At 39.5% G+C, this 58,612-nt stretch overlaps 3 protein-coding genes across 4 annotated transcripts; 2 read left to right on the forward strand and 1 right to left on the reverse strand.

The window, feature by feature from the left end:
• Nucleotides 1-1,427: 1,427 nt before the first annotated feature.
• wdr1 (WD repeat domain 1) lies at nucleotides 1,428-15,039 on the reverse strand. The gene is made up of 15 exons (XM_042405967.1): nucleotides 14,838-15,039; nucleotides 13,040-13,161; nucleotides 10,932-11,022; nucleotides 10,673-10,820; nucleotides 9,997-10,177; nucleotides 8,664-8,741; nucleotides 7,621-7,701; nucleotides 7,074-7,307; nucleotides 5,979-6,066; nucleotides 4,725-4,881; nucleotides 4,001-4,088; nucleotides 3,743-3,853; nucleotides 3,342-3,515; nucleotides 3,072-3,216; nucleotides 1,428-2,337 (listed from the first exon to the last, which is right to left on the reverse strand). The coding sequence occupies exons 1-15, from the start codon at nucleotides 14,851-14,853 to the stop codon at nucleotides 2,231-2,233; spliced, it is 1,821 nt and encodes a 606-aa protein (XP_042261901.1). The 5' UTR covers nucleotides 14,854-15,039; the 3' UTR covers nucleotides 1,428-2,230.
• A 3,317-nt stretch (nucleotides 15,040-18,356) lies between these two features.
• Nucleotides 18,357-27,924, forward strand: idh3b (isocitrate dehydrogenase (NAD(+)) 3 non-catalytic subunit beta). 2 transcript variants are annotated; one of them, XM_042407194.1, is made up of 11 exons: nucleotides 18,357-18,462; nucleotides 20,560-20,733; nucleotides 21,088-21,208; nucleotides 22,333-22,393; nucleotides 22,485-22,617; nucleotides 23,201-23,334; nucleotides 23,459-23,561; nucleotides 23,747-23,893; nucleotides 24,096-24,190; nucleotides 24,381-24,441; nucleotides 27,397-27,924. In XM_042407194.1, exons 1-11 carry the CDS (start codon nucleotides 18,421-18,423, stop codon nucleotides 27,472-27,474), a joined length of 1,149 nt encoding a protein of 382 aa, XP_042263128.1. In that variant the 5' UTR covers nucleotides 18,357-18,420; the 3' UTR covers nucleotides 27,475-27,924. The 2 variants fall into 2 exon arrangements, with proteins under 2 accessions (XP_042263128.1, XP_042263126.1); XM_042407192.1 differs by lacking the exon at nucleotides 27,397-27,924 and adding an exon at nucleotides 25,397-27,064.
• A 1,339-nt stretch (nucleotides 27,925-29,263) lies between these two features.
• On the forward strand, nucleotides 29,264-58,267 carry ptpra (protein tyrosine phosphatase receptor type A). Its single transcript, XM_042406835.1, has 22 exons — nucleotides 29,264-30,051; nucleotides 39,295-39,341; nucleotides 39,599-39,680; nucleotides 39,805-40,242; nucleotides 45,760-45,859; nucleotides 46,061-46,134; nucleotides 46,622-46,758; nucleotides 47,444-47,534; nucleotides 47,837-47,913; nucleotides 48,021-48,057; nucleotides 48,178-48,275; nucleotides 48,826-48,945; nucleotides 49,819-49,985; nucleotides 50,077-50,212; nucleotides 50,385-50,534; nucleotides 50,686-50,779; nucleotides 50,917-50,993; nucleotides 51,131-51,265; nucleotides 51,658-51,783; nucleotides 51,927-52,078; nucleotides 53,008-53,143; nucleotides 54,320-58,267. Exons 2-22 carry the CDS (start codon nucleotides 39,321-39,323, stop codon nucleotides 54,392-54,394), a joined length of 2,523 nt encoding a protein of 840 aa, XP_042262769.1. The 5' UTR covers nucleotides 29,264-30,051; nucleotides 39,295-39,320; the 3' UTR covers nucleotides 54,395-58,267.
• Nucleotides 58,268-58,612: the final 345 nt, after the last annotated feature.

A 58,612-nucleotide genomic window follows, 5' to 3' on the forward strand; every position in this document is an offset into this window, starting at 1 on the left:
TCTTCCTCTATCTCTCCCTCCGAAATTGGCCTCCATTATTATGTACACCACAGAGAAAACCTGAATCCTATTTATAGTGTTCAAGCTCTGATTTTTAAGTGATCTAATTGGTTACAGGTGTTTTCACATGTGCATTCTGAGTGCAGGTGATTGATAATTAACTGTGGTATTTCAGTGCCAGTGTTTATCAAACAACACAGACAGGCTTTTAGTTTTGAATGATTTGTCTACTGTACTTATTTGAAAAAAGTGTGTTATAGTTTAGCACACCTGGTTAGTAGATAGGCTACATGAGTTAGTGGTTTCAATAACTGCGCCACAACTACCAGTTTTTGTGTCTTGGCAAATGCAAAAAAAAACTGTAAAAACAAAAGAAAAGCAGAATTGCATTAAACTAATCAACAGCAGCTGTGACTACTAATCCAAAACGTAGAAAACAAACCATATACAGGCCATCGGAGTAAAATATATAACATACAGCCTGAAAGAAAACCATCTGATCAAACATTAAAACTAGAACTATCTTATCACCAGTCCCTTTGTGTGTTTATTATCATTGTGATGCAACCACTTTTGCATTTAAAACATGAAATAGAGTAAGAAATTGATTAAATCAATCATCTGAAAATTATCTCTTCTTTGCAGATACCTATAGTCTAGTGACAAGAGAAATGTCATATTTTAATAATAATTTTAATGATTAGTTAGTGTTAATCCTTGTGGATTTCTTCCCTAATCCTAAACATAGTGTTAATCAAGTAACTAGTCAGTTGTGACTGAGGTGCACATGCTTTAAAAATAACTGCTTCACTGTCCACAGTTTATAGCATTTTTACAATATATCTATAAAATGCAATTAGTAATTGCTTGATAATACAAAGTCATCTTAATGTGTTTCCATTGGTTAAAGATTAACCTGAGCAAGAGCATAAATGTCATTGAATCTTTTGTTTTCTCACCAGAAATGCTTTTCAAAGCCGTTAAACATCTGGGAGAGTAGTACAGCCCCAAACACTCAAAAATATTTCGAAGACTAACCTTTTAAAGGATACATCTCCCCCCACTCATGTTTCCTTTATCAGACAGTTTACAATGAAGCAAGACAGAAATAAAAAAAGGAAATCTTATATGTGACAATGTCTAAGGGTCAGTCAGGTACAGTTACAGTAACATAATGGTAAACTTACTAATGTAGTCACAGAGAAATCCTCAAAAATAGTACTTTTTTTTTTTTTTTTTAAAAAAGGGTTTCTCACCTGCTCCTCTCAGTCTTGCCTCAACTGGTAACACCTACAGTTCAGTGGCATGTACAGTATGTTATAGTCAGTGTGCGCCTGAATGAAATTGTTTGAAGATTGCAATTGAACAATTTCGACATAAATGTATTTGACAAGCAGAAAGAGTGCAAATCAGCATGAACAAGAAAATGCATAAAAAGTGTTTTTATTATTATCATTATTATTAATGAATCACTTCCACTTTGGAAGCCGATGCATGAAGACATGAAAAAAAAAGTGAGACAAGCATAGTGGGCCCAAACAAAAAACACAGCAACAATACAGGACCTTCAAATGAAATGACAGCATCTTGATTGTATACGTAATTTGTTCTTTCAGTTCCTATTATTGCTCCCCAGTCCAACAGGAAGTGCTATGAATCACAGAAAGTAGACCTAAGAAAGCAAAAAGCAAAGAAGACACCCACCCCCTTAAAACCTTGAAAATAAAAAGTGACAGGCAACGGCAGTTAGGACCAGTTACTTCTCATTTCAGGAATGTAACCAAAAGATTTCATTTCTTTTAAGCATCATTTTGTTGATTTAAAAAAACAACTCACTTTTGGTTCATCCGTTAAGTTAGGGTGCATTGAGCCCAACCACAGACAAGGATTTCAGTTTAGAGGCTATTACCTATGGAATGTTGAGCTTACAAATATTTTTCTGGGTCCATAACGCTCAAAGAGATGTAAAAGCACTCATGGTTACATTGTATACTTCAACATTTTGTCTCTGTGTAAGTTGAGGTTATTCGCATCAAAGAGACATATCTTAGATAATTTTATGGGAGCTTTTCCCAGCCATGACCATTTACAATTCAGATGTTTACAGACAGCATAGAACACCGTTTAGATGGTGAAAATTACAGTAAAAAAAGAAAGAAAGAAAGAAAGAAAGACTGAATTCTACAGTAGTCCTTGTCCCTGGAGATGAGGATGTTCGTCTGCGTGCAGCTCAGTCTGTAACAGTCCACTGCTTGATGCTGCCATCGTGGGAGGCGGTGACTAGAGTGTGCTCATCTATCCAGGCCAGGCCGCTGACATGGTGCAACCTGTGAGCGTCTGCAGACATCAAAGCATGAAACAACCATGTCACAAAGACTTAACAGAGTGCTCAAGGCCCTGAAATCCTGTTTTCTTCTGACTATGAGCCATGAAATCCTACATAAACACAACATTTCTGCTTTAAAGTGAGAAGGGTTCAGTTGTCATGCATGTCCATGCATAAGTCATAAAGCCGATTAGCTGAGTTTGAGAGTGTTAAAAAACTCTTGGTAAATAATAATTAAGGATGTTTTTTACCCGTGACTGTAACTTATATTAACTTATATTTAAGAAAAATTAGGGACACAACTAATAATTATTTTCATTATAGAATAATCTGTCAATAATTTTCTTGATTAATTGTTTGTTCTGTAAAATGTCAGAAAAGAGTGAAAAATGATCAAAAATATCCCTGAAATGCACACATTTCAAAAACTGAAACCAGAGAATGTCGGGAATTTTGATTGTAAAATTACTTAAATTGAGATTAAGATTTTTCAGTTTTTAAATTAACCACATCTGTAGCTAAGTTAAAAGTGTTCAACAATCAATACACGCTGAGCTATGATTTATGCCCAGCTACATGCTCTACATATGTAGAATTTTAAAACTGAGTAAATACCATTGCTGAAGTCAAGAGCCACTCACATGACATAGCTGCCACAGTAAAGCTCAAAATCTCTTAATGCGTGTAAAGGCATTAGGAAAGCCAAGGTTGAGTGAATGTATATATGTGCACTTGTGTGGCCTACCTGGGAGCTTAATCCTCTTGTCTGCATCATTAACTGTCCAGATAAACACCATCATATCCATCCCACCAGTGGCAAAGCGCTCATTATCAGGTGACCAGGCCAAGACCACTGGTTTTGCATGGTGTCCATAAAACTCATTTTTGACCTGCGAAAATAGAAGAGTGACAACTAATTATATATAAAAAAAGAGGCAATGACTCTTTTATATTCTACAGGCACTGGATATTAAATAATCATCAAAAAGGATGTATAGGAGAGACAAATGCTTACAGAGTAGCCATCTGCCACATTAAAGGCTGTGGCAACTTTCTTGTCATCTATGGCAGCCAGATAGGCTCCATCATTAGAGTAGGCCATGTCTGTGATCGCCCCTTTAGCCTCGATGGTTTTACCCTCGTCCTTCAGAGTGTTGCCTTGAATTGAGTACAGACGAATTATCCCATCCTAAAGAAGAAAAAAGAAAAGAATCTCAAATTTAATGACTCCAGGGTGCGATGAAGACTGTGCAGCACTGTGTTCTGAGATGGTTATTTAAAATGGATCATTATTACAAAGCAAGACATGCTGATGATGTTTTTCCCCTGAATTCAAAAGCTTTTTTCAAGACAGATCTAAGGTGACTACATGCATGTTTGGCGAGATAATCCCTGGTCTTAGATGTTGACACTTACTGCTCCCCCCACTGCAGCAGTGGTGCCCCCGGGGTGGATAACTCCAACCTCTGGTTCATAGCCGAGATTATCCAATGTGAAGACTTTCTTCTTATCCTTCAGCAAGACAACCTGGGAAAAGCAAGAGATGAGGAATGATCATCAAAACATTTTCCAATGGATGATATAAAACATCACAAATGCTAAAATGTGTTCAAAGGGGAGATCATGCCGAGGCTAAACGGTAATGACAAAGAGACCAATTTTATTTTTAATTACCTGCCCAATGCACACAGCCAGTGACAGCCCTCCTGCTGCTGCCGACACACTTTTAGGCTGGAAATCCATCTTCACCACATCAGAGGCACTGAAAACCACAACTTTGGGTTATTAACATGGTAAATAAGTATCCACCTCTTAACTATAACATTTAGAGGTGGACTAATTATGGATTTCTGAAAGCCGATATTAAGTTTGAATAAAAAGAAAACAAAAGACAGACATTTCAATTACACTTTTGTAAGTCTCATTTATCTTGCATGTCATGACATTATGGGATATTGGGTTGAACAAATAAACCTGACTTAAAGTCACTTCTGATGCACAGATTGGTGCCACTATAAAAGAAGCCTTAAAAGGCCTTCACTTATTAAGGATACAATACATGTTATATACCAAAAAAATTTTTTTTTTTAAAAACAACAGAAGTGCTTAGAAAATGATGACCTAAACCAAAAGTGCTAAGAAAATTTTGGAACAGATCTCTAGTGACATAATAAAGGAATACTTTTACAGATTTTCTACATGACAGCGAATTAAGCACATCCACCCATTACCAACTGTCATAACAAAAATCTAATCCAAAACTTAATCTGTTTTCTACCAGGCATATGCCCTGCCAAGATCGACTTTCATTATCAGACAAAATGCACAACATCATTTTAATCCTCACTAAGTTGATCTCATAGTCGTTATCTGTACAGCAACATGTAAAGATCCCTACCTGTACTCCTTCTTGCCGATGTTGGTGTAGCGCAGTGTATCGTCCATGCTGCACGTCACCAGCTCATCGGTTTCGTCAACCACCATTTTGCTCACCTGGTTGCTGTGGCCCTTCCCCGAGAAGCAATCATTCTCCCCAGTTTCTGCATCCCAGTAATGTGAGGCAAATGTTAAGGAAAAAAATACATTACAGACATGGATACTTAATTCATTCTTCACTTTCTAAGATCAACACACACATAGTGAAGCAGAACTAGTCAATACAACAGGTGAGTATTGGGTTGCCTGAACTACCTGTACACTTTAATGCATCGAAAGATTGATCCAAATGCAGAGATTAAGGCTCCAAGAACTCACCATCTCTCTATAATCAAAGTGTCCCAATTCCAGGGTATTATCGAGTACTATCGACTGTAGCACAAAGGCTTCTGCACCTAGTAGTGAGCCCTCACATGAGAAATACAAGCAATTTTCAAACTTTCATTTAAAAATAACATTTGTGGAACCATTTTATCGTTCCACAAATACTACTGCCCAGTAAAGAGCTGCTTAATACTTACATTTTAGTCATATTTTGAAAAATGACTCTGGATTTAGCTCTCATTGTGTTCCCCCTGGTACACTACCTATTTAATTTTCATTAAGAGTCAGTTCTGTTGTTTCAAGCTTTCTGAGAGCTCCTGTCCCAATCCATTATAAGAGTGGGATTATTCAGTTCCCCCTTAAAAAGCCAAAATCAAAGCCATATTGCTGAAGCAATTTAAGAACAATTTTCTTCAAAACTCTGCTTCCTCTCTTAAATTAATGCCTATTATGCTTCAGTGCACCATTTCAGAGAATCCAGTTGGGCTTTAAGACCTTCCATATCACAGAAAGTGCATGAATTTGTGTTGAACGACTGACATCTAGCTGCAAACAATGGTAAACTCCCTGTTTTTAGCTCTATTAGATGACTGTGTTCAATAGTGTTGACTGCTTCATTCTGCTACAACAACCTAGTATCAGCAATGCCAGTCTGATAAAATTGTATACAGAAATAGATTAAAAAAAAAAAAGAAGACGAATTTCTTCAATGGGGAATTTTGTTGAGCAAATTACAAAAAAATAAACCTCTGCAACAGGCAAATATTGTACATTTTACATGATGTCAAAATATTTGAGAGATTAAAAAAATATATCATCTAAATACAGTACAAAGGGCACTTTGTTGTCTAATGGGCGACCTTTGCTGACCACTTCAGCAGTGAAAGGATATTGATGTGTCCATCGTGACTTCCCGAGTAGATGTAGGTTCGCCCATCATTTTTGTGAACCGTCAGACACTGGATGGATTTGCTGTGACCCTGTAGGATGAACAAGTACATGTTTTGTAGAATCTTAACACATACTCATGACAGACACTTGATATTTTGACAGCACATTAGTTCCAGTCAAAAGCCACATGACTTTTTTTTTTTTTTTTTTTTTTTTTTTAGATACTTTTGCAAGAACTTGACATACTGTGACTGGAATTTTCTGTCCCACTGCCTTCTGCCTGGCAGTGACAAATGATATATATCAGTACAGCAAATCTAGTCTAGTTGCTGGGTCAGTTCATTTCAAGCTGACATTTTGAGAAACAGGAGCTTAAAAGAGACCATCCAGCACCTCACCATTTCTGATAAATGTGTTTGCCAGTCAGAAGCTTTAATCTCTGCTCTGGTGAAAGGCTTTATTTATCATAGGCTACACTTGGTTTCACAAATCCACTCAATGTAGCTTACAGACAAAGAGCTAAGAGCTTTATACGAAAGGAAGAACTCCTGACAACAAAACATGCGGTTTTAACTTTTCTGCATGAACACCCTCTGTGTGTCAATATTGTAGTATATTGTAACATTTTAATATAGAAAATGTCATGTCAATTCATTTAGAATTTCTGAATGCATTCAAATGCAATGCTTTTCTTTCATCCATTTGCATTAATGCAAATATGTAGTAAGATTTGTAAATGTGTACATAGACGTCATAGAGCTTGCTGAGATTTATACGTGTGCTACAATTTAAAGACAATTACAGTAAACATTTTAAACATTAGAGGTCATAATAATGTGTATCCACTTTTTAAAATGTTATAATTGGCAAATGGTGCCACATTTACAAATTGGGTATCAATCTGAAAGCACAAAATTAGGCAGACAAAATTCTGAAAAAGTTAAAGGCTAATGTGAGAGCGTGTTCAGGTATATGGAAACTGAGTTATATGAAATATATGAAACAGCTACTTAAAAGATAATGCCACATTTTATCAGTAACAAGGAGCTATTGATAATATCCAAGAATAACATCCTTAAACCCTCAAGAGTCTGACCTTGACGGTGCGTATGGGTCGGTCAGGGTTGTTCTTGTCCAGGTAGTTAATGTATCCTGACAAGGAGATGCTGAGGAGGTGGTCCTTCTGCCACAGGCAGCCCAGCTGCTGGTCTGTCACTTCAGTGCCCAGGTTGAAGGTGGTGACGGCCGTACCTGCACCAACATCCCAGAGCTTGACGGTCTTGTCCCCTGAGGCAGATATCAGTTGGGAGCTGTCAGGGCTCCAGCTGATCTGGAGGATGTTGGGATTGAAAAGAAGGTTATGATATTAATATGCATGTAATGTAAAGTTGTGCATTTTGTTGGTAAAGAAGTCTCATAGATCTTTATTCAACATCGGGAACACCAGTGCTGTGTGGAGAACAAAAAACAAATGGGTTCCTCTTTTAGTGTTCCCTAAGTTCTCGATTTGAATAGGGAAAGAAGCAATTTTGTGTTCACAAGCTCTGATGATTTGTTTAAGTTCAAACAAGACAGACTGGCAAAATATATGCTGAATGCAGTATCAGATTTTGACATGAAAGAGCTCGAGAAACCCTACTTACAGAATAGATTCCTCCTTTGTGGGCCTTCTCTCCACCCAGTGAGCCGACGCGCTCCCCATTTGTTCCATCATAGACGAAAATCTGAGGAAATCATATTCATTAAGAAAATTAGGAACATTTTTTTGTATACAACTACAGTTTTTTCTGTGAATTTGTTCTATACCAAACTGCCACTTTAAGTTGAGACATCCCTTGATTTAATTTATGTTATTGAAGTAAATGTCATTGTCGTATACTCAAGGTAACATTATGCAACTATTTTACCTTAAACAGCTTCAAGATCATTTTGATGGTACACTGACTTGTAACGGAGAGAATGTTGCCTCTTTCATTCCCACTCCACACACCAAACACCTGTTCTTGCACTATGTAACTTGGGTTGAGCAGGTACAATCACCCGCGAGAAATATTAGTTACCTGGAGGTAACTTCAGTTTTATGAGTATGTATGGATGGGTCTTCAGCTGGTAAGCGACAGCTGATGAACCCTTCCATAAATTACAATCACTTGTTAACTCGCCAATATGTAACTATAACATTACAACAGAACTAAGATACATACTAGCAGCCACCGGACTGTATTTTCCGCAGTGTGTGAAGACATTGTGTATCGTAACATAAGTCAGTCAGTATAATGCTAGCTGTTAGCAACTACATTTTAGCACACAGCTGCTGTGAGTTCAGATGTTGCCAGTCATGGAAATAATATCAACCAGAAGCACAGCGAGGGATGTCACAACAGTAACTGTGTCTAGATGTGCTGCTCCCGCTTCGCTTGCGGTCTAGACACAGCTTAAGTGTTGAAGTCTGTTCCCCTTCAAATAGTGTTCACTCACGTTACAATAGCGTGGTACCCTCACTGCTCAGATATCAACAGACTTCAATGCACCAGCATCCTGTAAATACCAGTTAAGGCAGCAGAGGCCACTGTTGCTACTGCTCAGCAGAGGTTACAGAGTCTTGCTTAAAGATCGTTTTGGTCAAGGTAATCTTAATATAAAATTTTCATGAGCACATGCTCACACCTGGCAATCCAATACTCACCTGGCCATCAGCACCTGCGGTGGCAAACCGACTTCCGTCTGGAGAGAAACGGACACAGTTGACAAACTGGCTGTGGTCCTTTAGTGGTCACCGGGGAGACAGGAGAAAGGAGGAAAAATTATCCGTACAGAAAATTTCTTTACAAAAATATAAACAGCATAAGAGTATTTTATCTAGGACATTCCCTTTCAGTCTTTCATCATGGTTGATAATCCATCACATATTAATCATGCTGGACAAACAAAACAAATATATTTATCATTCTCTGCCATCCTCTTGAGGGAAAAGTTGACAAAAAGTTGAGAAAATAATAATTTTTCAGGTAAAAACACCATAGTGCACTTTACAAGAATAGTGACAGTCAAGACCAGCCATAGCATGTATACTAAGTAGTGGATATATACTCTCACTACAGATTAGAGTCAGGGAGGCTTGTTGCTGTCGTCCCAAAACAATGTTGTTCCTGATAAGAAAATTTCGTGAGGGGGCCCCTGGTCCTGGATAATCCAATTTGACAGCCACATATACTGCACTATACAGCCTACTCTATCCACCTGAGGAGCTGTTTGACAAGTGTTCATGAGCATGAACATAAAAACAATAGGACATGGGTTCAGGAGTGCATGTGCTGCTCTCAGCTCTTCTCAAAAACATATACAGGCTGTGATTTAATTAAAAACATCATTATACATTAAAAATGCAAACCATTTGGCCCTAAGCTATAAGAGCATTTTGAGCATATCTACTCTATATCGACATATTTTCTATGAGACTGTTACATGCCAAGACAGCATTGAAGAATGTAATCTACACTTTTATACAGAGAAATCAATTTGAGACTGAATTCTAAAAGTTTGTTTTTAGAATTTATAAGGATGAATAAGAAGACAGAAATGAAGGTTTAGTTTAGTGCGTGCAAACTGTAGAGGGAAGGCCTTCTACCAAGGATGTGGCTCACACATTCTACAAGAATTTATGGGGGAAGTGGGTTATGTAATATGGAAACAGACAAACAAGGCCACACTGTCAGTGACCACCAGGGTGTGACAGACTTAAGACGGCTGGTTTAAAGTCACGCTAGTGCTATGTGTGCATATGCTGAAGGCCAATATTTTGTTATTAATAAGACTCCAAGTTGAAGATGACATTTAGCCTTTGGTTGGTTTGTTGGGTTTTAATCCTCTGGTTAAAAGCAGAGCCTTTCCTTTCTTCCCAAGACAGGTCCAGCTAAATCAATTTACTTCCATCTAATTTGTTTACACACACACACGACCTTTCCAAAAGCTGCTCAAAAGCCTAGAGAAAAAAGCTAATGTTAATCTCTCCAACTCACGCGTAATGTGAACTTGAACTTGAAGGGAGGGCCCTCGAAGAAGGAACCACAGGTGTCATCACTGGCAGCAGCAAGGCGGTAAGGGCGTTTCTGCCGTATGTCAACACTGTTGATTAATTTGGAGTGGCCGGAAACCTCTCCAACTGAGGACCCAGAGTCCCACAGGAACACTGCCCCAAACCTACAGAAACAGATCAACACAGATAAGTTTGGTTTGTGTGAGGTCTGAGAGAAAAATAGAAATAACAAAACACCCTTTTCCTATAAAAGCAAGTCTACAAATCTCCCAGGATTAAACTAACAACAGAAATTAGACCACCTACTGTACAGCTTGATGCTTACAGTCAAACACACTGACATAATGTTTATGCTATGTGTTTTTTTCATTATTATATTTATGGACAGTTGCCCTACACAAGGTTTTAGCTGTCTTAGCTGCTCAATGGTGATATGTAGTAGGAAGCATTCACATACTACACAGCACTATCAATCAAGACAATCATTAATAAATGTTATTTAAATGCACTAAAACTCCATCTTAGCATGTCAAACATAGAAATATCTAAAGCAAGCAATTGTGTGCGAGGAGCTTCTCTTAATGCTGGCTCATGGTGGCTAACTTCTATTTCTTGAACATAGTTTCAGTCAGTCTAGTATGAAATCCCCCAATACTCACTTCTCTCGTCCGTCCCCAACAACAGCAATCCTCTTGCTATCCTCTGTCCATGCAATGTCCTTGATCTTGCCTGAAATAGGGGTGTACTCGTACTTGAGCAGATGCTCCTTCTGGGTGGTGTCCCAGATACGGATCTTTCCTGATGCATCTAAAGGGTTTAAAAAACAATTATTTATTTTATTATAGTATAAACATACTGTGATAAGTAACTACAGTATATGCACATATTAGTTGACGTGTTCATATGTGGGCTGTTTACCTCCAGATGCAATGTAGAATCCACTGGGAGCGTACTTGGCAACAGTAACTTGATGGGCATGTTCAGTGTAAATGTCTGCTATAGCCGGGTTCTGCAAAGACAGGAAACATGAGACATCAGCAGGTGTGTGTCTGACAAATGGTACAAAGGTGGTGCCCTTCTAAATCAGTACAAAGAAAAATTCTGTTGTTTTTTTATAACTTGGACCATTTTTCATAGTTTTGACCATTGTTTCTGTTGCTCATCATATCATTTTACTCATTAGGTCAATTAAAGAGGGATAAAGGGATGCAGCATGTCAGGTCAATGCAGCCTTGCAATTGAGTCTATTAAGAGCAAGTAAAACAAGTGATCAGACACATTTAACAACTGCTACGTTTAACTGTGAATTAAAGGACCAGTGCATAAGATTTAGAGGGATCTCTTGGCAGAAACTGAATATAATATTCATAAGTATGATTTCATTTGTGTAATCACATGAAAATAAGAATCGTGATTTCGTTACCTTAGAATGAGCCCCTTCTATCTACAGAGGGAGTAAGTTCTCCTCCCCAGGGCCAACCATGTTACACTGCCATGTTACTATAGTAGCCCAGAACAGACAAACCAAACACTGACTCTAGAGAGGGCCTTTTGCATTTTTCAAGAGTTTATGGCCACCGTAGGTTCTCCTACACGCTTGGAAGGGTATTCGTATCTGTATTTGCTGAGGCATCAAAATTATTTGTATTTGAAAAAAAAAAACAATTTTGGGATATTAAAGTGTTGAAGTAAGTGTTCTTCAATGAAGTTTTTTTTTTTTTTTTTTTACAAAACTGGGTTCCCACACCAGGTCTTGAACCCAATTTTCCAGACCACAGACATCTCCACTGACCAATCAGCCACAGCTCAGCTCCGCCATACAGATAGATCTGCAGCTATTTATACACTCATGACACACAGGCAGACAGCAATGCAGCCTCTACGTTACAAGTCCCAGCCTGCGCGCTGTTATCTGACAGGTTTTTTTTTCTTTCTGGAAACAAATCATTTAAAAAATATTTGTATGAAATAAATATTTGTAAAAACCCACTATTTGTGCTTTTCTGAATACCATATTTGGATTCAGCTCCACTCCTACTCACTGCTGGATGCCACTAAATCCTACACATTGGTCCTTTAAAATGAAAGTTAAAACTTGTTACCCAAACCGTCAGTTGAAAATGTCCATTACATTTTGCAGAACTGCTTCCTGGTTAAAAAGTAATTTAATAGCAGCTGAAAATCTTGTTTTTGCTGACTTCCAATGTTCAAGGATTTCATCTTGCTGATGTACTCATAATGTGTTATATACACTGTGACGTCACCCACAGGTGTGGTTACAGGTGCAGAGGCCACTTACTACATGTTATTAAGTAGCAAGGGTGGGGAAAGCTGCTTTAATGGAGGGCAGGTGGTGGGTGGTAGTGGAAATGCTGCTGTAACACTTCTTGTTCAGGATGAGTTGTACCAAATACAGAATGTACAAAATTCTATTTTAAAACATGTAAAAAAAACATTGTTTGCAACTATCATTGCAGCCAGACTTTGATTTAATCTCTGGACAGCTTTTAAGTGTTGGCAGAGAAAGTACAGTTAGTATCATTCCCTTTTGGATTTAGCGTGACAGGACCTGCTCAATATATGTGATGACTAATCTCCAATGTTTTGCCGTTTTGTTAGGCCACATGGTATTTTGTTAAATTGCCAAACAAGCTATCAAATCAGGACAGCATAAGTGGCATGTGCCATTTTGTGCCAACTGAAATGAAACCACATCACATCTAACCAGCCCAAAGCAGTGCTGTGCCCATCGGGTTTCAGAGCACACCTTTGACCACACCCGCCACTGGTTTTAGGTGTGGCCAGAGGCCCAACAAACATGAAACTTTCAAACAAGCGGTCAGTGAACTTATTTTCCAAGTGGTGTGAAGTATAATCAAAGCAATATACTGTAATTAGTGAGTAAAATGTCATCTTGACTAATATGAATAATGGCCAAAACAATGAAAGTAAGACCCAGATTGTAAAACAAAAAAAAAATCCTTTAAAGTCAGCAACACTTGATAAAAATAGCTTAAAAAACTTACTTCAATGTTCCTGATGATGACACACTTCCCATTGGTATAAAGGAAGTTGTTGCCTTTGGGATCACCACCAATCACTTTCGCAACTCCCCTCTCCATCTGTGGGAGACTGGCGAATACATGTTCTGAAAGTAGACAAGACAAGAGTAAATGTGAAGCGTTAAACACACATTAACTATAATGGGAAATACAGAAAACAGTTGACAAAGTAATATCACTTTGTACATCTATTTAGGGCAAAAATCAGTTTATAGTGTCCTATCATTTATAACTTGTTCTGCCTGAGCTAATGTCTCATTAAACTACAGTTTCATGTTAAATATACTGAAAGGTTATCCAGAATTAATCTGCATCAATTACTTCATCATTAGTCATAGGGCCATTAGTCATTAGTCGTTTGAGGGCCTGATGTGTTTAACATGGCCTAACATATCTCATTGATTTTTCCAGACACTTTCACCACACTGCCAGGTCTGTGCTTGTTGGTCAAGTCAGTGCTCAGACCTATTAAGAACAGAGCCATCACAGCAGTGTCCACAAGAAGTTCATTTTTCTCCCAAAGAGAAGAGAAGACACAAGGTATGGCTATAACTTATGGGTAATAAACACATTACCCATAAGATAAAGAGGTAATTTACACAAATTTTATCAAGTTTAAAAAAAAATTCAATTCTAATTCAAGAAGGATATAAATATATCATGGTCAGTCGTGCACTTCCTGAAACCGTGCAGGAAGGCTGATTTTGCTTTCTATAATGCATATGTATTGTTTCACTTCCTCTCAGTAAACTGAAACAATGAAAATTATATTTGTTTTATACTTATTTAGCTAGGTTCATATACGTACATGTAAATTTACAAACAAATGCCTATTTTTTCCTCTGTTTTCAATAAAGCATGTAGGCAGCACTTAAAGACAATTCACTTTAAATCTACATTGATAATAAAACTTCATAATGTTAGTAGGCTTCCACATTGCCTATAAAATAACTTTCTTATCATGACAGGTATCCAAATATTTGCTCTTCGCTCCACCAGCTCAACTTTAAAACTGCAACCAAACGTCTTCATTTTGAGCTTGGTCAGCAGCCACAAATTGTGTTTCCTTATGCCAGTGGTTCTCAAACTTTTTCACACCAAGGACCCCTAAACTGACACAAATTATACCACAGACGCCCATTTGATAAGATTTTGCCCCAGGGTGCTCCATCTGATAAGACTTTAGCTTTTAGATGTTTTATTACAGAACGTGTACGAACCCCATGACCAAAATAGTCACACACTCTGTCATTGTGCTACTTATGCATGGAATTACAGTAAAAATACATTATTCCCCGTTCCACCTCAAGGACCCCTGGGGGTCCCCGGACCTCACTTTGAGAACCACTACCTTTAGCTACTTCCCCACAGTCAGCCAGCCCCAGTCTGGACATGTCACAACAACAATGCGATGTGGGCACAACTATTTCCTCTGACTGACGTTAGCTCAACTAACAGCTAGCTGACGCTAACATCCATGAACAGCTTGTGACGGGCTGCATTTCGAGCCACAGCATCTTCACAACCAACTGAGGTTCATTGGACACATGTCTATACTGAATCTGACACCATTATTGCTAATGCCGAGCTTTTGTCTTCCATGTGCGAGATGAAATGTCAAAATTAATGCAGCAATGGGCGAGGCTAGCTAGCTTCGTGCTAACTGGCTGACTAGCTCGAGCTGCTCAATAATGTCGCCAAAAATAAAGACATTCATTGCATTTTTCGCTCAGTCGTTGCCATTACAAATTAACAGACTTACTCAGTTCAAGCGGCATTTTCCCAGCTGGTCACTTGCTTAACGTTACTCTTCCAAAATGAATGAAACAGTGGAGACAGTGAATCTCCCCCGGCTGTGCACTCCCTGATCACACAAACACGGAAGCAAGTGGAGCTCTCTTCTGCCTAGCTTTGCCCATATATAGTAAACTCAGATACTACGCTGCTGCTGTCAACCACTAGCCATGCACCCCGGTTAAATGGGATTATTTCACCCTGAACACCGCCTCTCAGGCTCCAAAGTGTTAAACCACCCCTTCGATCTCCACCAATCAGATGGTGGTATGTGTAGAGTGGGCCCATGAATAGGGTCGTGGCCCCACCCCAATTAGTAACTTCAGCACTCTGCACATTACTCCGTGGTTTGGTCATGTAGCATATGAGATGTTTTATCTAGGAGTAGATTGTGTCTTCAAAGGCATTATCATGATCTCACAGATGTCTCCTGTCTGTCCAGAATGATAAAATGTTTGCCCACATACAAGGAATTTGACTCCAGTTTAGTGGCTCTGAGTGTATTTACACAGAATAACAACACAACAATCTTCAGAAATATACACAAGGAATGACTATATACAGGTGAAATTGTTTCTGTGAACTTTAAACAGGATAATGCGCCATGCTAAGATTTTTTTTTAATTTTTAAAAAATGACATTATATGCATATAGTAGGTGGTTATGTACAGTGTATACAGCCTGTTCAGATATACAGCAGTGAGTGAAATGTATTGCACATTTTGTATTTTAGACTAAAATAAATATATATAATTTGTAGGTACAGTGAGTATTATAGTGTTTCAGGGTTCTTGCACAGTGCCTGAGTTAACTGTTCATAAGTGTGACAATGAGGGGGAAGAAACAGTTCCTGTGTCTGGTGGTTTTGGTGTACAATGTTCTTTAGCGCCCACCAGTGGATTATTATTTTTATGATTATGATTTTTATGATGTGTAAATACTTGAAATATACAACTTTTGAAAACAAGTTAAAATGTTTTGACTTTTCTCCTATGTTTGAAAAAAGAAAGTATTTCCTAATACATTACCTATATATACCTATATATATACCTAAAATATTCATTAACTAGTAAGAAAAATTATTAATCAGTTTCCAAAGTTTTAACTATTTCATAATCCTGGTAAACTGAAATGACATATTTTGTTTTGTACAACACAAGAAAAATATAGCCTAAATGTGTGTAAAAATAAAAAATAATGAAAAGTCACATTAATATAGAGTATACTGTAAATATAATTTATAATAAGAGTGTTACATTTTGGTTTATGTCATACAAATCAAGCAGGGACATCATCTCCGATAATCATCTTTGTTTGGATAAGGAAAGAGAGCCACAACATAGGAAACATGTTTTAAGTCTTTCATACAAGAGAATGAATATGTTATTACGGAAATACCTTTAAAACAGTTTTGAGTGCTATTAAGAAAATACGAAGATTTCAGGGTATCTATCTTATAGAAAAACAGATGCTTTGTTCTGTGATTAAATGTAAAGACAATCCATGCAAGGCACAAACTGGGGTACTGCAGGGTCAGCAAAACCTAGCGAAAGAGGAGGACAGCCTGAAAGGCAATACTCAGGGAGAAAACTCCACACAAAAATAAATGCGCCACTTCTGCCCCTAAAGAAAATTATGCTGGCATGAATAACCAAATTAAATGCCCAACAAGGTAAATGGGGACCATTTAACAAGTGCTAGGAGGTGGCTCACTCTGATCTACAGTTTCATTGTAGCGATTTGAAAATCATCCTGTGCTGACAGCATCACTCTCCTGGAATAGGACGGGGAATCCCCTGACCTATATTGGATGGACCCATTTGAGAGGATGGGTCACTGCAGCAGCAAATATAGAAATGTTACAACAATACAGAATTTTAGAGATGATATCATAAGCTGTCGCACTGAGAAAGATTCATGAGTGAGTGTGTCCATGTGAAAATATGCATCCTAGGCTGAGATGGATGCATGAGAACTGCTACACATTTTGGGGCCCCCTCTGACACAATAAATAACAACTCTGACACAATAAATAACTGTAATCCTTGGCATGTTCCAGGGGCCCTGCTCAGCTTTGGGCCCACTGAATTATTTAAACAGAAGTGAACATAAAAGTGTCACAAAGATAGTATTTATTGCAACATTATTGTATTAGGTTGCATGATATTGTTTCCTGTTTCCTATTTTGTAGATCCTTAAAGGCCCGTTCAATGCTGCTTGCAGCTTTAATTCACCCTATTCTTCACTATACACCAAATTTTGAACCACTAATCTATTTTGCATTCTTAAATATCATATTTGTCATTATTAAATGAGTGGTTAATCCTTTATTGGTGTTTTAGAGAGCAGTGAGAGTGCATTCTTCAGCTTTTATACTGTTTGTTTATGTAGAAAGAATATTCACAGTCATAGTCAGGGTGGTGGATTTCATTATAACCATTAAAAACCATCAATCAACACTCCCTGCATTGCAGGGACAAAATTAATACAGCATTGACTGTAGTCAAACAAAACAAACTGGTTTGTAAATTGAAAACAATCATTACAAAAACCATTAGTCTTTCCAGATGTCTCAGCAGCTGGAAACTTTGAATGTGTGTATTTTCCACATGATGTCCTTTTTTGTTGTGCAGAAGTTGCATCTCCTTCTCTTTTGTGCCCTTGTGTCAGCTGACTGTGGGACTGCAGATTAATCAGGGCTTGCTTTGGACTGAACAGCCCTGACAAGTGCTGCTGTGGCTGCTCTAAATTCTTCACCCCATTCTTCACCATACATTTCTATCTTTTCTTTTAATGCCGTCCTTTCTTCAGTGTCAGTTTGCCATCCCCATAGAACCATCTTTTCAATAAGACCTTTGAAGGTGATGTTATACATATGAAATGAACCCCATACAACTGTTTCTTGCTTCTGTGCAAATACATTTTTTCCAGATTGAGTTGTTTAGCAGCTGTGGGAAAATTCATGTACAATATCTAACCCGCAGATCCAAACACTTTGCCTGATCCAAACATTGTTTTTTCTTTCTAAAGATATGGGAATGGCCCTGAGCATGTCACAAAGAATGCATCTGGAAACCTCTTCCAGTTGTGGGAATACTCAGATCTGTTCGTTCAATGAAGGTTCATAAGTATAGCAAAATGCACATCAAGTATCAAAATTGGGGCTAAACATGCTCATAATGTAGAATGGCTCCTTTCAGAGAGTTGGATTGATAAATTAATGTGTAAGCAGATTTTTTTTATTTTACATGGCAAGAGTCCTCTCTCTGTGGTGATTCCCCATCACAGGCCTACGTTTCTCGTCTCAGAACTCAGTTTCAGCTCAAGATAAAAACATATATCAGGATATTTTCATGACTGTGATTATATAAATTCAAGCCGTTGTCTACCAGCTGTCCAAAGGAGACAGACTGTCCCGGGTGGAGAAGGCACTTCTTACCCGCCATACATGTTCTGTCCACTTGATGGTAGTATTGAAGTTAATTGTCGCTACAGCAGCGCCGCACCGCAGAAGAAGTAGTTCAGTTGCTGTAGCTGCATGGTATAGGACAATGGCGGCCGCCTTGAGAGGAAGCCTGGGAACATTGGTCAAGGTGAGTATATTTACAAGCTTAGTTTGATAGAAGAGAGAAGTGGTTTTGGTAGAATTGTATTTAGGTAAACTCAAACACTGTGTTATTATAGTTTGGCTCACTGACTTTGTGCCGTCTGTGTTTGTGTTGCTGCTAACCATTTAGCCTCCTTCATTGACACATCGTTTGAATAGACCTCGTCATATTGAGATAGGAAGTGATACATGCAGGGCTGTAGTGGCTCCATTTCGTTTTCTAAGCTGGTCTACGAAGGAATCAAAGATCCCCGTTAATGTTGTGTTATCAGTAGATAGTTGTCAGACAAGCCAACCGCAGCTTTAGCTGAAGTAACGTTAGCTAGCTAACCGTTAACCCCATTATAACCTCCCTGTCCTGCATCAGCCATCAGAGAACAGCAGCACATAACTAACTGTCTTTAAAACAACAGACCAGATAATAGGTCTGTTTGTCTCTTCAGATGACAATCTTGTGATCTGATCATTTAGTGTCAGTTGCCTGTCATCTCAACTTTTCTTACTTGCCAGCAATATAATTAAATGTCAGTGGGACATTAAGTTATCTCTTCAGTTGTTTACTTTAAAACTGCAGGTGTGTTTGTGTATTGTGATTTTGACAGATGGCACCTCTGGCATTATCTTATATATTTATTACATTTATTCTCTGTAGCATCCAGTTTGTCCCCTTGTTATAAACCCCTCTCTGCTCAATGTCTAATGATCATTCAGGATCTTCTTGAAATAAACAGATAATAAACTCACATCCACATCTGCCCTCAGTATTATGTGATCAAATAAGTGATCTGTGTGTCTATACGGATAAAAAGTCTTATCACATTACCACAGTATATGTAATATTGCATTATATCAACATGTACAGTACCAGTCAAAAGTTTGGACGCACCTTCTCATTCACTTGGTTGAGAGAGTGTGTCCAAACTTTTTACTGGTAGTGTATATTTCTGGCAAATCACTTGAGAAACTGTTTATGATAAAATAATCTGTAAGAAAAGTCTGATTCTCTCTAATATGGCAAATGAAGTATCCAACATTCAAGTGAAATAATAAAATAATAATCCAATATTATCATAACGCAGCGCTGCTCTTTAATTTGTAACATTGCCTACAATGACCTAAAACATCTAGAGATAATATTGGGTTACAAAGAGAGCCTGACTGATATTTGCTCATCACAATTATGTCAGTATCTGTGTCGTATAAGTTATGCTTGAGGTAGTTTAGAAACCATGTCACCATTAGTGTTGGGGGGGGAATGAAGCTTTCTGAAGCAATTAATCAATATGAAGGAATTACATTGAAAATGGTTCATAGTTTTGAAGTATTTGATACAGTTGACATGGGGACATCTGCTGGGCAACTATTGGTATTGCACTTGTATGACTGAATTACATTTGAGACCAAGATGAAACAGTTAGTTAGATAATTGGTCTTACTGCTGACTTTATTGTCATTTTGTTCAATAAAGTCTATATTATTAAAACTTTTAAACAGTCTACAGCTCTGTTTTTAGATATTGTGGCAGATTGACAAGCTCACCCCTTATCCAAAACCAGCACCACTAGAGAGCACTGACAAGTTTATTTTTCAACTGTGAAATGTCCTGCACTGTACATATATTAATAATGATGATAATAATAATAATAATAAATTAAAGGGATTCTTATCAAAAATGATTTATGTTATGTGTTTATGTAAAGATGTATATCATCCAATCTATTAGATAAAAAAAAAGACGTATTAGTATTGGCCTCAAAAATCCAGTATCAGTCAGTCTATAGTTGACCTGGTGTAGCTGATATGGCAGAATCTGACGTAGACAGATTTCTACTCGGTTGCCAGTTTATTAGGTGCACCCAGTGAAAACCAATGCAACAGATCCTACCTTCATAACAGTTTATGCTGTTAAACTGTATTGCATTATTCCAAGATGTGTTTCTAATACTGAGTCCACCCACACTGATATAAATGGGTGTAGCTAGGTGCACCTAATAAACTGTCAACAAACTGTATATTAGCTCTTTGTACATATTGTGATATTGCCCAACCCTCATTGTGTCTGTGTCCACATTTCTGTTGTCAGGGCCTGAGTGGCCCCAGGTGGCAGCAGCTGGCCTCCCGACCAGTGAGTGTTTCTGCTGGTCTCTGTGGGCCAGAAGCCCCGCCTGCTCGTGCAGATGCAACCTTTAAGGTCACAATGGTTCCAGGGGATGGAGTGGGACCTGAGCTGATGACTGCTGTCAAGGAAGTGTTTAAGGTACATTTTACAGCTGGAATCATTGCTGCCTTTTGTCCTTTTAAAAAAATAGTGCACCATAGCTGTGGGAAAAAGAAATTAAATAAAAGTATTTTTTGGCTTTTTTGGTACCCATTAATACATACTGTACACTAGAAATATGCCAGATCAGACAGTTGCTTAATGATGTAATAGGCATCATTATGGATGTTTTCCAATGTGTTTGTACACCAGCAAAATTGTAATTGTAGAGCAAAAGGTTTACAATAGAAATGCTGAGAAAAATATACAAAATACTGGCATGTAAATGTAAAATTGAATTAAAACCTAAACTGGTCGATGTTAAAGTTGCCTTCTTTTTTGGCCTGTCGACAGGCAGGAGACGTCCCCGTAGAATTTGAGGAGTTCCACCTGAGTGAAGTGCAGAACATGGCCAGCGAGGAGAAACTGGAGCAAGTGTTGACCTCTATGAAGACCAACAAAGTGGCCATGAAAGGTAGCTTTACTTAATCTTTTGTCGTCCTTTCATAATCCACCTTATTTAAAAAATATAAAACAATATAATGTGTTATGAAAACTGAGTGGCCCCTTACACATATCAAAATAATCTACAGCTTTACATTGAAAATCCTTGTTTAGCTACTTCACATCCTTTATTATTTATGAAATAAATAGTAAAGGCTTATATATGAAATAAAGTACAGTATATTAGGGTTTAAAGCTAATGGAAACCCAAATCCATAATAGCCTTCTAACTATGTAATTTAGGGTCTTATATACATAATAGTAAGCATTTAAAAAGTGTTAGAAAGTTTCAACCCAGATTCAAAATATAGTCATTTAAGTTTTTGTAAACTTTCATGATATTGGGTTTGAATTAGGCGTTCAGATGCTTGGACATTTATTATGAAAATTACGCAATAAATTCCACGAACCAATCATAAACAACGTGACAAGCGTATTGTCTCATTTCCAGTTGCTGGAGTTTCTGTTATTAGTTGTGTTTCTGCATCTCAACCCAGTTAATATTGCCATATTCTTCATTACCATGGCTTATTACCCGCTGTACATTTAAACATAGACTAGTCCTGTTCAAGCACTCTTAGCTCTCTCCTTCTTTTAGCAACTTTCTCACAAGTCACACAGTTGTTTACATGCTTTTTATGTCTGCTAGTCACTTTAGCTTAGTAGTTAGAAATGCCGTCTCTTAGCTATTCCCCTTCCTCCTTTAGTGGTAATAATACATGTAATAAATGTTGTGTATTTACCATGTTGGAGGCGAGGCTCAGTGAGTTAGAAACACAGCTCTGCAACATGGAAACATGGTCGTTAGCTACTGTAGTTAGCCAGCCCCCAGTAGCCGGCGCGGGTGTCAATCAAAACATGATCTGCCACGCCTACACAGTTTTGAGAAATAGTCTGAACAGCAAAATGAGCTGAGGTATGAGGTTTTCTAATAGTTATGAACATTTATTTTCACTCAGATTTTTGTGGATGCTTAATGAGACACTCAACTTTGATATCATTTATGCATTTTTACTATTTCAAGCCAAATCTGCAGAGGCTTTAAAAAGAATGGAACGGATCTAACATATGTTTCTGGTATGTTTGGTTATCCAGGAAAGATTCACACGCCCATGGAGTTCAAAGGGGAGCTGGCTTCATATGAGATGAGGCTGAGGTAAAACCAGAAAACCAGTTGCATGTTTGTGTCTGTGTAATTTCATTCTGTTTTAAAAAATAATAATTTTACCTCTCTGTCTATTCCTCAGGCGTAAACTGGACCTGTTTGCTAATGTGGTTCATGTGAACAGCCTGCCAGGCTACAGTACTCGCCACAACAACCTGGACCTGGTCATCATCCGTGAACAGACTGAGGGGGAGTACAGCTCCCTGGAGCATGAGGTAAACAAGACTCCTCCTCACACTGCATTCAGGGGATGAACAGTGGTTTTAAACCCACATGAAAAGGAAAGATTTCTCATAAACACCATTAAACGGGCAACAAAATGAAGATGAATCACACTGACGGAGGTGCTGAAATGATGTATGTTGTTTTGTGCTACGTTTAGAGAGGGAAGTAAATGTTCATTGCCACTCCTCAGCTGTCCTTCAGACTTGGTTTATTGTTAAAGTTTGCCTTCAATGTGGCCACTAACCATAGTTTATCTGATATTAGATTTTTGATGCTGTTACTGATACTGATATTTGAGTTTTTACAAAAGTTGCGAACAATACATATACATACATATAATACATTTTTATAACATGAACAAACATTTTGTTCAGTTTACATGTTTGGGGTAGATAGTTTCATTCATTAATACTGAAATGAATCTGATGATCAGTGAACTTGAGATGTGCAACTGAAAAATGCGTCTGGTGTAGATAAGGTCTAATACATATTTGATTCTCACACTGCAGGTTAGTCGATGCTTCTATAAAAATGGCCGTGTTGAAATATATTAACCCTCTCCTTGCTCTTTAGAGTGTGACTGGTGTGATCGAATGCTTGAAGATCATCACCAGAGAGAAGTCAAGGCGCATCGCCAAGTTTGCCTTTGATTATGCCACCAAGAAGGGACGAAGCAAGGTCACCGCTGTTCACAAGGCCAACATCATGTGAGAAAGCTTCCTCTCTTTCTTTTTGTCTTGTCATATTCTTCAATTAATTTTGTGTTAATTTGGGTTATAATTTGCATTACAGCCATAGCAACACTTGTCCTCATCCCTTGTCTAATTACAGGAAATTAGGTGATGGCCTGTTTCTGCAGAGCTGTGCGGAGGTGGCAGAACTGTACCCAAAAATCAAATATGAGAACATAATCATTGATAATTGTTGCATGCAGGTATATACAGCTTTTCATTCTCCTGACTTTACTATGAATGATTTGCTTTTACATAATACTTATACCTAATAGTCTTGTATTCATATTACTTGTTTACTGACTTGCTAAACACAGTTTATTAGGTTTAAATTTCACTCTTCCATTTCTGCATTAAACTTGTCATTGTCTGTGTTACTTTGCTGCAGCTGGTTCAGAACCCGTACCAGTTTGATGTGCTGGTGATGCCCAACCTGTATGGTAACATTATTGATAACCTGGCAGCAGGGCTGGTTGGAGGAGCAGGTGTTGTTCCCGGGGAAAGCTACAGTGCAGAGTACGCTGTCTTTGAAACTGTAAGTTTCCGCTGACCTCTCACACTGTTTTGAATGGCAGTGAATGTTGTGAATGGCAGAGCATGATAATAGTGCACTCCAGAAAATAGTAATATCTATTGATGAACTGTTGATTACTAAACCTCTCTCTGATTCACAATGATGGCGAGGACTTACAGGACTACAGCAGTGATCTTGATCCTCTGTCTCTTTTCTCTTTCAGGGTGCTCGCCATCCCTTTGCGCAAGCTGTAGGAAGGAACATTGCTAACCCCACGGCCATGTTGCTCAGTGCTGCTAACATGCTCAGGCACCTCAAGTGAGTCAACCTGCTGAGGCCTTGTAGATAAAAGTACACAACATGTAACAGCATAGCCCCAGTCCTCTGTCCTGGTCCACTGCATCTCTCAAGCAACAGAGAACTGCCTCGAGTGCCTGTTTGTCTGAATGTGGACATGTGCACAAGACAGTTATGGCCACCTCTTTATTGTCACTGTATTGTGTTGCAGCCTGGAATATCACTCCCACATGGTGTCAGACGCTGTCAAGAGGGTCATCAAACAGGGCAAGGTAAGTGAGTGTGTGTTATTCGTTAGTTCTGCCTACTGTATGCCCAGTGGTGCATTCAGCCTATGAATGTGGAAACAGATAATACTAACAGTATTAACACTAAGAGGAAATAGATTTTTATCTGATGATTCAAGCAGAGCAAGATAAAGCCGGTGGTTCTGCAGAATGAGGATATGTGAAAGCAACAGGACATGCATACCCTAATGCTGTCAGCCTGTGCTTGTAAAGTAACACTGCTCATCGATTTTTGTGGGTCAGTATCTGCAACCTCATATATACGAAGTGTCAGGATGCTGCGGGCACTTTAGAAAATGAAACGTATACTAAAGTGTTCATGTTCATCCCTGAACATTAGCAGTTCTCGACCCACAAATGTCTACATCTAACAGATGGCAAACTATACTTCAGTGTGTTAGAGCGCCTTTGATAACTTAGTTTTGAGATCTCTTCCTCACTCAATTTTATTCTGCCTATAAATGTGCAACTTACATGTATTTGTTACCAGGGAAACTGTTTTTTTTTTTTTGTTTTTTTTCCTCCTAGCTTGGACTGACTGTTTTTTGTACCCGATCCCCGTTGACACTAACATACACTGACACAAACACTAGCATGAAATCGGTCAACCTTCATCTCTCGGTTTGCTGTTGAAATGCACGGTGAATTCAGCTCTATAGATTGCATTTCAGCAGCAGAAGCCTTTTCCCTTTTTCATTGCTTTTCTTTAAGCAGTGGCAAAAGTTTGGTTGGTTAGGGTATTACTGTCTGTGAGGCATGGAGAGGTTACTGTGTGAATGTGACAAATTATCATTTTTAAGGAATGCTTGTCAATTGAAAGTGGAATTTGCCTGCTAGTTGTCTGAAGTGCCCTTCCTCTCCCTTTTCCCTCTCCTCGATACCCTCCTCTCCCCCACCCCGTTATCCTGTGTGTTTGTGTGTGTCTGTGTGCACATCCCAGGTTCGGACACGAGACCTTGGCGGGTACTCTACCACTGGTGACTTTGTGTGTGCTGTTGTGGAAAACCTGCGTCACAGAGCCGTTTACTAAGATGTTTGCTCCCCAGACACACTCCTCCCTGACATTTCCTTTAATCTGGACACTGATCTTAACATGAACTCGGACGCATGTTAAGACTCATCTCTCCCCTTCACTGCCAAATGACAGTTGTGTCGCACAGTTTTGGGAAACACTTTCAGTTGCATTTATTGTTTATACTGGGTTTGTTAATAAATCCATTTGAATCAGCGGTGCCTTGTACAGCTCATGAGGCTACTTCTCAAGGATTTACATGTTAAAGCTTGTTGCCCCTCTCCATGGAAACCCCTCTTTCCTCATAGTTACTATCATCTCTGTGATGTGAAGGTTAGAATCATGTTCCCTCCTTTCGCCTTCTCTCCTAAACCCTGGATTTTTTGTGCTAAGTTTGATGCCTTTTCAGTATTTTTACTGGACTGATTTAGATCATCTGTGTCATTTTTCTCGTTCTGGGAGACATTTTTACATCCACCTATTTCTTTTTGCTTGTCGCTTGATAATCTAAATGTTCCAGCCATGTTGGCCATACAGACTACCTCTTTGCTATCACACATCATTAGTTATCAGCTAATCTGCTTTTGCCTCGCGGTCAACCACCAACTTCCTCTTATTGTCATGACATTTTTCACTTTGTCTGATAGCCTCATCCTTAACCACCTGAAAACTGACTGCTAGTGTAACTTATTATATAACAACATTGCTACATCATGACCCAGTAATACCAGAACATTTCTGACCTACAGATGTTGTCAATCAGACTCTTTCACTCTGCTGTGAAATACTGTATGGCAAAGGCAAACCCATCTGAATGCAAAATTCTTGTCTCTTACTGGGATATTAATAATAAAAGTCACATTTTAACATAAACAACTCTGCCAAATTATCATGAATAGTTTCATCAATATATAGTGTTACTTTCTAGTGTGAATATTTTCAATTTTTATACCAAATTGTAACATTTTATAATAATTCTACACTTAATATCCACAGAGAATCTCTTGAGGTGATGTTCAGTGTCCATAAAGCTAGTTGTCTGTTCATCATAAGTGGAGCAGTGCAGACCATCTACACTAAGGTTAAAGAGAAAAGTTACATTTTCAATAAGTATACTGTAGATTAGTGGCTAGGTTCCCAGTCTACTGACGACAAACTAAATGATTCAAGTCACGATTTCTTATTTAAACATAAATGCCAAAGAATAAAGCACAACATTTATCTCAAGATGGTGCTGCTCGTTCCCACAGAACTGTTGCTGCCTCTGATGCTGTAAGAATTAAGACTCTGCTTTTTGTTCATCTGTCATTCCTCAATATAACTGACTTCATGTGTAGTCAGTTGTTAACCCCAATAAAACATAAAGTTATATATTAGTAACTTTATATTTGTTTGGACCAAATTTTAAATCTTGTTATGGAGATTGTATACCACTAACAACAGTGTCATGTGTTTTTTGTATTTGTGGGTTTTTTGTCTTTTTGTGTTAATCAGATTTAGTTTTCCCTTTGTTCACAATAAATCCTGTATCGAAGTGTCATACTTTCATATTAAAGCTGGTCACAAGTGTGATGTTGTATTAAATGAATAACATTCTGTCTTCTCTTCATAGTGTTTGATCTTTAAAACTTAAATAATGTAACTATGGTTAAGTACTTATTGAAATGACTCACAAACTGCTTCCGAGAATTGTTATAATGTGTGTTTGGTTCTTAGCTGTACTTTATTTGACTGGTATATTTTATATAGAAAATGAAGAGAACATAACTTGTAAAATGATGCTTTCTAATGAACACATCTCACTGATCGCACTATTTGTGCGTTCTGTGAGTGCAGTTTTCAAAGGCTCTCTAACGACGATACTGTATGTGGACATGTGTTGCTGCAGCTGTGCATATAGTAACACACTGTCCTTATGTTTGCAACAGGTGCGCACTGGAGACCTGGGGGGTTATGCCACAAGCGACGAGTTCACCCGGGCTGTCATTGCTAACCTGGCAGTCTAAGTATTGTATTTGCAAATCTGTCAGCTGCTACGACGCACACAGGCTTTTTTATTTACTTCCTGTTAACTTGATCTCTCAACTGGACAATATATTCCAGCAACAATTTACACACAATTTTCCAGTTTGATGCTCAATGATAATATTCATAAAGCCTGTTTTTGCAGTTGAGCGTAACACATCAAATATGACATTCACGCACAAAAAAATATTGTGTTCAAGATGCAAAGTCTTAAATTCCACACAAAACATGTTTCCATATCAGCATTCACATTCTGCTCTCTGCTACAATCCTGTAATTTCCACTTAAATGTTTTATGTCTGGACATTAACCAGCAGTCAAAACATGATGTACTATGTATACCTTCATATTATTTATTAAGTTTAAGTTTTAGCTACATTGCTTCTTCATTTATAATGAGACATGAATAATAAATAATAAGTGAGAAATTACATCTTGTGTGCAAAATCCTTGTGTGAATATTAATAGAGGACTGATGCAGTATCTAGTGTTGATCATGGCTGCTGGTGGCTCAGTCACAGCTTGAGAAACTCAAACCCAGCCAACACCCTCTCTGTGTCTAAACATATGCTACTCAGGCTGACCGAAAAAAATCTGTAAAAAAGTATGAATATGAGAGTCTGGTCCTGTCAGTCATATGGTGGACTCCTGCTTTGTGTAGCTGGTTTATGCTCCAGATCCCCAGGACCACAAAAAAGATAAGAAAGTAAGAAAAAACTGAACAGATACACAATGTTTGTACTGCTCTTTTAATCTTGTACACAGTGCCAATAGCCTGGGACTGTAACTAATGATTATTTTCGTTATTGATTAACTGGTTGATAATATAAGATTTTTTTTTCCCAAAATTAAAATTATCTTCAATTTACTTGTTTTGTTCAACCAACAGTCCAAATACCAAATGTATTCAGGTTATTATAATAGAATACTGAGTAAACCAGATAGCATGAACACCTGAGATGCTGCTAACTACTGAATTTTTTGGCATGTTTGCCCCAAAAAATGACAATTCTTCAGTTAAACTTGTTCTCAATTAATTTTCTGTCAATTGATTGACTAATAAATTAATAGACTAAATGTTCCAGTTTAAAAGTACCCTTGCCTCCCTCTCACTGTTCCAGATGTGGCAAGACTTAATATTCAATGACTTTTATTACACTGTAATTTCTGACACTGTAAGACTAATCATAGGATACCATTGAAATTCTCTTACTTGACATATTGAGCTATTTCTATTCATTTATAAGACAGTATGACTTTCCTGCACTTCTTATTCTTATTTGTAATCATTTATTTTGTTATGATTCTAGCTGTTTTCTTCAGTTAAAGTCTACAATAATGTTTTCAGTTCAGGGCAATTAATGCAATAATTTGATTATATTCAAATTTACCTGGTGGAGTGTGATTTGACTAATTCATTTATGAGGCTATTTTTTGGGGACACTTCAGCCTTGGCTGCATTATTTTCAGGATCACTTATACTCATTCTGACTTTTTGGTTGTAAAATTTAGAGATTTACCTTTTAAATGAGACCTGGATTATGACTGTAATCAAAAGGGTTGAAGAACAGTCACCTTCTTATTTTGGGTACATTATTTTCGGGCTTGTGCACAAAAATGGGGCACCTGGACAGAGGTTAGAGGTATTAAAACTAGCTTGGGTAAATACCATTTTAGTTTTTAATTGTGCTTTAGTGGTACAAATTTTCAAACTAATTTGTAATTGAGGAAATTACATCAAGTAACATAAATTATAACAAGTTACTGCCACACACCCAGGGCCTCTGGGACCCCTAATGATCTGGGGGCCCATTTTCCAGGCTTGTAATCCAGCCTTAGTTCCACTCACAATATATTGAGTTAGACACATTGTCACAATGCACCACAAACTAAATATTTGATTTCACATATAGGCCTACATTCATCTGAGAGTTATATAATTGTCCATACTGTGGATGGGTTGATAAACAAGAGAGGGACAGTCAGCAGTCAGACAGAGTCAGGGACCCTCCATGAACCGCCGCAGTGATTGTGTGGCACAGTCCGGACCATGCAGGCCTTCACTCGGCCAGCAGGTGTCGCTGCGGACTATGGAGAAACCGACTGGAGAAGAGACGGGGCCTGGCCTGGGAATTTGCAGCTCGCTTCCCATTCTTCCGATGCAGACAGACACACAACATGGCGGACTAGAATAGTCGGCCGACGCGCCCGGATACAGCGGATAAACCGTGGGATTTATCATCCAGGAAAGCTAAAAAAGTACACTCTGAAGGGACGGTACGTTAGGGCGGACTGAGGATTGTTTGGGGGGCGCCGGTACTCGCCTGGATTTAGCGGATAAACTGACAGCGAAGTGTTGGCCGTGTGTCCCAGATCGTGCTTCCCTCCTCTGCTATCACCCAGGTCCCCCCACCCCGCTCACACTCTCGGTTCCAGGGGTGTGGAGACAGGGGCCGGGGTTGAAAAACGTGGAAGAGAAAGAGAGCATAAATTCCTACTTGGCTTTGACTTGTTTTTTTGCCCCTTTCGGGTTTCCTCTGGGCGCTACAGGAGTTGTGGTGAGTTTTCTTGTTTTTGTTGCGCAAAGCCTGAATCGCACTTGTTACAATGTCGCTGTACAAGCATGTTTCCTCTTGCTGTGTCACCCACAAACAAGCACTTTGTCCCCCCACACTCAGCCTCGCAGGGTTCATTACACGCTACCTTTACAAGCAGTGGAGGTAAACCCAGTCGTGTGTCAGGAGCAGGGCTGTGTTCAGCACTTGTGAACCTCTTTGTAATACTCGGAACATTTCAGAAGTAGCTCGGAGGCAGGGAGGGAAATTTCGGCGAGGGGGGCTCTCAAGAAAAAGGGGGCTTAAAGATGAGTGTGACAACATTTTAGAAGTCAGAGGTTTGTAACTCGGTTATGTTGTGCCCGAAAACACATGCTGTTGCGCTGGCACAGGAACAAAGAGCGGGTCCAGGTCTGTCCTGCCTCACTGGAAAGTACACTTTATTGATCAACGCTTTGTTATTACACGTTCAGAGAGGGTGGGGAGCTTGGCTGGGTGGGTGGGTGGGTGTGGGTAGAGGAGCAGGGGGGCTTCATGCGACCCACAACAGGAATTAGGTCGCTCTAACATTACTAACATTAACATGTACGGTCTGTCAAATCACAGCGGCTGCTTTGTGTTTCTTCTTCTGCTGTCTCTGACATAAAGTCTCTTGAGCGTGAATTCCCCTTTACAACCTCTCCCAAAGTTTTTTTTTTTTTTTTTGTAATGATTAATATTCTCCTCTCTCTTTCTCTCTCTCTCTCTCTCTCTGAATGTTGGGTGTAACCGAGCATACCATTTCAATCTTGTGGGTGTTGAGAGCTTTTTTTTTCTGTTTTACTTACCCTGTAAGTTGTGATTTCTCAGCCTCTTTAGAACACAGATTATTCCTTTAACGGGACAGCTACTTGTTCGTCATAATAAATGATGGGAGTTAGATGAAGAATATTAATGAGTACACTGGTTGCTGCTTCATTTGAGCCAAATAGGAGTTTGGATGCTTTAAAGTGAGAGCAGAGAGAAGCATCATCCAGAGCTGAGGATGCAGTGGAAGAGCCTGGCTTGTCATATCTGAAAAGAGCCTCTGCTATGTCTGCCTGGAGCTTGACTCATCACGTCTGGACCGATTCACTGAGCTGCTGCAGCACATATCAACCATAACTCAGTCTGGTTTCCACTTCACCGAGGTCGTCATGTCACGTTAGGACCGTCCAAGTGCAAAAACTGAAGCCGCAACTCCTTGCAACGTGTGTGACTCCTAAGTCAGACTCAGAGAGCCATCGGGCCTACCTTGACCTCTGTTTGTCAGGCCTGGACATGTCCACCTCTGGTTGTCAAGCAGCTCCATCTCATGAAAGTCTGACTGTGTCTTTTTTTTTTTTTTTTTAAAAGTGCTTGGCAGTACGGCAGAGAAAGGCAAGAGCGTTATCATCTCGCTCGTTCTCTTCATATCTCCATTCTCCAGCCTATTTTAAGAAAAATGAGTTATTTCTGTCTTGGGATCCTGAAAGGGTTTTAGCAGAGGAGTTTGAGTGATCCTTGCACCATATTTTTCATGATTGGCCTAGTTTCTAAAAATAAGGATAAAGTGTAGCTTGAAATTGCCTTGTGGGAGCTTGCGCGTTAAGTTTTGATGGACGGATCTTCACCTCCATGTCGTGAAATTTCACAATTTCAGGGTGCTGCTGCTGACACAGTATTATGAGTTGGCTGTTTGGGTGCGGCAGGAGGTATATTTTTGTTTCCACCTGTGGGCCTACATATTTTACTCTGGAAGGGCACTGTAATTCAGCCTCTGACAGGATAAACACGGCTACATTTAGAGGATTACGAAGCATTACGGGGCCTGATTCAGCTCCATCTGATATGTCACTCGACCGTAATGACATTTATTTGGCAATACAGGAAATGAACCTGTGCGATGACTAACGATTCACAAATCAAATATCTCGTCCAACCGGGAAGACTTCACAGAACCCATCGAGCTTTGTCTTCCGTAGATGTGGAGTAGCAATTATGTAATCCCTTCAAATTATTGAGTAAATCTTTGTTCTATGTGCTTGTGATGTGGGCTGATTGATGTTTCTGGTTCACCACGAATGTGATGGATGTGGATGGTCGACTTAAAAGACTTGGTGGGATTTAAGAAGTATTTTTGATGTGTGAGAAGTTTCTTGTGATTTTTTTTTTGTAAGCTCACCTGTGATTCAGGTCCTCCTTATCCCTTGATTAGAGTTTATATTAGTGCAGCACTGTTCTCCTGTAGGTTTCCATGAGGTGGGATAATGGCACTAAATGTTGGAGCTGTGGATGGAAGGCAGGTGGGTTTTGTAGAAGCAGTACATTAACACTCCTCCACATAAAGGATTACACTCGACTGCGCCTCTTGACCATAACTAGAAGCACATAAATTCTTTGATTGTTATACAGTACGTCTTGGTAAATGTGACAGTTATGTTAAAGCGGCCACATTTTAGTGTTTTGTGGGTTTAAAATCCACAGAAAACCAGAAATTACGAGCAAAATGTCACATTCACTCTTTTCAAACAATGGGTCTTGCCTTCGCAGTCGAGGTCAAACTTAGTTCGAATTCAAAACCAGTTGAGAGCCAGAGTTATAAATATTTATATTTGCCCTTGGCATCGGCCTTCGAGCCGACAAGACCTTTCTTGCCCCACTGTGAAAAAAATGTCCAAAGAACATGTTAGCAAGCCTGAATAGTCTTTGTGTGCACGTTCACGTAAGAATGGACGAGGAAGAAAAGGGAATCTGGAGAAGCACCGTCATCACACTGCCGTGTACTTAAGTCTCAGATGATTGTCTCTTCATCTTCTTATCTTTCGTAGGAAGAGGAGGGGACGAGTGCAGTAGGATGGTCACTTCAGATATGGGAACCTTCAGTTTGGGCTCCCATTGTTACAGAACCCAAACGACCAAAGCAAAGATGAAACAATGTGGCCGTGAAGTTTGGCAGTGCTGCCCCTCTGTGCTGCATTTAGGGCTGGGTATCATTTAAGACCTATGAACATTATTGCCAAAATGATACCTTAGTGTTGGTACTACTACCAAAATATGTTTTCAATACTATGCTTTTTCCCTTTCTCCAAAAACACATATTTCCTTTAATAAAGTAAGCCAAATTCTCAAAAATGAAAATGCTGTGTAAGCACGAGCAGCCAGAAAAAAACTTTTCCTAAATAAAATACTTCTGAAATTGGCAAAGTTCTAATCAAACTATAAACTTTCTAATCAAAGAATAAGTAAACAAGACCACAAATCTAACCAGGCCAGCAGTCAGTGTTCTGCCAGTTTTTGATACTCTGCTAGAAATCCATTTGAGTGGCTAAGTTTCAACTGACATAAAGTGATATTGAGTCTGGTTTCATCGTGGCCCTTCAGCTGGCCGTTTGGCCCCACACCACGCTTCAAGGTCACAGTGGCTTCTGTGGGGAGGCCATGCTTTGCGCCTCCACATCCTCTGTGTCCAATGTGGGAAAGCTTGAGAGGCCCCTGGCATGCTCTGTGAGAAACCCCACAATGAAGCAGACGTAGAGCAGAGCCTCTCTGACTCACCACTTTCACTCATTGAAACAAGTGCGTTTTCTTGATCCTTCATGCCTGACGGAACCAAATCATCATTACGGGCTTAATAACAGACACAGCGGTCACCCATGCCTGTATGATTAGCCAGAATAGTAATCCTATGCTTCTCTTCGTCTTTTCATCAACTCACCAGCTTCATGAATGAAGCGAACAGGAACACAAACCACACCAGCAGGGAGTAGTATCCCTCAGAAAGGGAAGTCCAGAGGATTGTGGCTGTTGTATGTGGCACTGGGGACGTATAATCTGTGGTCTGTTTCAGAGCGAGAGTCCTAGCGGCCCTGGGTTAGGCCTACTTCAGTCTCCCGTGAAGAGAAGCATTCACAGTATTCCTGTTGCCCCGGTCCCCCCCGGCCCCCTCCCTCTCAAGACATAGAAACAGTATTAATATGCCATGAATGGAGACAGACAGACAACCATTATCTAAAGCTGCAGCCACTAGTGAAGCACAGGACGCCTTGTAGGAAGCCAGAGGGAAATATTTCTCTGCTTGAATGGTGAAGTCCCCTTGACCACCACTACTGGTGTCATGTCAGCTAAGCCTGCAGGGTTTGTGTCTGCTGCAGCTCACTCACTTGCCTCGGGAGATCGTCTGGGGAATTATGAATAAGATTTGTTGGTTGTCGGAATAAACAAAGAGGAGTTGTTGTGTTTTGGCCGCATTTGTCATTGAGTTTCTGTGAAATCTCTATCAAACAGCACATATTCAACTTTAAGAAATAGCAGCAGCTCTGAGAGATTCTAGACTTAGGTTCAAGTATTTTCTTCCCCTTAGATGTCACTTTTGAAAAATCTGTCTTATGTCATCTGAAGCTATTCGTGAATTCATGTCCGTGCTGTCAGAAGAGATACTTATTACTTCACCTAAGGTCGCAAGTAAATACAAAGGCATCAGTGAAATCCAGAGACTTGAGTGGGAACGCTCCTTATTAAATGACTACCTTGCACTGATCTTACGTCTTAGCCTTTGGTTGTCATGGAGATGTAATTGGACTTCCTTTATATTCTACCTATAAGTGTTCCTTTCACTCTGTGAATGAAATGACATGGGAACAGCCCAGCCCTTTCACTACTGTGTGATTGCACTCCTATGAGGTCTGCAGTTGGCCACAGGCAGAGAGGCAACTGTCTTCATTAGTTGGTCGTGGTCGGGCTCACCACTTGCATGCACATTAAGCATCGAGTTTCTGCACAATGGTTTGGACTTTGACTCAGGATATAAGAAAGCTTTTCGGGTTCAGTGTGTTGTCTTACATGACGGCATATGAGCTGTTTACTTTTCTATAATCATAGAATTCTGGACATTGTGACCCTATATATGTATTTATCTAAAGTTACTGGTTTCTGTAACAGAATGTATCTTTTGTTTTTTTAAATACAGCGTGGGCATTACCAAGTGGACATGTATGATCAAATGCAATCAGATAAAATAGATTACATTAAATTAAGAAACAATAATACCAGAGAGGCTTGATAAACATCTGTAACCACAGTTTAAGTAAGACTGTACAACTTCTGAAGCAAGAAATAGAATATTCTGCCTCAACCATGACTAGTTGAATTAATAAGTAAGAATTAATAAATAATAAAACACAACACATCCTTGCTTAATTTAATTCATTCAGGGGGTTTATTTGGTTTGACCAGTAGCTTATGATGGCTAATGTAAGCAAGCGTTAGATAAATATTGTGGTGTAAATGATGTGACTGAGTCCTTTGCTCACTTATGACTTTTCTCCACTTAAGCTACTTTTAAGCTACATGTTAGCATTTAAAGTTACTCCATAATTACCACTTTTCACCACTTTGTTGCATAGCCTCGCTTTAAGACCAGACATTCTCTAAATACACACAAATTCAAGCCAAGGTGAACTATTGTGTTTACATCATTGACACTTCCACCCTGACACATCTGAATTGTCTGTATTTTTATTTTCAAAGTCAGTTGTCATTTTTGTCATGTTCACTAGAGCAGCAGCTAACGATTATTTTCATTATCGATTAATCTGTCGGTTATTTTCTCAGTCGATTAGTCGTTTGGTTGATAAAATGATGAAAAATGTCAATCACTGTTCCCCAAAGTCAAGATTCAACCTAAAATTTCTCGTTTTGTCCCAACCAACAATCCAAAGATATTCAGTTAATTATCATGGAAGACTAAAGAAAACAGAAAAGATTCACATAAAGGAAGGTGTCACCAGAGAATTGTTGCATTTTCTCTTAAAAAATTACTCAAAACGATTAATTGATTGTCACAATAGTTGTGTTTAATTTTCTGTCGATCGACTAATCATTGCAGCTCTAATTTTAACTCATATTTCCGCAGTTAGCCGGTAACAGCATACAGGATAAGCATTGTTGCTATAGTTGTTATGATCACCTGCAGATGAATAAACCTGATGTAGAACGATGACTTAACTGTTGACTGAAACTATGTTTGAGATGTCCTGAAATATAATTTTACTGGACACCTGCCAACCAATCAAAAGTAAGTGTTTTCTATGACTACAGTATAACAGGATGTGGTTTATTTCTCTATATATCAGCCAGTATGGTCTGTTTTCAGTTTGACATTCATTAAACAAAATAGTCCACAGTGCTGAATGTATCATTTTTAAATGAAGAACTTTGCCTGAATTAAATATAGTATAAAGTTAGAGAGAATTAATAAGCAAGCCTAAGAATCTGTGGAAGGCAGCTTGTGATACTTTTTGATACTTGATGTTATGGTCAGCTTTTGGTTGTTACTCAACAGGTACTAAGGTTCAACACCCAGCCCTGTTATTATACCAATGTCAATTAAACCAGCACAGTAGATAAAGATACTGCAAGTGAGCATATGATAATAATACTATCAGGAAATAAAGGGTGGAGCAGAAAGAAACCATAGTCATTTTCTATTTCCATCAAAAGCGAAGAGGCTGTCCTGCCACATTTTTGTGTTGTGTATTTCTCACTCCCTCCAGTCAAACTATTGATTTTTGTTTGGCTTGTCATACTCTTAAGAAAGCTGTGGCAGTTTTGCGCTCAGCCACAGGGCAGCTCATCCCAGTGGCAACTGCCGTACAGGGCTTTCTCTAAGTGCTCTGCCTCGTCTGAAAAATATTCACATGGTTGCACAACACAAGCCCAAAGTCAGGAGAGTGAGAGTTGCATGACTAACTTTTGAGTACATTCATTCACTAATAGATGGGCATGTACATGTTTCCTCTGCAGGGAATAGCGTGATGAAGCTGTTGGAAAGATATTTACTCCCCTTTTTTTTTTTTTTAACATTTGGCTGCGTCACTACACGAGGGAGGAGGCTGGATCGAAAAGAAAACAGACTAAAGATGAAAAGTGCTTTATCAATTAAATCTGCTTATGAAACATGAGATCAAATCAATAAAAGCAGGTAGTGAGCTATTTCTTTGTTCTGTCGAGAAGAGGGGCTTCTTGGTTTGCTGTAATAGGAAGAGGTTTCTTAACTAGTGTAGGAACATTTTTCAAGCCTGTTCAGGACACGAGTGATTTACCTCAAGGTTCATGTCCTATACAATAATGTAATTAGACAAATAAATAAATAATTGGGCGGCATTACAGCAACCTATAGTACCCTTTTAATAGGAAGCACTGACTGCACAAAACCTAAAAGTGGCACAAATAGAAGCACTTGCCCAGTACCTCTTAAATTAATGATGTCCTCTACCAACACATAAGTCTCCTGCTGCTTCTCAGGAGGCCAAAACACATTAAGATGCATGTCTTGGGAGTTGTGCTCATGGGCCTCACAGTCTCTAGATAAAAACCTGCAGCATCTTAGAAGTGAAGGCTAGCAACAGGACCGGCTTATATCACTTACACCATCACAGCGACACGTCATGCTGCCTCCCCGGATGGCGCGCAGAAAACAATGAGTCATGCTTCATTAAGAAAAACCAAAAAAAAAAAAAGCTTGCTGATGTGAACATGCCCAGTAGTGACCTCAGTCTATCACGTCAAATTTAACCTGATACATGCTGCGAAAGATGCCGTACAGCGTTCATTCACAGTAAATAGTACCAATCACTGAGCTCGGCCGTTCAAGCTGAGTCACTCCGATTTAATGAGTGTTGAAGGGGAGGATAGTAGAAGCAGGGGTTAAGGGGTTGTGATGTGGTTTTTGGGTTAGTGAGGGATTTTTTTTTTTTTTTGTGAGTGTGTGTGTGTGTGTGTCTGACCAGACAGCGGAGGAAGGAAGCAACATGTGCTTTGATTTATGACTTAACTAAAGTCTGAACACACTGCAGATATATGTTTTCTTTGCTCACAGCTGTTGCTCATTTGCAGAGTTGAGACGTTTGATATAAGAATATTAAACACTATTAACAACAAGGATATCAGTGCACCTGCATGTCATTAGAGACTTGTGAAAACATCCTTGCTGTGTTTCCTTTAAAAAAAAGGGGGGGGAGGGGGGGAGGGACTTTGATTTATAAGAACTGTACAGAAATCTTTGAATCTATGTTTTTTTGTTCAAGTTTCCCTGTCAGTCAAATTTTCATGTTTCAAAATCTCAGAACCTGGGGGCATAAATCACTTTTGGAAACAGACATTTGCCGGGTAAATGGATGCATGGATGCGTGACAGTAAGAGGGAGAGGAACAATTGGATTTGTAGGTTAATAGCATCCTCATTGACCACATAACTTGCTCATCATGCCCCATTTCAGGCAGCAGTCAAACAGCGCTGTGCTAAAATCCAAATGTAAGTACTGCAATGAATGAGCTCAGTTCAAAACGCCAGGAGATTGGCAACTGGCACTATTAGTGCTTTTAGCGCCCAATTTATCCTCTGCCCACAGATGCAATAATCCCTGATGTAAAGCATCAGTTTGTGTTTGGCTCGGTGCAGCGGTGGAGTATCTCTGTAAGCAGAGGCAGACGGGCTGGATTATTCCCGGGTCAGGACCATGGGATTAGGCCCGGGGATTATCACAGCTCAGTCAGGGAGACAACAGCCTCGTTGGCCTCTGGGATTACACAAAAGGTTGATAGCTGTCCACACGACCACCCAGCCTTTGTCATGCTTTCTCCAAGTCTGTGTATCCTCTGACCTCCACTCACTCATCCCCATATCAGGGTCAAAGTGTCCTAAATGCTGATTTAATATCACTGCAGGAATTTAAATGTGACCCTAATTCTGTTTTGGTTGGTTGAAGTTGGTTGATAAATGTTGAATATCAAACAAATGAAACAATATTGCAACGAGTTAAGAAACACATAAAAGGCTGGAAGACATGGTTGAAATCAATATAAGAATATTAATGAGAATGTTTTTCATATATTACAACATAGTAAATGTAGTCAAAATGATCAATTTAATGATTTTGTTATGTAGCCAAAGCTGCTCAAAAGTGTAAAACCTAAGCTTCAAACTAATTTTGTTAGTTTTTAAGTACAATTAACTTTTTTTTTTTTTTAATCATTAGTTTGGACGACCAAATCATGTAAAACGATAGTGCGACAGGAACATATCAACGTGACACACCTTGTAACTCACCGTGATCTTGGGGGAGCATGTTGCAAAGAGAACAAATGTTACTTTAAAGACAAATATGAATTTGCCATACATGTGAAGTGAAACGCAAGAAAATAATGAGATCTTCTGAGTCATGCTAAATGTCCTCTCTTTGCTTTCCAGAACCACGCTGTGCGAATGAGTGATTGATGCCAATTTCGCTTCTTCAGGTAAACGACATTTAACACACACAAACTAACAAGTATTTCATTTTCATTTCAAAAATAGTTTTAAGAGTATTACCTTCCAAAATTGAGCATGTGGGATTAAGGTAGAAAAAAATATAGTGGATTATAAAACACACAAACCCTGAATTTCCTGGTCTGAATAAAGTTCAGGATATTTTGTTTCATTGATTTTCAATGAGATTTATGGTTGTTTTTGACTAAAACCCTCTTGTCCCTTGTGTTGTGTATCCTCTATGTAGGGCAGAATGGGTGTGTGTCCCCTGCTCCTGCTGCTCGGTCTAGCCCTCGGGGCCTCAGCCCAGGATCATGTCCCCGTCACAAGTAAGAACCATGTCCAAATAATTAAATCAAATGTCTTTACTTACTCACCTTTGTAGGTTAAAAAGCTCCCAGTGAAAAACTGCACAGTACTTTGCTTGACCTACTCATGTCTTCTCCTTTCCAGGTCCTCCAAATATCACTGCCAAACCCACAGACCCCCCAGCCGCACCCTCCCTCAACATCACAGCCGCACACACACCAGCCCCCACAGGCCCACCCACAACACTCGCCGTCATCCCGGTGACGACAAAAACAACCACCACCACGACCACAAGCCCAGCTGTTGATGAGAACGTACAACCGGTGGGTCCCAATGCCACCAGGAAGTTGGCACCAATCCCTCCTCCCCTACCCCCAGCTCCAACTGATGCCCCTCAGGCACCACCGAGCACCGCGCCTCCACCTCCTCCCACCACAGAGGAAGAAGGGAACTGGACCACATCTTCGGTTCCAGACACCCCAACTCTAGAAACCTATTCTGATGAGGGGCAGGAAATCACGGTGGAGACGGAGACCACCACAGAACCTGGCATGGAATTCACCTCCGACACGAGCCCACATGGTGAGTGTTGGTGCATGTGCAGGGGACTGTGTGTCATTATGTTATGAGTCATGAAGGACAGATGTAGTGAGAGGATACCTAAAGGCTAATTCCAGATTATTACAACTTGAGTCTTATTTCTATAGTTTCTGTCATTATTCCCATTGGTAGTAATAAGATTGTAACCAGGAAGTAAATACTCACGACCAGGGTAGGAAATTACCTTTTGTTTTTGTTTTGGTTTTTTTACAAGGGCTTTTTTTGCCCTCCTGAAATATATTTGATTTCCAGGGCAATTTTTTCAAACAATGGGAAATACCTTAGTTCTATGTTGCATGACAGACCAATATTCAGTGACTCTTGTTTAAAAAAGCAAAAGGAGCAGCCGAACTTATAATGCAAGAACATTTAATGGGTAAAAGTACTCACACTGAGTTATAATCCCAGTTACAGATTATAACTGTGTGAGTATTTTTGCCCATTTAATGCATATTTTATTTTCAAAAGTATCAACAATAAACACAGTGTTGCGTAACAACGTCACAGTTCAACATCTCAACAACATTGCCGATTGTCTGGCCTGTTATTTATGGCATTCTATGGTTTAAAATAACATGCGCTATGACAGCTTTAGTAGCTTTTTTTAAGCACAGGGCAGACCAGAAGAGGGTCAACAACTGTCGATTTCTAACGTACTTTCATTATCAACTGATTGTGACTCGGCTAGAAGTGACAGGTTTGTGAATTCAAAAAAAACGCTTCATGTTGTTAACGTTACTGTTAGTAGCTGTCGTAGCTGCCTCACAACCTCGAGCGGGAGGAAAGGGCGGGGGTTGTGCTGAAATGGAAGCCTAGCTGTCCCGGCCAATTCTGAGTCGCACTTTGAATACAGAGCAAAATTCCAGACACGCTTTGCAAAACGTATTAAGTCTTTGTTTAACTGTTTATTTTACGAGGGCATTTAAAAATCCCCCGTCATCTCATTTCCAAGGGAAATTTTTACATTTTTCAGGGACATTTTGCCCCCAACTTCCTGGTTTAACTTTCTAACTGCTCGGATTTCTTGACCACTCAAACTTCGCTGTAGCTGCTGTATGTCGCCATGGTCCCAGATCTTAACCATTACTTTGGTGACTGGAATGTTAACATAACAGACAGAAATGATGGTCAAAACCACAAAATATAAGACTAAGGTTGTAATAAACAGCATAGTTAATATCCACCCTCAAGCACTTATTACCATTATGCAGCACAGGGAGATCCCAGGTTCCTCTACCAACAGTAGCCTTAGAAGACCAGAATACCATGAAGAAACGTTCAATTCTGATTAAAGGGGCAGTGACTCATTTTATCTCCAATGGAAAAACGGCTACATAACATGCAATGGGCTTTTCTTTTACCCTGTCTGCACATAAAGCCTACACAGTTCTCACATTGAGTGCAGTTGCTCAGAGTTATTCAGAGAAGTGTGAGGCATCATCAAGGCGGTGTTCAGACCCTGTGTGTTGTATCCGATAGTTGTTGATTGTGTCTTAATCCACCTCTGAGGGGATTTTACTTACTTGTTCCCATTTGATTTTATCTGTGGCAAAACTGCAGTTGCAGGTAAAGAGAAAAAATAGATTTGGTGACTCTTCAGTACTTGATTCATGTTCATTCTTTTCCAACCGTATCCAAGTTGTGTGTCATTGGCAGATCGCCTGATTTGTTCCTCCTTGGTTTGAGATCCCAGTGCTTTCTCAATGCTTTTTGTGTGCCTTCAGGGCTGTATTTAGAGCTGCCGCTTGTCATCAGATCACCCTAGACACATTTTAAAGGACGGGTTCACATTTTTTCAAGTCTGTGTTAAAATAATAGTCAGGTATCCGTATAAATATTGAAACAGTTTTTGCTCGCTGTAATCGTTCCTCCTGTTCATACTGACCATTAGAAGATCCCTCCCTAATGCACTTTCAATGTAAGAGATGGGGGACAAAATCCACAGTCTGTGTTTTGTGCATCATGTATTCCAAAGTTTATGTGAAGGTTATATGAGGCTTCAGCCATCTGAGTCAGTCAAATAAAGTGGATGTCTTCCTATGTTGAAATCTTTTTAGTGCCAAATTCCTGCTTTTTGTTTTCCCTGTTGAGCCGCAGTGGACGATAGTAACAAAAAGAAGGAATATTGTACTAAAAAGGCTGAAACTTAAGAAGATATTTTTCTTGATTTGACTAACTCAGACTACTGAAGCCTCATATAAGCTTCAGATAAACTTTGGAATGCATTTTTACACTGAGGATTTAATCCCCCATCACTAACATTGAAAGCATGTTACGGAAGTGATCGTCGAATGGTCGGTATGAACAGGAGGAATGATTACAGCAAGGAAAACCTGTATCAATGTTCATATGAGCACCTGACTATTATTTTAAATCAGACTTGAAAAACTGTGATCCAATCGTTTGAAGCTACATGTTAGCATGGCTTAGTGAATTAGATGTAGATAAACAGATTGAGGGGATCTGAATGCATCAAGAAAGCAAAGATTCATTAGAATCACTCCTCAAACACCCGAACACAGATCGACGGTACACTGTATGATCCACTTTAGAGTGTGGGGCTGTTTTTGTTGTTGTTCCATCTAGCTCTGTGTTATTCATGTTGGCTGGCGAAACAGTAGCAACAGCTAGAAAGAGCAAGCAAGTGAGCTTTTCTGGTCAAGCGTCGCCCTTTTAATATTTTAGATAGTTGAACATTTTTCTGCTTTTAGACCCCATTGTAGCAGTGCTGCAAATATCCTGACGTGACATACCTGCATTTGACTAGTCATCCACAAGAATCCAAAAACTGCCAAACTGGAAGACCCAGACTTCACCAAAAGCTGTTATTTTAAAAACAGAGAATGTTGAGAGAAAATTTGTCTTTCCCAGTTAGGGAAAATGGTAATATGTGCAAGAGTTTGCATATTGTTTGAGTGAAGTGTGTTTCTGACCCTCTTCATTTTGTGAAATAAACAGCATTCATGTTAAGCTCTTCACACTTTAACACATTAAACCGTTGAAAAATCATTTTAATTTCAAGTGTTTTTCAGCTGTATGCTTTTTAGCAGCTTTGAATCTTTATGCCGACGGTCTCAGTAATATCTCTGTAAGTGAAACATGATTCCCCCCACCCTTTTCCTTGACATTAATTATTCATTTGCATGTTTATAGAGAAATGCACACATCACTATCAAATGTCACTGCTTGATTTGCAAAGATGGTTTTTATGATTAAGTATAATAACGGCAGGTATGTTTGAAGTCATCCTGCATTAAGTAAAACATGAAATTAAACTCTTCTAGTACAAAATACTTGAGAAAGTGAATTTGAAGTAGAGGTTTAAGTGAGCATTACACACTCCTGGTCAACATAAATGCAACAGATGGGCCTGCAGTGCACTATATGATGTGTCTGTTATATAACATAATCACTCCGGGTTCATAGGTGTTATGTAATTGCTCCATTGTCTCCCTCTGGCCGTCTGTGGGCCTTGCGTGGAGAACTGTGAGCAGTTTTAGATGGCATTAAATCTGTCAAGGCTGTGTCAGTTCCACATGATATCCACGGCCTGTTGTGCTCTCGTTCCCTTCAATGTACACATTGTCCGAGGGAAAACACTGAGCAGTCCTTGGAATTGTGCGTGAAACTGCAACATAACTGGGCGGCGTTCCAAACTACTTCCCCCCAGAAAGCGCATATGGAGCATGAAGTCAAATGACGCATTCTTTGTTGCATATTTTGTCCGTAACGTTAAGAGCTTTCTTGAATTTTGAGTCGAGCCACGGAACAGCTGATTTTGTTGTTGCATTGTCACCACCACCACCGTGCATTTTTTTCTAGAGAAATCTCTTCTTTTGTTGTGGCCTAATGTGTCTTACAGGCCAGTCATCGGCACACAAATGGCAGCCAGTGTTTTCTTTTACACCAAACTCCTGTTGTTGTTCAGGCAAAACTCATGTCTTTTGTGCTAACCGCAGCAGTGAAAGGTCACAGGGAAGACTATAGGATTGCAGTAACTCGCGCACATGATGGAAACAAATTGGTCAGCCATTGTAATCTAGAGGACACACCACAAAGAATAGATAACTGGGTCTATGTGATGTCTAATCTGTAATGTTGACAATGTGTGACAACAATCCTCGAGCCTTTTTCACCAGACGATTCTTAACAAAGGAAAACGCATCACAGTAGGCCCTCATGCTTTCTGGTTATGACATGTAGAAAGCATTCAACATTTACACCCTGAATAATTCATGCAGAATTCACATCAAACGTACATGTTTCAGTATTTTCTATAGTCATCCTCTTGTCTGCTGTCATGTTGGGTATGACCAGTTATAGAAGCAGATAGTTGACCCCTCTCAGTTAAACTGTGATTTATCTGCTCTAAGGGACAGCACTCTCTCCAGTCCACATCTCCATTTGTTTTTGTTTTTTTTCTTCTGAAAGCCAATGAAATATTAACATGGACAACCATTATGGAAAGGAAAGATACAGGCTGGTGTTGAAAGAGGCAGAGGTCATCTAACGGCCTTCAGATCTTTTTTTTTTTTTTAAATCTGCATCACAACATGTCAAACTGATATAAATGAAAACTGCATTTTTTGGGACATTAAACGGTGGCTGAACATCTATTACAGTGTTCAGTAAATTAGAAAAATTTATATGCAAAGATTTTAATCGTTTTAAGAAATTGCTCAGTATTTTGGTAAATATCCATTGAATATAAGGCTACAGCCAGCAGCCGGTTAGCTTAGCATAGCACAAAGACTGGATATAAATTTGTTTAATCTGCACAAAGACTGAAGTATAAAAATGACAAGTTGCGATTTAATTGGGGGTTATGTGCTGGAATATTTCTTGGCCGCTCACAGTGACTTACATCGATGAGTTGGCTTTTGTACCAATTAAATAAACAAAATAAACGTGTGAATTAATGAGCTTTACAGGTGCTGGTGGGCGGATTTTGTTACATTTGGACAGAGCCAGGCCAGCTGTTTTCCCCTGTTTCCAGTCTTTATGCTAAACTAAGCTAACTGGCTGCTGGCTATAGCTTCTCATCTTAGAAACATGAGACGATCTTCTCACTTTACTCTCTGCAAGAAAGCAAATAGGCACATTCCCTAAAATTTCGAACAGTTCTCTTCTTAGTCTTCTGTGGTCAAGAAGTGAATGTGTTTTATAGGGAAAAAAAAAAAGTCTAATGATTTATCAAGTAAATATTATTCGATAATTAACTTTTTCAACACGTTTTAAAACTTCTTGACAAAATGTGGCATTTGGGATCTAATAAAACATTCACATTTAAGTCACAACCCTGCAAGCTCACTGTATGTGAAATGGTGTAATTGGAGAATAATTAGGTAATGGCAATGGAATTTGACATTTGTGTCAAACCACAACACTGACTCACCTCGAGTATTGAGACACCTTGTTAGATTTTTATTCTCTCTAACTGACATCGTGCTCTCTTTTGCAACAAATTCATCCCCTCTCTCCTTTCTCTTTCTGACCAAGACAACAACCCGTCTGACGAAATGCCAATCATAGCGGTGATGGTGGCCCTGTCCTCCCTGCTGGTCATCATCTTCATCATCATCATCCTCTACATGCTCAGGTTGGTGAAATGGAGTTACACACTAGCCAGAGACCTGTGGTGAAGGCCTAAGGTGCTGCTGTTACCATGGCAATGACTGATTGGCATTCTGCTGTGAGTCTGTGTGTGTTGATTTGTGTGTGTGTGTGTGTGTGTGTGTGTGTGTGTGTGTGTATATATCTCTGTGTATTAATATGCTGTTTGATCTTTGTTGATTGGCAGGTTTAAAAAGTACAAGCAGGCAGGAAGCCATTCAAACTCCTTCAGATTGACCAACGGCAGATCAGATGATACAGGTAAAAACACCGACATGTGCATCAGTGTTTGCGTGTGCTTCGTATGCATCGGCGGATGTGACTGCACACTTACGGAGCACTCATTTATTTGTTTTGGGTCGTATCAGCAAATATGTACAGCCGGCTTGACCAAACTTGCTACTCTGAGTTGTTTCTGATAAGACTTGATTGATCTTGCTCCCCAAACCGATAACATTTCACTAGTTGACTGTTGGCAGAAGGCTTTTGTTCACTGTGATTACCTAACCATCAGAGCTGCAGTCAGCTCCCTCACATGCGGCAGCGTTGAGTCACATCGCCCTCTGGTGGGCATCTTAAGAAAAGACAGCCAATGATGAAGTCAGTGTTACTTGATGTAAGACAGCTCCACTCTCATTTTCTTACCCCGTCTCCCATGTCTTTATCTCCACCTGTCTCACCCCTCCCGTTCCTTCCCCTTCCCTCCTCTCCTCACGCCTGCCTCCTCCCTTCCTGCTCGCCGGCGTAGAACTCCAAAGTGTGCCGCTATTGGCCCGTTCGCCCAGCACAAACAGGAAGTACCCGCCCCTTCCTGTCGACAAGCTCGAGGAAGAAATGAATCGTCGCATGGCTGATGACAACAAGCTCTTCAGGGAGGAGTTTAATGTATGGCACACTGGAGCACACACCCTCTGATAACACACTTAGTCTGAGATTCACCTTTGACCTTCATCTCTGTCGCCCAAAACAGTGATTCCCAACCAGGGCATGTGTAGAGAGATTGTGGAGTGGCTCAACTAATTGGATTTTTTTTTTTAAATTATGTTTTGATTAAAAATGTGTCCACACATTTATGTTTAGGAGGCAAATAATCATGCAAATTTGTGTGTTGCTGATTTTTAGTAAATGTTTTGTCACAAAAACCAGCAAGATGCCAACTACAGTTACTGCACAGTAATGTTACACACCTCCCACCAAACTAAGTCAGTTATTAATCAGCTAAAAGTAATGAATAAATGGTGTAAAGAGCTAGCTAAGTAATGAATTGCTTCACAATGAAATGTGATCAAGACTCAAACATTGCCATCTAAACACCAACATTGATTAAGGAGCTTCCAAGACATCGTTATACATGTGTCTGAGATCACACCTTATTATATTTGTCAGTTAATCAGCTGATCACTGCAGCACATTCACACATACTTTACTTTTGGTGTGATTTACATGAGACACACAGCAGACTAAAAGATGCAGCCAACAGGAAATGATGTCTAGAGTCACGTAGAACGTTTAGAGACTGATACACAATGCTCTCCGGCTCTGTTACCTAAACATATTATTGTGTGTCTAGGCTCTGCCGGTCTGCCCCATCCAGGCATCGTGTGACGCTGCTTCCAAGGAAGAGAATAAAGAAAAGAACAGATACGTCAACATCCTGCCATGTGAGCGACAACTGAACTCCTGACTGAACTGTGACACTGACTGACATTAACAAAGCAGCACTCTATGAACTCAAGCTTTTAGAACAATACATCAGTATAATCATAGTGAACATCAGACATTTGACAGTCAGAGACAGTTTACAGAGTGATTTACTGAGTCATAATTTAGTGGTGGGATGCAAATAACTGGGATGGAAAAATTGTAATGTACCATATGTAATTAAAATTCCCTCTCTCACTGTGCTGCTCCTCCTCTCATTTGTTTTTCTCTTCATGCCTCCTGCTCTCTCTCTCTCTCTCAGATGATCACTCCAGGGTGCATCTCTCATCTCTGGAGGGAGTCCCTGACTCTGACTTCATCAATGCCTCCTTTATAAATGTTTGTATAAACGCAGTACAGTCCACAAAACAAACAATTGTGCTCTAACTTTAAAATCATTATATTGTCTCATCCTTGCTACTCTTTTTGTCCTCTTTCATTTACAGGGTTACCAAGAGAAGAATAAGTTTATTGCAGCTCAAGGTAACTTTTCTAACCTGCAGTGGAAGAGAAACAACCGTGCTGTAGTTCATTTAATAAATAAACTACTTGATCAGCTCATTACTAGTGTTTTTGATATCTGTATGTGTCCTTGTCTCTCAGGGCCGAAGGAGGAAACAGTAAATGACTACTGGCGGATGATCTGGGAGCAGAACACAGCCACCATTGTCATGGTGACTAATCTGAAGGAGAGAAAAGAGGTAGGAGAGACAGGATGTCACAGGAGCGATGACGATACTTGTGTTTATATACTGTGTATAGAAAGATCTTAGATGTAAGATCTTAGAACAGCCTCCTTGAACATATGAAAGGGCACATGTATGCAGTCTGCATAGAGATCATGAAAGACTGGATGACTGTTTAAAAGCACAAGGGGAAAAAATCTGTCTTAACCTGTTAGTGCATGTGTTTATGTTTAATGTGTCTTAATTTATTTATTTATTTTTTTTTATCTCTGCACATACCACTGTGGGAGTCCTTATGTAAGAGTCAGCGCATGCAGGGTTGATACATAGACCATGACTAGACTTCAGATCATGACGTTGCCTTAATCTGTCTTTTGTTTCTCACTATACTCACGATATTTCGTTTCTCAGAGCCACAACATAGTTAGGTTATTGTTACTTTGGGTAACCTAATTTATTATCTTGCTCATTTTCCAAAACTGAAATAAAATGAGGTTGTTATTCCCTGATGTGCACAGCTTTGTGTGTGTGTGTGTGCTCACTGTTACATCACTCTGTGTTTCAGTGTAAGTGTGCCCAGTACTGGCCGGACCAGGGCTGTTGGACATACGGGAACATCCGTGTCTCTGTGGAAGACACGATGGTTCTAGTGGACTACACCATCCGCAAGTTCTGCATCCAACAGGTAACATTGCATTAGTGGATAAAATAGTTTTATTCAGGTTTAGAAAATGTTATCCAAGCATAAGGTTGGATATTTACTCTGCCTTCATAGAGGGAAATCAGTACGAACATACGAATTTTACCCTCCTGTTTTCTCTGGTAGTGTTAGTGTAACTAAATATACAAGAAAAAGTGGTGAAATGTATATCTAAAGATCTTTAGAGAAGTATTAGGCTGTATTCAGACCAAATCAGGCGGTGCGACAAACGCCAGTCCTCCCATTCATTTGAATGGGGGAAGTGCGTTTTGGCTGCAGGGGTTTTGGCTACAGTGGCCTGCGGCGAGAAAGTCGATCCACTGTAAACTTTTGGAGAAACGCAACCTGACGTCACACTGTGGTGGCCAATCAAAGCCGGTGATCAGACTGATCAGAGCTGTAAAACCATGCCATGAGGGGGTACAAAGATGTTAATAGGAAGCGGGGAGGACATCTCTCTTCATTTGATAATGTTAGATTTTGCTGTTGGCTTCCTGACTCATTTTAAAAAAGATGAGAGAAAAAGAGAGAGAAAGAGAGAGCTAAGAGCACCAACGAGCCAGAGAGAGAGAGCAGCTGTGGTAGCGAGAAAGCTGGTGAATCAGATCAAAAAAATGTTAATTTTGATTGTTTCACAGCGGTTACGTTCTAGAGCACAAACACGCGCACACACCTCCGCTCAACCCTGCGACCACATCCGCCTGATTTGGTCTGAATACAGCCTTAGGGTACACATTACAGACACGAAATAGGTTAGAAAACATCCAGTATTTGGGTTTTGTATGTGCTGTCACTTTATATTTAGTGACACTCTTTGACTGATGGCTTGGTCTGTGACCTGGTTTCATTGTGTCTCAGGTGGGAGATGTGTCTGGGAAGAAGCCTCAGAGACTTGTCACCCAATTCCACTTCACCAGCTGGCCAGACTTCGGGGTGCCCTTCACCCCCATCGGCATGCTCAAGTTCCTCAAGAAAGTCAAGACCTGCAATCCCCAGTATGCAGGGCCCATCGTGGTCCACTGCAGGTAAGTTTGTGACTGTTTACACCGATGTCCTGTTTGTGTCTGACTGTGTTTTTGTTGTATCAACTAACAAGAGTCACTACCCTTCTGTTAGCGCGGGAGTGGGAAGGACAGGTACTTTCATTGTGATCGACGCCATGTTGGACATGATGAACGCTGAGAGGAAGGTGGACGTGTTCGGCTTTGTCACCAGGATCAGAGCCCAGCGCTGTCAGATGGTCCAGACTGATGTGAGTCCAGTGTTGACATGCAGAAAATACACTGCAGTGTTTGGAAAAGAGCCACATTTCAACTATTTTATATGAATCCTCTGTCACAGTTGTGTCTGAGACTGATTCTGAGACACGTGTTCAGTGAAATCATCCTTTACTCCATCTTTGCTTTCTTTCCCCTCTCCTACAGATGCAGTATGTGTTCATATTCCAGGCGTTGTTAGAGCACTACCTGTATGGAGACACAGAGCTGGAGGTGACCTCTCTGGAGTCCCACCTGGCCAAACTCTACGCCCCCTCACCTGGAGCTGGCTGCAGTGGTCTGGAGGCTGAATTCAAGGTCAGTTTGTGTGATGTATTCTTCCAAGGAACCAGTTATTCTCTTTGACCCCTTAGTCATCATGCCTCCCCATTTAAACTGTCAATATTTTAACAAAAAAACATCATAAGTCTTAAGATTAAGTCATAAGTTGTGATCTCACAATTTCCAGAAACTGACATCCATCAAGATCCAGAATGACAAGATGAGAACAGGCAACCTGCCTGCCAACATGAAGAAGAACAGAGTCCTACAGATCATTCCATGTGAGTGATGCTGTTATTACTTATACAGTTTATTGTCCCTACACACAGTGCTGAATGCCGTATTACACATAATGAAATTGCAGATGTCGCTTTGCTGGATTAAAGAAAGTCTGCATGCTTCTCCTTGTTCCTGACAGATGAGTTCAACAGAGTGATCATTCCAGTCAAACGAGGAGAGGAGAACACCGACTACGTCAATGCCTCTTTCATTGATGTGAGTGCAAAAGCACCTGGATAAGAGCGGATCATTTCATTTCATTAATGCACTCAAGGTGTTTTAAGGCTTCCTTTCTCCCTCCTGCTGTTTATTATAATCTCTGTCCTTTCCTTCTCTCCTCCTACTGGTCACAGGGCTACCGTCAGAAGGACTCGTACATGGCCAGCCAGGGCCCACTGCAGCACACCATAGAGGACTTCTGGAGGATGATCTGGGAGTGGAGAAGCTGCTCTATAGTTATGCTCACTGAGCTGGAGGAGAGAGGGCAGGTGGGTGTCTGTGTGGATATGTGCAGACACAAACACTAGTATTAGATATCAGGTCAATAACTGGCTAAAATAGAACATTGAAAATCGATAATTTACTCTGTGCTAACTGGATGTTACTGGTCTGGTATAATATAAGCAAAGTGACTTCATCATCAGTGGTTGTCTAACATATCTTCATGTCAGACCTCAAGTAATAATTGTAAAAGTAATAATTGGTGATTGTTAAAGCAGCACAGTCATATGGCCAGAATTGGAGGTTTAGAAACCTGGAGGTTTTGATAAAATTGAACGTCTTGCATACACAATAAAATTATTGATTTCCTCAAAACATTCAGGATCTCAGCGTGTGGTTAAATGTCATTTTGTGTCCATCTGCATTGTGCATCCTGCAGGAAAAGTGTGCTCAGTATTGGCCCAGTGATGGAGTGGTGGTCCATGGAGACATCTCCATCGAGATTAAAAGGGAGGAGGAGAGCGAGAGCTACACAGTGCGTGACCTCCTGGTCACCAACAACAGGGTGAGAACGGAACCCAATGAAACCAGCAGATGTTGCACATACAAACACACTGCAGGTTCATCAGTTGACCAAAGATATTATCTAACATTATTGCGTGTAAACATATCCTAATCTCTTCTCTTTGTCCTCCTCCATCTTCCCAGGAGAACAAGGCTCGAGCAGTGCGTCAGTTCCATTTCCACGGCTGGCCAGAGGTGGGCATCCCCACTGATGGTAAAGGCATGATCAACATAATCGCTGCAGTGCAGAAGCAGCAGCAGCAGTCTGGCAACCACCCCATCACTGTACACTGCAGGTAAGACACACACACACACTGTGATGCACCTTCCTCAATCAGTATGTTGCTGTTGTAACCAGCATAAGAAAAAACACTTGACATTAACCTTTTAAGATAAATGGTCCGCCAGCGCCTGCATTGATATTTTTTTTTTTATTGTGATGTCATTTCCCAGAGTCTTCAAATACTTCATATCCCTAAAATCTGAACAACCTATGCTAAAAAGTTATGCAAGTCAATAAACCGTAAATGAATTAAAAAAATATATTTATAAATTTAAAAAATAAAAAAAACTTGGCCTATGAAGATGGAGGTCATTGTTTGACGGAAGCTATGCTCTTAACTACTGACTCAGTCCTGTTTCCTTCTATCTCTCTCTGACATGAACTATCGTCCTGCTTCTCTTCTCTGGTGTCACTTCACTGCGCCACCGCGCGTTGTCACCACGTTTTGCGCCGCACACAACATAACGTAATGACATCATCAACTTGCCACCTGAGCGTACAACACGATGACATGAAAGACAGAAGCCTTAGCTTTCAGCTGCTTGAACAATGAATGCTCTAGTTATTATGGTTTTTATTTTAGATCAATTTAAACAGGATTATGCAAACAACAACCTCCTGCGGTCAGTTCGGGGGGGGGGGGGGTCTGTTTTCATAGGGTTAAAACACTTACATTGATTTCTATATTACTGTTGCACATGGAAATACTTGTGGTAATCAAATGGGCGAGTTGTGTCTGGGAAACTGTTGCAGCTATTAAATCACAGGAAAAAACAACTCAGAGGAATTGTTCTCTTCTTCCTCGTGACATTTAACTGCTCTCAGAAATGTTCCTATGCTTCATCAGACAACAAAGTGTGTATGTTATTTATGCAAACTGCAGTATATATATTGAGGTTTATTTTTTTTCCTGTGTGTGTGTGTGTGTGTGTGTATTTACAGTGCTGGTGCTGGCCGGACAGGGACTTTCTGTGCGTTGAGTACAGTCCTGGAGAGAGTGAAGGCAGAAGGCATCCTGGATGTTTTCCAGACAGTCAAGAGCCTCAGACTGCAGAGACCCCACATGGTGCAGACACTGGTGAGTGGCCCTTTGAACCTGAATTTGGGATTACTTTTGATTATTCCTTTGTTATAGGGCCCAATAGGCAACTAGTTCATCTTTGATGTGGACACGTTGGAAAAGTGACACATTTGCTTCCCTCACATTTACTTATGAAGTGCAGGTGATCCTTTTTCAAAAATGCGCATGTTTTTTACCTTTTATTACCAAGCCAAGGATTTATTTACACTGCTGCATTTTATCAGCAATGTGAAATACTTGTGTCAGCACAGGGTAACAGCTGATGTATTCTCATTGGTAGACGACTGGCCTTAAGCCAAGCATACACCAGTGATTTGGATTCAGGATTTATGTCATTAAACAGATATCAACTGTGGAGCCAAGAGGTTTGATTCTAAATCCTTAGAGCATGTTTACATGGTCAAGAAATCAGTTTGACTTCATTTAGGTGATCAACGACTTTGTGCTAGTTGAATTCTTTTTGTAGAGGTTTGTACTCTCCTATTTAATTTTTTTTTTCTCCACAAAAAAAATCATTTACCTTGTTTATAATTTTTAAGATGAGGTCTGCTTCTCCTCCCTCATTGAAAAATCCAGAATCTATCAATATCCAAACATTTTTCCTTTCAAATGTTTAAAGATCCCCCCCAGACATGTTTTAAGATGTATATAAAATACTCTACTTTGAATAATAATATGTGTCTCATATGGTTTTTCCACAAAAAAAAAATTCAAGTATCTTGTTAAAATACTTAAAATGACATTTCCTCCTTCTCCCTCATAAAAAAGTCCAGAAGCTATGAATATGCAAATATTGTTAATTTCAAAAGTTTTCCAGCTGGATACAAGATGTCTCCTACCTCACTGTAAAGTCCATTCTCAGTGTTTGTGCACTGGAGGCTTCATGTGTCCACATCACACTTGTGTAAGTTGAATCAGATTTTCACTGAGCACAGAGAAACTTTCCACTTTCAGCAGATGAAGGTGAAAACAACCTTCTAGTGTCAAACTGCACAGTGAAGCTCAAACATCCGACTGAAGTAACACTAGGCAAAAAGAAAAAAAAACGAGTGGAGGGGGACTTTAACAATAATTATAATAATAATTATCATGTTCTGATGTGATCTTGTTGTCATGTTTGTTGTGTCATTTCCCATCTGACACGGCTGTTCCTCCTGTCCCCTCCCTTCTCAGGAGCAGTACGAGTTCTGCTACAAAGTGGTCCAGGAGTATATCGATGCCTTTTCTGACTACGCCAACTTCAAGTAGGGACCTGCCATGGATGGATATCCGCATTCACTTCACACAAGCATATGCACGCACCCGAACACATACACACACACACACATACACACACACACACACACACACACACACACACATCATGCAGAAAGCTGCATATTCCCATCTGATGGATTTTAAAAAAAAAAAGACTCATCACAACTTGATCTGTGGATGGGATGAACTGCCCGGAGGAAAAGGGAACAGAGGTCTCAGCCCAGAGGACAGGGCAGTGCAGTCGGACAGAGAAATTAACTGAGATGCCTTCTTGAATATTTTGTAATATTGGTCTTGTTAATATAGCCCTTCAACCCTATTTGCCCTCCCCACCTCCCCTATGTATATATACTTACTGTGTTGCATCTTATTACTTTGGTTTCAGACACAGTTTTGAGTTTGGCTGCATTTTCGGGTGGCACCTGTAATGTATTTTATTGGTATATATATAAATATATAAATATATATGGATATAAATCTAATGCTTTTGAGGCTAATGTAAAAAAAAAAAATCCAGAATCAAAGTATTGATGTTTTGGATTTTCTTTTTGTTTTGTTTTTACTTTTTAGGGACAGAGACTTAAAAAGTTTTTGGCTTTGCCAGAGCCACGCTGTAGCGCCGTGTGTGGTGGCAGAAAACAAAGCCTGGACTGTTTTTCACTCTGAGACATTCATACAGTGCACATTCACACACATACACGAGCAGAGCCTTTTTTTTTTCCCCCCACACTGAATTAGTTGCATCTCCTTGGCAAAGATATTTTTTTCAAGCCACTTACAGTTTCTCCCCTTTTTAAGTTTCAGGCACCAGGGGTTTAAAGGTGAATCATGATTGGAGATGAGAATCTCTAGCTCATAGTCTCAGGTTGACACACACAAACATATACAGTAAATACCAGGAGCCATTTGTTCTTTTTTTCCCTTTCTTTTTTTTTTTTTGCTTTTTAGAGCATCTGTGTGTGCGCGTGCGTTTGAACTGGAGTATAAGCTGGCTGAGAGGACACGCTGTGTTTTCACATCACTGTCTTCTATCCACCAAGTGCCAAAGTCCTTCACTCACTTGGTTATGCAGCTCTACCAACCACGTTTAGACACTCAGACAACAAAGCTCTGTTTCCTGTCCTAAGGATCTGTAACAAACACATTTCTGGACTATGACATGAAATTGGGAAAGTAGAAATTGACTATAGATTTTTTTTTTAACCCCATATAGTAAATAGAATGATAAGGAATAATATAATTGCTCAAGTTTTTATGTTGAATCTTGATGATGATTTTTATTTTATTTGAAGGTCTGTTACAGCATTAACAGCAGTGTTAATCATGTAGACAAGCCAAAACACAAACAACACAATCACAAGCAACGCCGTCACTGCATCATTAGAAATCAACCAATGTTCTGCACCCCAGAATATTTCTTCTCTTGTTTACAGACGCATCAGTATTTTCTTGTAGATTGTATTTCTGTATGAGTTTCTTTTCAGTCTGCCAGACTTTATTGTCATTTCTTTTCTTTTTTTTTTCTTTTTGATATCAGCCTCACATCACTACGCTGTAATGTCACACTTTGAAAGAATGATTCCCTTTTTTTATTTTCCCACCATGAACACTGATGCAGAAGAATGTTGCTTTTTATTCGAATGCTGTTGCTAACATTTTCCTCAAAAATGGATACATTGTTACTTTAATAGTGAAAGTGTGCCATGCAATGTGTGCTCTGATTTTTTTTTTTCTTTTCTTTTTAATGACTGTCCTATGAGGACATTCAGACTTGAACTACAGTTGGGTTTTTCTTTGTTTTTTTTTTTTCAAGATGAGGTCACAATTGAGGCCATGCCCTTTATATGATTGTAATGAAAGAAGAATGATGTCAGTTAACCGCATGGCTTTAGGTCAGTCCTAATTTCCACTCGGTCACCTCAGGAAATGACTGATGCCAGGATTTGATTGAATTTACAAACTGAACAAATTCAGCTTGAGTTCATCTCTGCAGCTGACATACATTCAGATGGTTTCAGCTCTCACCGGATATCGTGCTTCACCACCTGAAACTAAAGATGAAACTGGTAGAGTTAACTTTTGTCTGTGATTACATGAAAAGGATTTTTTAACACGTTTTAATCCTGCGACACTAGAACATATTTCTTTTAGGAGTTTTTCAAGTTATTTCAATATTTTTAATACAGATTCAACAGCCCCGTATGGATCACACTGACTCGGAATTACACTAACAGTCCTGTATTTAATTACTTTTCATAAAAAAAAAGGAGCACAATCAATCTTAATTTATTTATAGTGGACAAAGAAATCAGAAGTACATGCTGAATTTTTAGAAAGGGTGGTTGCGTCAATGTTGATTGTCTGAACAGTCATGCACTATTTGCACCAAAAGCAAAGCCCTTAAAAAGTACAGAACCAAATGAGAGAAGAGAGATTGACATTGGAATATATTTACTTTGAACTCTTGAGAAGGTTTCAGGTCTTATAGCCTTCTTATTAGCCCTCCTGTTGGGACTTAAAGTAGCAAATATTAAAATTGACCAATCACTGAAATTGTTGCCTGTTTGTGCATTGTCATCGTCATTTCAGGTCTTCTTTCGTTCCAAAGCATCACAAGTGCCCGCTCTAGTAGTTAGGTGCTGTTATGTTCTTCATTTATTTACTTTGTCACTTACCGGGTCTTTAATTAATAGAGGAGGGGGACGCTTAATTGTTTAGCTATTCTGTCTGTTGGCTTATGCTTAAATTTCATGGGTTTATTGTGTGTGTTTGGATCATGTGGTAACATTGTCTCACTGCAGTTTGACAGGAAAACATGACACTGTGCCAACCCAAGAGACCCCTTATTTTGCTATTATAATGAACTACTAAAGTGCCTCACTGGTAGGTTTTAAAAACAAATTAATTCTCCTAACTTACCCTTCAATATGTGGTGAAACCATCATCTTAAAGGCTGTGCTTTGCATTTCCCTAAACATCACCTGCAGACCAATGACAAATCCTTTTTGTATGATGAATGGAGAGGGCCAAAACCAAGACCACGTCAATCATCCTTCCTTTCACATTCCCTCTAGTTGACTTATAAGTACATTAGATTCCTTGTTTGTGCAGATCAAACTAACATTGAGGTCACTTTTTAAATTGATTTCCATCTTGATTCAATGGCTTCATTTCATTCCATATCGCTTGAATGTGGGATCCATGACAAGTAATCCATCGTGGATACCCAGATGTTCAACAAAAAAAAAAATCATGAATTCATCTTTTTTTGAGTTATCACCAAGGGAAACCATGCGTCCCTGATTCACTCCCCTTTATTCCAGCCTAATTTCTTGACAGTTGGGCTGGAGGAAGACTAGAGTCGATTTACCCTCTTCTTCTCTCCACCTTTATGTGTCTTTTATGTCCCCTACGTCTCTTATCCAACTCCATTTATTGCTGTCCACTTGTTTCCCCACTTTTCCTCTTTCACTTTCTCCTCAGACCATTTGTTCCCAGTGGTCACAGCCCACTCCCTTTTGTACATAATGTAAGGTTATTTATATTTCATTCCTGTCTGCTGCCTTGCTTATTTTATTTTCTTCTCCCCCCCTTCTCTTTTTAAGAAAAAAAAGATGTATATTGAACTGTATCGGGACCATTTTGAAATGTATTAGAGATGTTTTGGCCATTTTTAATTTGGTATAATTGTCTTAAGCGAATCCTATTTTTTAATTTGCCTCTGTTTCTAGTGTTTTGTTATTCAACATTTGAATATATGTATATATAATTATATATATGATAAAATTATATATAATTATATAATGCCAAATGGCCTTTCTAAGCAAGATACTGTTCAAACCTAATAAAGTGCTTGAGATTTTATCTTTTGTCTGTATTTATTATGTCCTTAAATACAATGTAAAACACGAAATGTAGTTAACTGTCATGATGATGTCAGACACCTCAGATGACATCATGTTTTGTCTTTGCTCATTTGAACTCAGGACAACCTGACGCTCATTACAGCTCACTTCTCAATGAAGACTAATGGTACAGTGGTGCAAAATAATTGCCAATCGTTCATGTACCTTATAGATCAGCCAGTCCTCTTGAGTGTTGCTCTTGAGGGGTCTTCAATCAGAGTTTAACCCTTCAAACCCCAAATCAAATATTAATGTGCTTTTTGCACCAATCAATTATTAATCATTGAGTCATAATTGTTGCTGT

Source organism: Thunnus maccoyii, chromosome 3 (assembly GCF_910596095.1).
Source record: "Thunnus maccoyii chromosome 3, fThuMac1.1, whole genome shotgun sequence".
NCBI classification, from domain to species: Eukaryota; Metazoa; Chordata; class Actinopteri; order Scombriformes; family Scombridae; genus Thunnus; species Thunnus maccoyii.

What these genes read in the sequence shown, in the direction of transcription:
- wdr1 (XM_042405967.1), bottom strand. An exon ending in GTTGGGGACGGACGAGAGAA is followed by an intron (nt 10,178 to 10,672) that starts GTGAGTATTGGG and finishes CTGTTTCTGTAG; the next exon opens with GTTTGGGGCAGTGTTCCTGT. An exon ending in ATCGGCAAGAAGGAGTACAG is followed by an intron (nt 4,089 to 4,724) that starts GTAGGGATCTTT and finishes TGTGGTTTTCAG; the next exon opens with TGCCTCTGATGTGGTGAAGA.
- ptpra (XM_042406835.1), top strand. Translation starts at nt 39,321, where the DNA reads ATGCCAATTTCGCTTCTTCAG. An exon ending in GTCAGATGGTCCAGACTGAT is followed by an intron (nt 50,213 to 50,384) that starts GTGAGTCCAGTG and finishes CCTCTCCTACAG; the next exon opens with ATGCAGTATGTGTTCATATT. An exon ending in CCCATCACTGTACACTGCAG is followed by an intron (nt 52,079 to 53,007) that starts GTAAGACACACA and finishes GTGTATTTACAG; the next exon opens with TGCTGGTGCTGGCCGGACAG.
- idh3b (XM_042407192.1), top strand. Translation starts at nt 18,421, where the DNA reads ATGGCGGCCGCCTTGAGAGGAAGCCTGGGAACATTGGTCAAG. An exon ending in CTGTCAAGGAAGTGTTTAAG is followed by an intron (nt 20,734 to 21,087) that starts GTACATTTTACA and finishes GCCTGTCGACAG; the next exon opens with GCAGGAGACGTCCCCGTAGA. An exon ending in TCATATGAGATGAGGCTGAG is followed by an intron (nt 22,394 to 22,484) that starts GTAAAACCAGAA and finishes TCTATTCCTCAG; the next exon opens with GCGTAAACTGGACCTGTTTG.